The following is a 52,659-nucleotide window of genomic DNA, read 5'->3' on the forward strand; positions in this document are numbered from 1 at the left end:
TCAAGAACCTGCTCCATTGACAGAAGCATGGAAAAAGTGGAAAAAATATGAGTAGCTCAATGCAAGCAGGATAATGAAATAATGTTCTATTGAACGAAACGAAAGTTTTGTTTTTATCAAAAGAAAAGGAGCATATCACATGCACTTTGATATATATAAAGGGCACAAAACAAGACAACTATATTAGTTGCATGTTGCTTATACATAACTTGAATAAGAATTACACCTCCATTGTTCCCTAACAATCCAATAGCCTGATATATTTATCATATAAATTCTTTTTTTCCTCCCTTACTCTATCATTTCCTATTTGTATATTTATTATAAACTACTCAGTTATTTGTTAATTTGCAGTTATAAATGCAATATTATCAGTGTCAGCATGAATAATGTAAGAATATCTGAATAATCTTTAATAGTATGAATATCTATTCTTGAATCAATTATTGAATCAGTTAAAAAGTGTTTTAAAACTCCTCATCTGAGACACAATAACTCGTACATGTTACCTTGAATGCATGAATAAGAACTCCTTGTATTATCAATTTGATGATCTCCCAAAAAAATCAGAACAATCACATACTATTTACATTATTAAAAGTATAATGATAGTTTCTATTTACATTTCCTCATCAACTTTGTTCCTGAATGCTACAACTAGTTTACCTGTGTTTGAAAAATTAGAATGCCACTTTACTTCCTCGTGTTTCTGGTTACAATTCAAATACGAGAGAGATTCAATCGGAGCAAATCCGTGGTGGTGATGAAGGAGTGGCAGAAAGCTTCAAGATTTTGGAACAAAGGGTTTTGGAGAGAGAGAGAATCAGTGTTTTAGAGAGAGATGAGAGGAAGAAGAGGGAGAATCAGATTTTGAAACACGATTTCCTTCCTTTTTCTTTTTTTATTTTTTTTATTTTTTTAAATTATTTGTTGTTTTTTTCATTTATTTAATTCTTTAATTTATATATGCTTTATTTATTTATTTTTAATTAAAACAATGCACACATGACGGCTTTAAAGTGCCACGTCAACGTTGACCGAGTCAAAATTGGTCTAAGGTGTCAAAACTGCTAAAGATACAATACATAGGGGGCTGTTTTGTATTTTAATTAGTTAGGGAGCCAAAACTGCCAAAGATCCAATACATAGTGGACTGTTTTGTATTTTAATTAATTAGGGGGCCAAAATCGCAACTTCTTAAAACATAGAAGGTCAAAAGTGCAATTAAGTCTTTTATTAACTATAGATAGATATTGGTACGAAAGTACCCCATCTTTGTTGATGATTAATACTTCATTCGTTTTAAAATATTTATATGCATATCAAAAATTGTAAAAATGTTGTCAAAAGACATAACATTTTTATAAAAATAGCTTGTTTTTTCTTTTGAAAGATACCAAAATACCAAAAAATGTTAACTACTTTTAATTTCTTGTCGAATGTAGGATATGATGATTTGAAAGTAATGTTCATAGTAATAATTAAGGATGCTATTGAAAAAAGACAATTAATTACACGTTAAAAAGTAAGAACGACATTTATTTTAAAATATTTTTTTCTCTAAAGTGGTACTCGTTTTTAAAGTGATGAAGAATTTTATCAGAACTATTTTTATGAATCTCTTCTTCCAGTTATGTTTTTTCGCTAGGTACCGCAATCGTAATTTAAAACATCATCGGTGACAAAGTCATTCGTAAATCACATTCAGTATCAATAACCCAAAACGACAAAGATGTAAAAAAGAAAATGACTTTAAACTTCTATGTCCTTGTGGATTTCATTAATATTGATGGTGATTCATGGATGACAAGTCATCAACAACAAATAAAAGTTTAAAGGATAAGATAAAAGGACCTACTAGTATTAAGCAATACTTTTGTTATAATATTTTTAAAGTTTTAAAGGAGAAATTGGTTTAAATAAATTCTAAAAAAAAAAAGGCTTAATTGCACTTTTCCCCCCTATCTTTTGCCAATTGTGCGATTTTGCACCTCCTCTTTTTTTTTGAGCGATTTTGCACCCCATCTTTTTGCCCCCTTTCAGATTTTGCACCCCATCTTTGTGTTCAATTGCACTTTTGCCCCTTATCTTTTTGCTAACTGTGCGATTTTGCACCCTCACTTATATTTTTTGAGCGATTTTGCACCCTATCTTTTGCCCATTTTCCCCTCTTTTAATGATGATTTTGAACAAAACACAGTTGACAAAAGATAGGGTGGAAAATCGCTCAAAAAAAAAGAGGGGGTGCAAAATCGCACAATTAACAAAAGATAAGGGGGAAAAGTGCAATTAAGCCAAAAAAAAAATATAACCCATTAGGGTTGTTCTTGTGGTATTGGCTTGGGACCTGAGAGTGTGCCCCTCCTCGAGGTCTCAGATTCGATTTTCTCCGATGTCAATTTAAGCTGACTAATTTAGCTTCTTCAAAAAAAAAAATTAACATTTAGTTATGTCTTTTTTAAATAATAAAATCATAATACCCCCAAAAAATTGTAAAAATGCTTAAAATAATAAGCAATTTGGATCTACAATAATAAGGTATATGGTGGACCACCTTGAATCATGGTCCACATTAGATATTTGATGTTAAAAACTAACGGAGAGGATCAAAACGGTAAACGTAGAAAATTTACGAGACAAAATTGAGACAATTTATAGTTACGGGACCAAAGTGAAAATCAAAAATAAATTAAGGGATCAAAAGAAGAGATATTAATTTTAGTAGATATGCTATTTTTATTATGCCAAAATTTCTTACAATAAATATCAAGTCAAAATTTCTGACAATAAATATCAAGTTTACTAAATTCAACATTATCGATTACTCGTCTATAACATAAGTTCAAAATAATTTCTTTACTAAGTTCTAAAAAAATATCATTTTCAATATATAAAATAATTTTCTTTTAATATATAAAAAACTACTCTTTCTTGAACAATTCAAATCAAAATAGTCAATATATATTATTATTTACTATTGATATCAGTTAATTTTCTGGTTACCTACAATGTTTTATCAACATAATATTAAAATTGCGTCAAAAAAATACATAATATTAAAACTTTCTTTTCAATTTTATTCTCAAATAATCCTTCAAAAAAAAATTATTCTCAAATAAATTTTGCCACCCAGGTATTCTCCACGTAAAAAATAACATAAACGGTGGTCGGTCCATTATAAACAGCTCATGCATGCATGCCAACCGCGGAATTTGTCTGCAACTAATACAAAGTCAAAGTCTTCAACGAAAACGTATATTTTGCTTTTTCAAACCAAATTTCAATTACATTGAAACCACAAACCAATTACACTCGTATTTCTCTCCCTCTTTCTCATCACTTTCCATATCAAAATCCCAAACCTTAACCTTATTATATATTCACACAACTTATAACATAACACCTCAATTCACTCACAATAAACTTGAAGGACATAACAATATCCATTCATTCTTACACCAGCTAACAGGAAGTTTTATTCACAACTAACATTAAATTCTCTACTATGGGTGTAGCCTCACGCACATTAGAAATCACGGTTATATCCGGCGAAAATATTCATGTAACCGAAGATGCATACGTTGTCGTTCGAGGTGAGTCTCTTAATTGTTACACAACGAAGACGCTGAAAGATAACAACGATAATTGTGGAAAAAATTCGAGTTTCCTTTCATGGAATGAAAAGTTTTTGTTGAACATGCCATTGCATGCAAGGTCAATTACGTTTGAGGTGCAATGCAAGAAGTTTAAAAGTGTTCGTCCTATTGGGGTAGCAAGAATTGGCGTTTCGGATTTTCTCAATGGCGCCGTGCCGGAAAATTGTTCGCAAATTTTGAGTTATAAATTGAGGGATTGGGAAGGGAGGCAAAATGGAGTTATTCATTTCAGTGTGAGGGTGGTTGTGCCGGAGGAAAGATCAGTTACCGTGGCGGAGAAGCAAACGGTGATGCATGGAAAGAATTGTGGTGGCCGGTTAACTGGAATGGATGTTGGTGTCAAGAACTGTAATGGTGTTGCTATTGGTTTTCCCTTTTGGTGGAATTACCCTAACATTATTTAAGATTTGTATTTTTTACATTATTTAATTTTTTTGCATGCTTGTCAAAGATTGATAAAGTCAATTTTTGAATGGGGGCATACAATACTATTGTACTATTTCATTTCTCAAGTTTTAATTTCTTGAAAATACCAACATTATTAACATAGAGTTACTTATTTGTTTTCTTTGTAAGTTCCTGTTTATTTTCTAATTGAATTTAACATCTCGGAAAGAAAAATTAACAGCTAATAAGAAGTAGACTAAAATGCAATTTTCCTCAAGCTCTTCAAGCCACCCTTAGAATATCTCCTATTTGAACCACCAATTTCCAAACATTGACCGGAATTATCATGAATGGGAGGAAGAAAATGGGTACACTACCGAGAACTAAATTCATGAGCACAATTCTTTCACCAAGACTAACATACATGTTATGTCAAGAAAGAACTACGTCTACTCTATAGTAGATGAGGAGAAATACTTACTTGGTCACAAGACCAAATGTATAGAATTTAGGCGCACATACAATGATGCACTTGTCTCTAAAATGTCTCTTTGTATGTGTGCCTAAACACTATACATTATATCTTGTGAATAAAACACTATATATTTGTCTCTTCTAACTAAACGACTCCTTCATACAGTTGTGTGCAAGTGTAAGTTATATGTCCCACGTCAGATAAAAAAGTAAATGTTGAATATCTTAAAAGTAAAATGACACATAAACTCAAGTCTTAAGGTTTTGGATAAGAGTGTAGTGTCTCTCTCACTTGTGTGGTTGTTCTAGCCTCTATGTGGGTGGTTCCCATAACTCCTCTCAATAACCCAACAATACATACTAATTAATCTCTCCGGTAAACACTCCCTTCTCTTTTCCACTTTTTGCATTCTAGTTCTAGGATATAGTTCTCTTCTCAATCACCAAAATATAAAGAGGAGTGTTATTTGAACAACCATTTTTGTTGACAACTTGTGGGACAGCTTAAATATACAAAGAAATATGAGTATTGTCACAAAAACCAAAACAATAAAGAGAGAAAGTAAAAACAAAATATGAGTATGAGAGAGAAAGTTGTCACAAACGTTGTCCAAAAATGGTTGTTCAAATATCATTTCTCAAACATAAAACACCTGAAGGCATATATTGATGGTGTATATATTTTTTTGACAAATTAAAAACAACAAAATATATTTAATCTTATATTGGTATATATATACAAGGGAAAACCTTCTTTTTTATTGTCACACCAAACTAAAATAATTAAAACAAAATATCTATATACCTTCTTGTATATAAGAATAAAATACAAATATCAATCTTTTGCAGCAGTTTTGTTTTTACAACACATTACTTTCGACGGACAAAAGAGAAAAGAGAATAACCTAAGAGAAACAAAAAACCCAAAACTGGAATCCCAATGACAACATGATTTGAATTCTTCTCATCCTTCAACCCCACATCCTCGATACCTTGTTCTTTTTCTACACACAAATTACCTTCTTGTGTCACCCTTCTCACACTAAAATTAATAACACCATTTTTCCTACCATCCCAATCCCTCAACCCATAATTCAAAGTTTGAACACCACTTTGCAACGACGAATCGTCACCAAGAAAATCCGAAAGAGCTATCCTAGCCACTCCAATTGGATGAGCTCCTTTATACTTCTTGCATTGTACCTCAAACGTCACTGATTTTGCATGTGATGGAATATCTAATAAGAATTTTTCGTTCCATGAAAGTAAACCCTCATTTTCCTTCACCATTTTTGTCGTGCAAGAGTTGAGAGATTCGGCACGAACAACAACATAGATATCATCTCCCTTTGAATTTCGATCAACGCTTATGTTTTGTCCGGAAATAATGGTGATTTCTAATGTGTGTGCTGGTTGTTTTCCTTCCATTTCTATGAGATTTTTTGTGTACAATAGGTAACAAATTGTTATTATAAGAAATATAAAGAGATAGAGAGTATGGTTTAGGAATGATTATTTGAGATGAAAATGTTGGAAGAGGGTATAAGTAATGGGATTTGATGAGAAAATATGAGGAAAAGAAGGAAGAAATAACTAAATTATTTGTTTTTTTTTAATGGAATTTTTTTTTGAATTGAACTAAATTAATTGTTTAATTAATATTTATAAATGATGCATTTATTTTTTGTAAGAAAAAAAAAATATTGTTGTCATGAAATTGCAAGGTAAATTTACGTGACTAATTTGTAAAAAAAAAAAGTAGGTATTGTGTTGACCCTGACCTTGATTTTTAGTATTAAATTTACGTGACTAATTTGGAAATATCTTAGAAATTAAACTTTCGTGTGGCATTAGAAGCACGTAACAATGTTAACAATTAACATTACAATTTAACGAAGTGTTTCTCTTTACGTGTGTTTTGGATGTGGACTCATTCAAGAGTCTTCTCATTTTTGCATGTGTAACTACTTTTGGATGAAATTTCTTTGGGCTCACGTAACCGTTGTACTTTGATTTTTTGGATTTTTCAAATGATTTTACAAGTTAGGTACAAGACAATTTCCAGACACAACACAGCTTGAATGAAAATCCATATGTTACGCTCCGAAGATTGTTGAGTTGTTGCCATATGCCAAACATTATGCGATCTAAGGTTGTGTCTAGTGGACGGTTGTATTGGTCAATTAGGTTAGTTGATCTTTAAACCGAATATAGAGTTTTAAAAATAAAGGTCGCATGTGTGAGAATGATACATTAAACCATAGAGATAGAGAGTGGGTTTATCTTTCTTTCTTTTTTGCACGTAATGGGTAGCCTCTGCACGCAACTGCAAAGACTAATATCTCGAGTCGGGTAAAATTACAGCAGATAAAAAAAAAATTCTCTTAAGAGATTAAACATTGTTGCATTCTTAGAGTTGGATTTGAACTCAGGAACTTTGGTTAAACTGAAAGAGACCATTACTATCTCATCCAAATGTATCATCTTCATTCTTATCGTACTTAAATGGGTCGCAAGTATAGACATCACTCATTTATGATTGATCGGGAAACAAGAAAAATTTGGTCAAAAATATTTTCCGCCTAAAATTGAAATCAAGTTATCACAAACATTCCATTCTAGGGTGAACTCATCAACCACTTAGTTTGTAGCACAGTTCATGTTAAAGACAATGTTTCTGTTCAAATGATATAAGTTTTCCTTTTCAAAAAAACTTAATACTATTCTATTATTCATATACTAATAATTGGTATATTTTAATTTGAATAAAACAGTAATACATTATTCAGTAATTATTTTCATTAGTCCAAACACTTTTAACTCATTATATATAAAAATATTAAAAAAAGGCATTTAATATAACACTATTTTCAGTTCTCATATTCAATTGTCTGTTATTATTTTGCAAAAAAAAAATAAAATTGATTAAATGAAATAATTTTTTTATCATTATTATTTTGCAAAAAAATACTAAAGTTAATGGAATGGTATTTTATAAATGATATCTTTAGGTGAAATTAATTAATATTTACTTATATTATAAAATACCATTCCATTAACTTTAGTATTTTTTTTGCAAAATAATAATAATAAAAAAAATTAGTTTATTTAATAAAAAAATCTATATGTGGTTTTATTTTCTTAAGAATCATTCATTTTATTCTCAGGAAATAAGTTTGATAATTTGAAAAGTATAATTGATGTTTTAATTACATTAAAAGATTAAATGACACAATATTATCTAATCTTTTGATTACAAAGTCTACTATTTTTACTTATATATATAGCAGACTAGCAAATCCAAATCCAAATCCAGGAGACCAGAGAAGTAATAGTTTGTTATACGTGCTCTATTATTTTAAATATATTAGGTGTGGAAAAATTCATACCAGTTATTTTTTATTAACATTTGGTTTACAAATTTAGTCTCAGATAAATAATTCACCTCATATCACAAGCAATTTCACACGAAAAAAACAACATAAATGGTCGGTATTTCATCTCAAAAATATCAACCAAACAGCGTATTAGCGGATATATCCAAGGAATTGTTTTGTGCTGCAAGTTATACAAAGTCAAAGTCATCAACGAAAACGTATATTTGCTTTTTCAAACCAAATTTCAAATACACTGAAACTACACACCAATTACACTCTCTTTCTTTCCCTCTTTCTCGTCACTTTCCAAATCAAAATCTCTAAACTTAAGCTTATTATATATTCACACAACTTATTACATAACACCTCAATTCCATCAAAACAAGATTGAAGAACATAGCAATATACAATCATTCTTAAAGTACTAACACACATTTGTGCACAACACTATTAAATTCTATACGATGGGTGTAGCCTCACATACATTAGAAATAACGGTTATATCCGGGGAAAATATTCATGTAATTGAGGATGCATATGTTGTTGTTCGAGGTGAGTCTCTTAATTGTTACACGACGAAGACAGTGAAAGATAACGATGATTGTAGGAAAAACTCGAGTTTTCTTTCATGGAATGAGAAGTTTTTATTAAACATGCCATTGCATGCAAGGTCAATCACGTTTGAGGTGCAATGCAAGAAGTTTAAAAGTGTTCGTCCTATTGGGGTGGCAAGAATCGCCGTTTCGGATATTCTAAACGGGGCTGAATCGGAAAATTGTTCACGAATTTTGAGTTATAAATTGAGAGATTGGGAAGGGAGGCAAAATGGAGTTATTCATTTTGGTGTGAAGGTGGTTGCGCCAGAGGAAAGATCGGTTACGGTGGCGGAAAAGGAAACACTGGCGGATGGGAAGAGTTATGGTGATCGGTTAACTGGAATTGATGTTGGTACCAAGAACTCTAATGGAGGTGTTATTGGTATTCCTTTTAGGTGGAATTACCCCGGCATTGTTTAAAGATTTGTATTTTTAACATTATATCATTTTTTTATGTATGTTTGTCAAAGATTTATGAAGTCGATTTTAATGTATAAGTATACTATTAAAAGAAGATTTATAAGAAGTAAAACGTCCTTATCCACAACAAAGAGAGAAAAATGAAAATAAAAATAAAGAGTGAAGACTGATGAAGGATTTTCAACAAGAGGCGGAAAAACTATGGCTTTGGAATTGTCACGGTTGGCAACAGAATTGGGAGTGTAATGTGAGGTATCAAACTATACAGGGCATCAATGGGAGGATCTATGTATGAAATAGTGCAAATTATAGTCAAGAAACCCGATTTTTTTTTTTTGTATTAGTATGGTTCAAATTATTATATAATTAAGATTGGGTTGTTCAAATGTTCAGATTTCAAATGAGGAAGATTTCATAGACACGTTACTTTTGCATTCAGACAAAAGAATAATGTGTATCATTGACGCTTAGATTGTGCTTCCAAATCACAATTTCTCCCAAAATATGGTGTTTTGGAGGTGAATGTGATAGAGATGGTGAGTTTTGGGAAGCATACACACACAAGAATGGATCAAATATACGGATGTGGGAAAACATGCTCCAGATTATATAATACGAATTGGGATTTTTTCAAGAAAAGGGTTAGCATGCCATGGAGAGGTCGAAAAGAAGAACTAACCATTTGGGATTTCATAATTCGAATACGCCTCATATTATAAAATTTGAACGGGGTAAGTTAGGCAAAATAAAAGGCGCGCGAGAAGCTACGATGGTGTGAAAAGAAATTCTCTAAGATGTGTGCAGATGTACATTGTCCTCCTAATTTTCGAAGAAAAAAAGATTGAAACTTGAAAATGTCTATGATGGAAATTAAGGAGTTCTAATTCCATTTATTTAGAGTATCATCCATTTAGTCCATTTTTATGGTCATGGATGCAAGACACGTGGCCAAGTAACTTCTAAGGGATGTGATTTAAAATTAAGAAATAAATAATTATTTAATAAATTAAATAACTAGTTCACATTTCTCTATTCTCTTCACTCACGATTGTAACCATTCCCTCTTCATGTGTCTTGGTAACTGTGGTTCAGACTAACACAACCCCAAAAAAATGAGTTTGTGAGGTGATGATTACCTCCACTTATAAACACATGTTCATATCATCTTTTGTTTGATGTGGAACTTTAACATGATGCACACTGCCAAATTCACACCTCTTATCTCTTTCTCTCATCGGCAACGATAAGAATAATATATGATGATGATACATATAGTATATTCTCAGAATTGACCAACAAGAGCACCAGTGGTCTAGTGGTAGAATAGTACCCTGCCACGGTACAGACCCGGGTTCGATTCCCGGCTGGTGCAATTCGTGAAGGAGCAATGATGATAATGTTTGTGGTGTTGGGTAACATCACCTATCCTCAAATAATGGATGACATATACACCCCTGAGCTCCTTCTTTGTTTTTTTTTATTTTTTTTTTATTTTGACAAATAGAAGCCATATTTTTCTGGTATAGAAGGCATATTAAGAGTAACAACAAAACTAATGGATTTTCACTGATTAATCCCTACATTTGTCCTTAATATTCATTCTTTTATTAATCCTTTTTTGTGGTAGCGTGTACATTGATATTTGAAAACCATATACAATAAAAGAGGTACAACAGATCTTACAAAGCATTGTCTACACTAGATTACACTCTGTCACTATTTTTCTTCCATTGTCTTTCTCCTTCGTTTTTCCACTATCAGAGTCCTACCCTTCCCATCTATTTGAAAAGGTGGAAGGACCGAGCCCCGACAAGGTGAGGTAAACAGCTGAATCACATTGTGTCGATCTCCACTCAGTGGAATGGACGTCACATTCTGACACTCGGTTTTATCTCAAGAACCATGGAAACAACAATGATGGGAAAAGACAGAATCAATTGGAATTGAGGTTGATTAAGAGATCACTATCAAGAAGAATCATTAGCCTCCTTTTAGGCCGCACCGCCCCATGACTGCTGCGAAGACATTTTATTAGAGTAACATAACAAGAAAACAAGTTGCACATAAAAATCACCTATGCACGTTGCATCATAAATATCACTGTTTTTCAAACATAGTCTTTCACATAACTTTCAGAGTTTTATACACAATCGATGATTGTACGCCAATCCACAAGTTAAATCCATTACAACCAAACATCAGAGGCAAATATAAAGAATATATTATCGTTGTTTTTGGTAAATATAAATGAATAAAGGATTCGTAGAAAAGTGGTGCCAACTAAATTGAAAATCAATCTAGGTTTCATTTTAAGGAATAAACGAACTTGAACTATATAGAAACATAATTACATAATTGTTAGAAGTCGCTATCTTTCAGAACCTAAACATAAATAATCATAAACTACTACTACAAAGGGGTTTACAATCCAAACACTTACAACAACAGGTAAAGTGTCACTTTATCCATGCTATTGTCACCTACATGTCTTCATTGTCTTGATTTTGATTGTCTTCACTTTATGAGTTATATAGTCACAATGGTGAAGGCTGGACAAAAGACTTTGACGGGCAGGAAGCATTGAAGGCGTCTGAGGGTATTCAAGTCATTTAAAACCAATTTACAATACCCTTATAGATATTACAGTGACTGAATTCATCAATTTAACTCCTTGCATGTTCGGGAATGAGACGTTGACGCAAATCTTCAGGTGCATTTACGAGTTCTGCATTATTTTATTTTTATATAAGCAACATGTAATAACATATAACTAAAAATGGAAACTTCACCGCCACTACCATCTTACCTTGCGGTGTGAAGTTGAACAAAGGAGGTAGTGGTTGTCCATTTGGCAAGCTTGCATTTGGGTCTCGCAGATCGTTGAAAAACGGATGTGCACATGCAGCTAACTGTAAACAGACACGATTAGGACAATAAACCAGATTTATATTTAGAGACAGGTAGCATTTCTATATCAAATAAACTTACAGCAGTGCAACGTAGATGTGGTGAATACTGAAGCAACCTTGAAACTAAATCCACTGCTTCAGATGGCATTCTCTTGTGAAAAAGCTGGAAACCACTAGTTTAGTCAGATGTGAACATAAGAATATATGATTTATGGATTACATGCAAACTTAGGGGGAAAGAACTGCTAACCTTGTGCCACGGGTGCGCTTTAATCTGAGGGAACTTAAATTCATTGTAGTTTGGATTCATGCACCTTATTTCTTCTCTTGTTGGCGTTCCCAATACCTAAAGTACATAATAAAAGCTCAGATTCAAGGAAAAAGCGGAGACAGAATGCAACTTTAAGAAAAAAAGCTCAAAAAGCAAAGGGAAGCAGAAAATGAAAGAACACAAAAAAATTACCTTGATAATCTCCACTAGCTGATCAACCCCACTCTCTCCAGGAAACATTGCCTGCAAATAATAAACAATAGATCAGTATCAATCTAAAAGTATGCCTTTTATTCTCATAGACCTAGTGTCTGTTAAGATTGATTTATTTGAGATTATCTACTAATATACGAACTTGTGGACACTGTTTGGCAGAGCTTACGGTCCACGATAACTTATGAAAAAAGCTTGTAGCCAATATAAAACAGTTTGACTTTATGTTATCTTTTGTTATAGAAAAACATATGCACAAGCACTTATATGTCTTATATGATAAGTGTTTATGCCAAAAGTGCTTAATTAAGTTGTTTATCCAAACAAAACCTTAGTAAGGAATAGTCTCATTTGTAGCAAAATGCTTAAATGGATATTTAAAACAACCACCAAGTTACAAATATAAAACAATGTCATTGTACTCTGTCATGAACCAAATCCTCAAAAGGTCGACCTTAGAGAGAGATGGAGAGATGAATAAGAAACAAAAAACAAAAAAAAAAAAAAAAAAAAAAAAAACTTGCATATACTGACCTGTCCTAGAAGGAGCTCAGCCAAAACACAACCGACAGACCACATATCAATAGCAGTCGTGTATTCAGTTGCTCCAAATATTAGTTCGGGAGCTCTATAATATCTAGAACAAATGTATGATATGTTGGGTTCACCAGGCACCTTAAATGAAATAATGATATCATAAAGTCAGTATACATTATTTTATTATATGCAACAATAATATAAAATCTTCATTCAGAGAGTGAAGAAACTTACCAACATCTTTGCACTCCCGAAATCACATATCTTTAACTGATGTGTCTGTGCATTGACCTATCATTTACATCACATGTCAGTTCGAATTTCAAAATGCTTTCATAGTACAAAGTTCTAAGCAGTTGGAATATGTATGTGTGGAAATGAAACTTAAAAAGGCGAGAGAAAAAAAGGAAAATAAAAGCTATGATCAGGATGAACTACTGAAAATAACGCAAACAAAACTTACCAATAGGTTCTGAGGTTTGATGTCTCGATGACAGACGCCGATCACTTCATGTAAATAATTTAATCCACGTAAAATCTACAAGATATTTATGTCATGACATATATTAATACAAACACAAAAATAATACTTAGTCATAAGTAATTTTCTCGAAAAAAATCCAACAAAGAATTCAAAACAAAATAAAACTATAGTCTATATCATTTCATCACATTTTATAGACTTACCTGGTATGTATACAGTTGCACGTGAATGATAGGCATATGTTGGTGCATCCGAATATAGTTCTTTGAAACTTTGTAAACAGTTTCAGGTACATATTCCAAAACAAGGTTAAGGTACAATTCATCTTTCTCAGTTGTTGAATAGAAACAGTGCTTCAACTTAACAATGTTCGGATGGTCAACCATGCGCATAACCTGGAGTTCCCTATTCTTATATCTCTTGTCTTGCAGCACCTTTTTTATCGCAACTGCTTCATTGGTTTCAAGGCACTTGGCCTACAGAAAATAAAGAACATCATAGATAAGTTCATGTGCGTTAGGAGCAGAAAAGAAAAAGACAACTACATGAACGAAAATACAGCAAAAAGAATATAAACAAATACCTGAAAAACAACGCCAAAAGAGCCGGTCCCAACTACGCGTTCGGCCATGTATGAGATTGTCTGAGTAAGACACAATGTTAGTCAATAACAGCTCTATATTACATAGCGAATCATTAATAAGGTTTAAAAGTTAAGATTCTGTTTAGTGTGCAAACAAGGCAAGCAAAATGTTTGAATTAAAAGATGGAGCTGCAACGATAATGATGTAATAACCTGTTTCGGTTGTCCATCTCGACCAGCAATAGTGGTTGTAATAATTTGACCTGTTTCTGTTCCATTGCCACTCACTGTAGTTGCTTCTATATCCTGTATGCAACAAAAAAAATCAATATCCTCTGATAATCGATGCATTTAAGGATTAAGAAACAATGAATGACATGAAATACCTTTTCATTGTTGTTTTTGCTTTTCTCATCTCTAATTTTCATTTCATGTAACTCTTTTGGAAGTTCATCAAAACCCGACTTCTTCTCAGTTTTAGTTATTGCAGATACTTCATTGGATGTACCAACTGTTGCTTCATTTGACGAATCCACACGCTGCTCCCGATCATTTCTGTCTAATGTATTTGTCCCTTCATAAGCCTTTTCAGTTTCTTGATCAAGCTTAACTCTTTTCGAATTAGAATCCCCTCCCTGAAAAAGAAAAAAAAAAAATCTCAACTATGGTAAATAAACATTCAAGACATGCATAGTCCTGTGAGTTTTCAAAATCAAATTGCACTGTCAAAACGATATAATAAAGTCTACTAACATAAGACTTAGTTACATTCATCGATTATCGTTGTTTAATCGCATCATAATGAAATTAAGTGAACAATAATAATTATACTAATAATAATAATATCCTAAAACAAACAACTAAAATACAATCCAATTCACTAATTTTCTTTTGGTAAATTAACACATAATCAATGCAAGCAAGATTTAAGTTAACATATTAATTAATTAATACAAAATTTAGAACTAAAAGACCTAATACAATGAATGAATAACCAAACAAAAAAAACTTCCAGAAATGAAAAAATTAAAAAAAGAAAGAAAAAATAAACTTCAGCTAGACAAATCTGAGATACTTCAAACAGTGAACTTGATCATTTCTTCAACTCCTTGATTTCACCATTTTTTCAGCAACCAAAAAGCACAATTTTAAACCAAATTAATAACTAAAAAATAAACTTATTCAGCAAAAAAAAAACTTACAGGATCTGAAGAAATAGAAGTTCTTCCAGAAGCAATGCTCTTGAGTCTTCTCATCATATTCATGGTTACTAAATTCACTCACAACCCAAAAACCTAAACCCTAATATCCTCAATTCCCACCCAAAAAAAATCAAATAAATTATCACAGTTCAAAAAGAGAGAAACCCAATTTTCCCTCTCCTCACAAAGAAGAAACCAAAAAACAAAAAAACAGAAATCAATTTGAAAAAAAAAAAAAAAAAGCTGAAGACAATGCAACGAAAGATACGAGGTTGTTCTTTTTTTCTCTCTCTTATTGCTTTGTTCTCTCGCAGGTGGTCTTTTTTTCTTTGTTTTTGTTATTTAATTAAATGGAAAAATAAATGTCTGAGTTTTTATTTTTCTACGGTCAAACACAATGATTCTAAGTTTCAAATATTTTGTACGTTAGTCAAACGCGTAATCTTGACCGTTGGTGGGTCCCGTTTGGACAGTCAAGATGTTTTGGATTCGCGGTTGGGTTTGGTACGTAGTTGTCGTGGAAATGGTCTTTGGTTTTGTGTTTAATTACGGTAGAGGGATTCTTGGACATAGATTCGGTGATTAAATGGAATATCCAATAGTGGTTTAGCATTACAAATCTAATTTGAATTTTATATATATATATATATATATATATAATTCAAATTTGCGGTTAACAATTTTTGCGATAATTTTCTCTTTCATATTCACATCATGTTTTTACATTCTTTCTCTTTTGTTTTGATTTCACTGCCAATACATACTTTTCTTTGTAAATTTATGGTTGTTTAAAAAATTGTCACATAAATAGTTGTTACACACACACATATATATAAGGGTTATGCTAGAAGTCACCCATGAAGGTGTCTTTTAGCAACCCACACCCCACACCTCAAGGTGTGATTTCCACTTTTTAGTTATAACTTTGCTAAAAGACACCTTCATAAAATTTAATTGGTATCTTTTAACAAATGCTAATAGAATAACTTGCTAAAAGACACATTCATAAAAGGTGTCTTATAGCAAAATCCTATATATATATATATGACATATCTAGTGAGAATGCATTTTTTTATGTGAGAATGGTTTAAATGAATCTCAGTCATCAAGATCAAAATAAATGGTCTAGATTAAAAAACTTATTTTAGATAACACATATTCCTTTCCACATGTTATCCTCAACCCTTCAACTTCTCATCTTCTTCAACCTTCAGATCTCTATCTCTCACGTCTCCCAAATCATTACCCTCATTGTTTCCGGCATCATCCGTCGTATATTGTCTGACCGGTGCTTCAGCATAAAATTGAGGCAAAACCTAATCTACAATTGAATCCAATTTTTTTAGTTTTGTGAAGTACACATCAATTTTTTTTGTTTGAGATAGAATTGATTTTCAAAAGCTCATTCCTTTCTTAATGTTTTGCTGATTTTTCAAAGCTTCATTTTATTCCTCAAATTTAAATTAGGGAGAAAATTTTGTGCACTAATTTGAGAGAAGCCGATAGGGAGAAAATTTGGTGATAGTTGAAATGTCAACAAAAAATGAATTGGATATTACTGGATATAGATGCTTGTTAAACAAATTATTTATATACGAAATGAGATTCATAGGTTCCACTTTTCAGAGGCAAGTTAATTGCTGGAGATGTCGTGAGTTGACGAAGATGAAGCCGCAAGGAAGAACTAACTAGGTTTAAAAGATATGATAGTATACAGAGAGACATATGTGTTGTTAAAAGGAGGCTTTTAATCTCAGCCAATCAAGGTTAATCTAAGGGTTGTTATTCATTCTCACAATTCTCACATAAAAAATGCATTCTCACTAGATATGTCATATATATATATGGGGGCATATCACATGAGAATGGCTAACTTATGTGAGAATGGTGAGAATAAATTGCAGCCATCGGATTAAAAGCAATGAATGAGATTAAAACACCACTTAAGTGACTCATGTGCCAAGCATGTGACCATTCTCTCTCTCTTTTCCATCATTCAAGCGTGCGCTTCTTCATTCATGTTTGTCACTGATTTTTCTTCTCCCTCTTTTTTGAATTTGCGGTTCCACTTCACTAATTCTTGTATATTCGAATATCGTATTTCATCCCCTTATGTCAAATTCCATCTAATTTCTTCTAATTACTTAACTTCTTTTTAGGATTTAGGGATTGGATTATTTCAATTTTTTCTTCCCAATTTCAATTTTGATTTTGAGGGTTCTTTCCTGCGTTGCGTTTTCTAAGTGTTGCTGGTTTGGTATTTGTGCAATCAAACTTCCAAAATATCACAAAGGTGTAAATTCATAATTCAGTTCTTAATGGCACATGTATATAACACAACTGTCTTGTCTGTGAATTGGACTTTTAATTTTTTTGTAACCTAAGTCTGTTTTTGTCTGTGTTGATTTTGGTGTGTAGCTATTTTGGTTTTGATGTTTTGTGCCCTTGCCTAGTCTCTCTGTTATATTTTCTTAAGAGTTCCTTTGCGTTAGTTTTCATGGTTTGGTTTTGATGTTTTATACAATTAAGGAGCAAATTCTGTGACTGCATTGCTTACTTCCTGTTATGCCAGTTTTGGGTTCAAGCCTTATTTCTCAATTATGAATTTGTGTAGAATCAAGCAATAGCTAAAATTGTGCAATTATTTTATAAACCAAACCAAATACTATTAATGATGCACTTCAAGTGCTAAGCAACCATGCCAAGGCCAAAACAAAACATTAAAGTAAATTACATGATCCGTTCATACTCTCAAAGTTAGAATACAGAACTACAATCCAAAATTGAAAATAGTCTAAAAGAAAATTGAACTTCATCTTATCCACTGCACCATAAAAACTCCAACTCATCCTTGATAGCAAAGAAGTATCTTCATATGTGACAACAAGTATCTTCATATCCTTGATAGCAAATCCTGAGCAAAAGTAAAATGTAAAGTTAAGAATCTTATCATGATAAAATAAATACCCAAAAGTACATACAAAATATTAAAGTTTCTTACCAAAAGCTATGAAGAGGATTTTGTGGGACAATTGCGACTATCGTGGGATGCGAATCGCTTACAAGTTTTACAAAGCCTTGTTCTCTTTTGTTGTTGCTCTATTGCCTTCTCTTTTCCCCCTTTAATCCGTTTTCCACAACCTTTGGTATTTGACGGTTCAGGTGGAAGAACATGAATTTTTTTAGGTACATTGGATCCAATAAAAGCCTCCACATCATCGGAGGGTGTTGATTCAACATCGCTCCTCATATTAGACAATTTCGATTCAATACTACAACCTTCTTTGTAAACAAGGAGCAATTTCTCTTTATTTGTACCAGCCATATGCATGCATTTAAACATCTGTGCCCATGCTTTTGAAATTAATATCTTCTCACTTTCAGCTTTAGAACATGCCTCCAATACATTTCCATCACAATCAAATACCGGTCTACTTGTTGCCAATTTAGTCCATCTATTGACAATGTAATGACTTGGAATTTTACTAAAACCTTTCCCCATTAATACAGAAAGAATATGTCGGCATGGAATACCTTCAGAGTCAAACATTTTGCATGAACAATGTGCAATGTTATTAGAAAGACTCAAAGCAACCTCTCTATGTTTGGTCACCTTTGTTTTATTGACCACAACATTATCAAGTATATAAAAAATTAAATTATCACCTTCTTGTTTTGTTCCTTCAATGCCGCAATTTACACATGAATTCCATAACTCACTCTGAAATATGTAAAAAATTTCATGAGTATAAATCTCTCTACCATGCTTCTCTAAATCCACGTGCATCTTCAATGCTGGAATAGAATGAAGTGTAGCATTATCTGCCAGAAGTTCTTTGTGCCTCTGTGCTTCTAAAGCAGAATCAAAGCGCATCCAAAATTCAACCAAATTAAGCTTGTTATTCAAAAAGTGTCCAAAGAATGAATTTTCACTCTCTGATCTTGAGGTTGTTCTCAAAATTCCAGCCATAAATATATCTTTAAAATAAGCTGGTATCCACATGCGTCTAAGTTCATACATTGTAGAAAGCCAACCATTTTCTTCCAACCCAAAATCATTAATAATATCATTCCATTCAAATTCAAATTCTTCAGAGGACTCTAAGTTCCAAACACATGAATTGAAACGATTATTGAAATCATTATTATCATTCAAGGTGCCACCCACCTTTTCTGAAAGTTTTTTGAGAATATGCCACATGCAAAATCTATGAGAAGACCCCTTAAAAATGCTTTCAATTGCATTTGTCATAGCCTGGTCTTGATCTGTTATTATCATAACAGGTTTATTCCCACCCATTGCCTTCAAAAAAGTCTCAAACAACCACACAAATGACTCTTCTTTTTCATCATTTAAAAATGCAGCACCAAAAGTTATGCTTTGACGATGATGATTCACACCGGTGAATGATACAAAAATCTGATGATATTTATTTGTACTATATGTAGTGTCAAATGAAACTACATCTCCAAATAAAGAATAATTTTTTCGACTAATGCCATCAGCCCAAAACACATATTTTAACTTCCCTACATTATCAGTCACATACTCATAGAAGAATGAATTATTCATTTCATGCTTTCTTTTAAAATTTTCAATGAACATATTTGCATTTGAATCTTTGATCAATTCTTTCATATTCCTTGAAAATTTTTGTAAATCTCTTTGTGTGCATCCTATATTTTCATAACTCCCAACTTACTCCTTCAATATTTGATAGCCTTTCGAAGTGCCCATATTAGCTCTATTGCAAGCAAACAATAAATTTTTATGAACATTGTTGACACTCCTTACCGACCTTAATAACTGTTTCTTTCTAGGTGAGACAAGTGTGTGTGAATGACCATCATAAAATTTGGAGATTTCAAATTTACCCTCATCAGTTCTCTTGAACACAATCCTTGCTTTACATCCCTCTCGTGTCAAATTTCTTTTTCTTCCTTTAGGCAAATAATCATCACTAATAAGCAATTCAGGCTCATCTACCTTTTTTTCCACTTTAAATCCCTCCTTTGAGCAAAGAAAATATTTCCATCTGACACCAATTTTATCTTTTGTTTCAGTTGAATTACGCACACTAAAACCAGCAACATAAGCATAATTTTTATAGAAATCATCCCCTTCTTTTAAAGTATCAAATACCTTACCAATCACAGGTTTTAGCTCTGCATCACAGTTTGGAATCCATTCCTCCGACTTGTTTGCTAACTCATCAAATTCTTCTTCTATAGGTGAATCACAGTCAACTTCATTATCATCCATCTCCATACTAATATTCCTATAAATAAACACAACATTATCAATAAAAGTAAAAATAAAGAAAGAAGGAAAAGAAAAGAAAGAAACGTAAGATATAAACTTCCATAAAAATAAAAATTACATGTGAGCTTTACGATATGAAAAAGAATATAAGTAAACAATAACTCTATCACCATTTTCTTTAAGAAATAATAATAATAACCCTAACACCATTTGAAGGAAGAAAGAAAAAAAATTAATCGATTGACAAATTATAAAGTATCAAAAACAAATAAACTGTTACATGTTATCAATGTTTGAGGGAAGGAAGAACAAACATTTGAAGGGTGACAGCGACTATGAAAACGGCGACGACCGCAAAACAACGACGATGAAAACGGCAACAAATGCGACGATGATGGTAAGAAAAACTAATGTTGAAGCAGTAGTGTTGAAACAAAAAACGATTGAAGCAAAAATGTTGGGACGAAAAAATGAGATTGAAATGTGATGAAATAAGAAACGTTTGTAGCAGTACTGAGTAAGAGAAGAAAAAAAGCGTCCAAGCAATGTGAGGAAGAAGCGCGCGCGTGAATGATGGAAAAGAGGGAGAGAATGGTCACATGCCTGGCACATGAGTCACTTAAGTGGTGTTTTAATCTCATTCATTGCTTTTAATCCGATGGCTGCAATTTATTCTCACCATTCTCACATAAGTTAGCCATTCTCATGTGATATGCCCCCTATATATATATATATATATATATATATATATATATATATATATATATATATATATATATATATCATTTATTCACCATTACTCTCTAGTTTTATTTTTAAGAAACATTTATTTCAACAAAATGTGATGTATCTGATTAAGAATTTGAACCAAATAGATCAACTTTTGTTGAAGTAAATGTCATAATTAGGATTGGAGTGAGTATAAACAAAAAGTAATGATATAGATTATGTTAACAAGTGTCTTAAGCTCATTGTTTAAAGAATTAATTACAAGAAATTTTATCTTGAAAGCATAAGTCAAACACATGTTTTTATACAAAAGTTACTATTTTTAATTGCTTAAACAATTCATGAAGCGCACTTGTTAGCATTTCCCTCAAGTATGAGATTGCATATGGATCAGCGACTTGATGCTCATGACACTCAATTTAGGGAGATGAGGGAATCGATTCAAAGGTGGAAAAACTCCGCAACCTTTAACATGTCCCCTTCACGGTACTTCTTTTCCCTTAACCATGCTAAATAATGTTTTATTTTCATGTAACTTTATTTGAATTTTATAATGTTGTTTGAATTATGACTGGTTTTCTCGGGTAACCTCCCTTTTGAAGTTGTCAAATGGGGAGAATTATCTCTCTATGATGTTGTGTTATGTTGTTGTTATTGCTTTGCAATTATTATTGTCAAGTATGTTATGTTTGTTTTCTTCGATTTTTATGCTTGTATACTATATTTGTATATACTATTTTCTGGTTTCCTGTATGCTAAGTTTAAGGAGAAGCAAATTTCACATCATCAACACTCGGTTGACTTCATCAAAAAGGGGGAGAATATAGTTTCTCCTTCAATATAACTTAGGTTTTGTTGATATCTATAATTAGAATTAGATTTATATTTATATTTTTCTTTGCATTTGTTAAATAGCTTAATTGTTAAAGCACCCTTTGTCAATCTACTATCTCATGTCCTCTACAATAGTGTCATATGTTAAGAAGTGTTAGTATTGTGTTTAGGAGTTTCTTGGAAGTTAAGTTTTTCTATAAGTTACGTTTTTTTAGGTCTTTGACTCGATTCATGTAATTTTGAATCCTATGATTCTTCGTCTTTGGTTGTTTATGTTATTTTAACAATATGATATTCATTGAATATTTTGAATCGTATCATTTAACCTTTCGGGCATGTGTCCATTGCTCTTTGAATCGTATCATTGTTCTTTGAATTGTATCAATCTTCATCTAAACTTCATGATCTGATTCAATCTCTTGCATGTAGAGATTTGAATCGTATCAATATTCATTTGGAAAGGTCTTGAATCGATTCAAAGTTCTTCTGAATTGTGTCAAACTTCATAGTTTCATAACACCTCCTTTTAAATTATTTGAATCGACTCAAGCATATTATGATTCAAGTTCGTTATATTGTGTCAAAATTAACCCTTTTCACTCACACACACACACACACACACACACACACACACACACACACATATATATATATATATATATATATAACACCCTCTTACACTCTTAGTTCAGCTCATTGAAACAATTTGCAAATAGGCTATAATCTTCAAGCTCTCTCTCTCTCTCTCTCTCTCTCTCTCTCTCTCTCTCTCTCTCTCTCTCTCTCTCTCTCTCTCTCTCTCTCTCTCTCTCTCTCTCTCTCTCTCTCTCTCTCTCTCTCTCTCTCTCTCTCTCTCTCTCTCTCTCTCTCTCTCTCTCTCTCTCTCTCTCTCTCTCTCTCTCTCTCTCTCTCTCTCTCTCTCTCTCTCTCTCTCTCTCTCTCTCTCTCTCTCTCTCTCTCTCTCTCTCTCTCTCTCTCTCTCTCTCTCTCTCTCTCTCTCTCTCTCTCTCTCTCAGTATAAACACCTTTTCTAAGATCTTGGTAGAGTATAAGGTTGAGATTGTTAGGGTGTTATAGGACTGGTAAGATTTGTTTCTCTCAAGGGTATTGCCAGTGGATCAAGGAACTAAAGAAAATAAGGCACTTTTCACCTCCAAAGGATTTTGGGGGTTGTTTCTTAACTACTAACGGCTCAAGGAAATTAAAGCTTCAGACATAGCAAATACGAATTCTCTGAGTAGAAGTTCAAAGGATTGCTTGGAAGCTTGAGATTCGAAGACCTTGTGGTTGTCCAATTTCAAGAGGTCTTGAAGATTAGATATTGTGTGATTGCTTAACATAGAAGTTTAGGAAATCGAAGGAATCTTTGTAGTTATACACTTGTAAACATTTTCATAATAGTGGAAGACCGTAATAGATGTGTTTTCTGTAACACCCCGTTACCCAAAAACAATTAAATAACAATTATTAATCAGAGTTAAGCACCAAACGGATATGCCACATTGCAAATTCAAAATTTCTTAAATAGAAAATAAAACTAGTTAATTCAACATGTTTAATAACTTCAAAATCATGCAGCGGAAAGTTTGCATTTCAATAACAACAACTACGGTTAAATTCCCCAACAACATCTTGGCATTAAGCCTAATCAACAATAAGTCAACCAACAAAGGGCCACATCAACAAGTTCCAAAAATTGATACATAGGAAGGAAAACAACAATAATATAATAATTCTCATCCCACGTATTAGAGCCCTAGACACGACTCTTGAGCCACCACCAACTACTCAGGATCACCTGTAAGTTACCCATAGGAAGGGCAACATTTTCAAGCAGAAGGGGTGAGATTCACAACAATAAATATAGATATTAGAAATCTTCAATTGAATCTAACACCCTATAACATCAAATACATCATCTTGTATATATAATTAATTAATTCATGAGCAACAACAACATCATCGGAATCCACTCATCAAGTATGTATATAAATGTACATATTCATCAACAACATCATCATCATCAAAGCAACAACTAAGACTCATGCAAATGACATGACAACACTGCTAAGGCAACACCTTAGACTCCTCAATAGATGCAATTATGCATGTGGTACCCAAGAGGACCGAAGCCCTCACCGCTTTTGAATGGTTAAAGCATTCATCAGGACCGAAACCCTCACCGCTGTTGAGCAACTAGTGCTCCAGGACATGAGTCCTCTCCGCTGTTTATGCATATGCAATGGACCTACTTGTGTATATCTACATACAACCGACCGTGCATACAAACTCCATATGACTCCACTTAAACAACATGTATGGTTAATAAACAAAGCATACATCTCAGTCATCAGCAACAACATCAATTAAAGATCCAATCAATCCAGAAATATGCACAATTAAATATAACTATGCTTAAACAACAATATTCCATCACAACCAATCATGCAAGCAAAACAGCACTCAAAACTGCACAGCTCGCCTCGCGAGCACATCTGCTCGCTATGGCGAGTTCACAAAACCACTTGCTCGCCATGGCGAACTCGAGGCGAGTGAAAAATAGGTGCTCTCGGGAAAAAAGACATTTTCTCACTCAAACCCCGATACCAAGCTCCCTATTCATCTTTTTAACCTAAAACTTGTTCCAGTCATCATTAAAATCATCTAGGTACCTTAAACCATCCCCAAAACACCTTATAACAACATTTCAAAAATCAAGTTTTGATCTGGCTTGCTCGCCACGGCGAGTTGGTCTGCTCGCGAGGCGAGCTATGAAGTTGCTCACTCGCCATGGCGAGCACAGCTACTCGCGAGGCGAGCGATGAACTTCTGTACGGGCAGAAAACAGGTTTTTCCCCAAAATCCCATTTTTCTTCAATTCACTCCCCAAATTAGTTTACAGATACATAATTAAGTGTTTTATGCAACCAGAACCTAATTCTAACATCAAATTCATCATTACAACTCCAAAATCAACATTTTATCATAAAATCCCAAAATCTCAATTCTCACTAAAACTCTGTTAAGTTCAAATTCAGAAATTAATAACTACACTATTGAAGTAAACCTCACCCTTACCTTAGAAATTGCAGAAGAAATGCACAGCAATAAAGATTCTTGGCTCTAACTTGCTCTTCTCTCCCTCTTCTCCCAAAAGTTGATTTCACGTAAAAACTGCTTCTGACATCTATTTTCCTAACTTCCCTCTTACTTAACTCCCTATTATTTCCATTAGCTCCCCATTAATTTAATAAATATTAAATAACTCCCCAAACTCCAAAATAATTATTATTTCTCACTTATTCTAATTATTATTAAAATAACCATATAATAAAATAACACACCACATAAATCACCAAAAAATCATATATATCTATATAGACTCCACATAAATTAAATAATTAAATAAATCGACTAGGGCGTTACAACTCTCTCCAAATTACAGAATTTCGTCCTCGAAATCTTACCTCAAGTAAACAACTCCGGATACGACTCCCGCATCTTACTCTCCAGCTCCCAAGTCAAACTTTCACCAGCCGCTCCACCTCAAACGACTCTCACAAGAGGTATCTCCTTACCTCTCAAAGACTTCACCTTTCTATCATCAATCCTTAACGGCATAGTCTCAACTGTCAGGTTGTCTCTAAACTGTACATCATCCCTTGGAATCACATGCGAAGGATCCGCTACATACTTCCGAAGCTGAGAAACATGAAACACATCGTGCAAGTTCGAAAGATGTGGTGGCAAACCAACTCTATATGCCACTGTTTCAACCCTCTCTGAAATCTGATACGGACCGATGAACTTAGGAGTCAACTTTCTCGACTTCAAGGCACGTCCAACACCCGTCAAAGGAGTGACCCTCAGAAAAACATGTTCACCCTCCTGAAACTCAAGAGCCTTTCTTCGCTTGTCATGGTAACTCTTCTGTCGACTCTGCGAAGCTTTCATCTTTTCCCTTATCAACCTGACTTTCTCAGTAGTCTCATGAACCAAGTCCGGTCCCAACACAGCACTCTCACCCGACTCAAACCAGCATAAAGGGGTCCTACACCTCCGACCATACAAGGCTTCGAACGGTGCCATACCAATGCTCGAGTGATAGCTGTTGTTATAAGTGAACTCAATCAATGGCATGTGACTATCCCAAGCTCCACCTTGCTCAAGCACACACACCCTCAACAAATCTTCCAATGATTGAATTGTCCTCTCCGACTGACCATCTGTTTGAGGATGATAAGCCGAACTCAATCTCAACTTCGAACCCAATGTGTCCTGTAAACTCTTCCAGAACATAGAAGTGAACCTCGGATCCCTATCTGACACAATGCTCGACGGAACACCATGAAGCTTCACCACACTGTGAATGTAAATCTCTGCCAACTGTGCTACCGGATAACTGATATTAATAGGAATGAAATGTGCCGACTTCGTCAACCGGTCGACAACAACTCAAATAGTGTCATACCCTCTCGGAGTGTTCGGTAAGGTCGTCACGAAATCCATAGAGATACTGTCCCACTTCCACTCCGGTACATCCAACGGTGTCAACAACCCTGCAGGCTTCTGATGCTCAACCTTGGACTTCTGACAAATTAAGCAAGCATAAACAAACTGAGCAACATCTCTTTTCAAACCGGACCACCAAAACAGTTTCTTCAAATCATGGTACATTTTAGTAGCCCCCGGGTGAATACTCAACCTACTCTTATGACTCTCTTCAAGAATTAACTTCTTCAACTCATCATTGTCAGGAATGCATACTCTTCATCTGAACCTCAAAACACCCTGATCATCAACCTTAAAATCACTGTCCTCAGTGTCACTACCAGTAGTCATCAAATCAACCAATTTCAAATCTGCTTTCTGAGCTTCTCGGATACTGTTCAAGAAATTACTATCAATCTTCAACATCCCCAACTGTATACTCTGAGGTGACAATTCACAGACTAGACTCAAGTCTCTAAACTGTTCTAACAACTCGAATTCTTTTACCATTAAAGCAGACATATGCAATGTTTTCCTGCTCAATGCATCAGCAACCACATTGGCCTTACCAGGATGGTAATTCAAGCCAAAATCATAATCCTTTAGTAACTATAACCATCTCCTCTGCCTCATGTTCAATTCCTTCTGATCAAACAGATATTTCAAACTTTTGTGATCACTGAACACCTCAAATCTAGAACCGTACAAATAGTGTCTCCAAATTTTCAAAACAAAAACCACTACAGCTAACTCCAGGTCATGTGTAGGATAATTCTTCTCATGAACACGCAATTGCCTAGAAGCATATGCTACCACCTTACCATCTTGCATTAGAACACCACCTAAGCCTAGCTTAGATGCATCACAGTACACAACAAACGGTTTTTCTGGTTTAGGCAAAATCAAAACAGGAGCAGTTGTCAATCTTCGCTTCAACTCATTGAAACTACTCTCACACTGAGTATCCCACACAAAAGACTTACCCTTACAGGTCAATTGAGTCAATGGAAGAGCCAATTTTGAAAACCCTTCTATGAACCTGCGGTAATAACCAGCCAAACCCAGAAAACTTCTGATCTCAGTTACGAACTTCGGAGTCTCCCATTGTGATACTACATCAACCTTCGAAGGATCCACTGCAATACCACTACCCGAAATAATGTGACCCAGAAAGCTCACTTCGCTTAACCAGAATTCACATTTTGACAACTTTGCATACAACCTCTTTTCTTTCAAAACTTGCAATACAATACTCAGATGCTCTGCATGCTCCTCTTCGTTCTTAGAATAAATTAAGATATCATCAATAAACACCACAACAAACTTATCCAGAAAAGCATGGAAAATTCGGTTCATGTACTCCATAAACACACCAGGCGCGTTAGTAACACCGAAAGGCATCACTTTGTACTCGTAATGACCATATCGTGTCCTAAAGGCCGTCTTCTGCATATCCTCATCCTTCACCTTTATCTGATGATAACCAGACCTCAAGTTAATCTTACTGAAAATCTTAGCACCAACCAACTGATCCATCAAGTCGTCAATTCTAGGAAGCGAATACCTGTTCTTTATCGTAACCTTGTTCAACTGACGGTAATCAATGCACAGTCTCATACTACCATCCTTCTTCTTAACCAACAACACCGGTGCTCCCCAAGGTGAAACACTAGGTCTTACAAATTTCTTATCTAACAGATCCTCCAACTGTTTCTTCAATTCAGCTAACTCAGAAGCTGACATACGGTATGGTGCCATCGACACCGGCTTCGTTCCTGGAACAAGGTCAATTGAAAATTCAACCTCTCTCTCTGGTGGCACATCAGGAATCTCATCAGGAAATACTTCTGGGAACTCATTCACTACAGGTAACCTGTCAATCACAGCTTGATTTTCTAACGACAATTGTGTCATTAGAGAATACATCAGAATTCCATCACGTTCAAATTGTTTCATCTGTTTTGTAGACAGAAGCTCAACCTCACCTTCTTCTTCAGCAGAAGAAAAATGCACCGTCTTACTATAGCAGTTGATATGAACTCGGTTATATTCTAACCAATTCATTCCAAAAATCACATCCATACCCGTCAACGGTAAACAAACTAAATCCACCACAAAATCTCTACCAAACATAGATATAGGACACCCCAGACAAACAAGAGAAGTAGTTACTAAACCCTTAGCTGGAGTTTCAACAACCATTTCCCCTTTCATATCAGATACATCCAAACCCAACTTATAAGCACATTCAATAGCAATAAAACAATGAGTAGCACCAGTATCAATAATAGCAATTAAAGGAGTACTATTAAAGAAACAAGTACCTCTCATAAGTCGGTCCTCATCGGTAGTCTGCGTACCAGTCCATGCAAACACCTTGCCCCCAGTTCTAACCTTCTCCGGTTCAGGACACTGTGAACTGATATGACCTTCTCCATTGCAGTTGTAGCAGACAATGTTCCCACGCTTACATTCAGCTAAGCTATGTCCCTTCTGACCACATCTGAAGCACTTCCTCTCATCCTTACCACAAACATTGCTCTTGTGGCCTTTCTCACCACACTTGTAACAAACAATCTCAGAAGGAGCATCTCTCCTCTTAGGCCTCCTGTCATCACTCATCTTCTGCTTTCCTTTGTCAGCAGGAGCACTGTAAGGCTTAGGACGATTCTGCTGTCCCTTACCCCTCCTCTCACTCATTATCTTGTAATGAGCTTTGGTGTCTTCTTCATAAATTCTACACCTGTTAACCAACTCAGAGAAAACTCTGATCTGCTGATATCCAATAGCTCTTTTGATGTCAGCCCTCAACCCATTCTCAAATTTGATGCACCTGGAGAACTCAGCTGTCTCCACACTGTAATGAGGGTAGAACTTAGCAAGCTCCACAAACCTAGCAGCATACTCCGTGACGAACATGTCACCCTGTTTCAACTCTAGAAACTCAATCTCTTTCTTACCTCTGACATCCTCTGGAAAATACCTGTCCAGAAACTCCTTCCTGAACACAGTACAGGTTACCACAGCATCATCCTGTTCCAACACAGGCAACAAACTCACCCACCAGTCGTCAGCCTCTTCCGCTAACATGTGCGTACCAAACCGCACCTTCTGTGTTTCAGAACACTGCATGACCCTGAAAATTCTTTCAATCTCCTTCAGCCATTTCTGAGCTCCGTCAGGATCATATCTACCCTTGAACGTTGGTGGATGATTCCTCAAGAAGGTCTCCAACATTCTGGTTCCATCACTACCAGTCTCAGTCTTAGGTTGCTATTGGACAGCTTGAGCTACAGCCTCAAGCGCAGCAACAAGAGCAGCGTCACTACTTCCAGTCATCTCGAAGTTCTACATGAGAAACAACAACTCAGAACAACAACAAAAAGCAACATTAAAGTTGACACTCTATCCTAGGTGGCTCAACACAACTCTACTAATTGGCCGGACAGACCAACCTGCTCTGATATCAAATTGTAACACCCCGTTACCCAAAAACAATTAAATAACAATTATTAATCAAAGTTAAGCACCAAACGGGCATGCCACATTGCAAATTCAAAATTTCTTAAATAGAAAATAAAACTAGTTAATTCAACATGTTTAATAACTTCAAAATCATGCAGCGGAAAGTTTGCATTTCAATAACAACAACTACGGTTAAATTCCCCAACAACATCTTGGCATTAAGCCACATCAACAATAAGTCAACCAACAAAGGGCCACATCAACAAGTTCCAAAAATTGATACATAGGAAGGAAAACAACAATAATATAATAATTCCCATCCCACGTATCAGAGCCCTAGACTCGACTCTTGAGCCACCACCAACTACTCAGGATCACCTGCAAGTTACCCATAGGAAGGGCAACATTTTCAAGTAGAAGGGGTGAGATTCACAACAATAAATATAGATATTAGAAATCTTCAATTGAATCTAACACCCTATAACATCAAATACATCATCTTGTAGATATAATTAATTAATTCACAAGCAACAACAACATCATCGGAATCCACTCATCAAGTATGTATATAAATGTACATATTCATCAACAACATCATCATCATCAAAGCGACAACTAAGATTCATGCAAATGACATGACAACACTGTTAAGACAACACCTTAGACTCCTCAATAGATGCAATTATGCATGTGGTACCCAACAAGACCGAAGCCCTCACCGCTTTTGAATGGTTAAAGCATTCATCAGGACCGAAGCCCTCACCGCTGTTGAGCAACTAGTGCTCCAGGACATGAGTCATCTCCGCTGTTTATGCATATGCAATGGACCTACTTGTGTATATCTACATACAACCGACCATGCATACAAACTCCATATGACTCCACTTAAACAACATGTATGGTTAATAAACAAAGCATACATCTCAGTCATCAGCAACAACATCAATTAGAGATTCAATCAATCCAGAAATATGCACAATTAAATATAACTATGCTTAAACAACAATATTCCATCACAACCAATCATGCAAGCAAAACAGCACTCAAAACTGCACAGCTCGCCTCGCGAGCACATCTGCTCGCTATGGCGAGTTCACGAAACCACTTGCTCGCCATGGCGAGCTCAAGGCGAACTCGAGGCGAGTGAAAAATAGGTGGTCTCGGGAAAAAAGACATTTTCTCACTCAAACCTCGATATCAAGCTCCCTATTCATCTTTTTAACCTAAAACTTGTTCCAGTCATCATTAAAATCATCTAGGTACCTTAAACCATCCCCAAAACACCTTATAACAACATTTCAAAAATCAAGTTTTGATCTGGCTTGCTCGCCACGGCGAGTTGGTCTGCTCGTGAGGCGAGCTATGAAGTTGCTCACTCGCCATGGCGAGCACAGCTACTCGCGAGGCGAGCGATGAACTTCTGTACGGGCAGAAAACAGGTTTTTCCCCAAAATCCAATTTTTCTTCAATTCACTACCCAAATTAGTTTACAGATACATAATTAAGTGTTTTATGCAACCAGAACCTAATTCTAACATCAAATTCATCATTACAACTCCAAAATCAACATTTTATCATAAAATCCCAAAATCTCAATTCTCACTAAAACTCTATTAAGTTCAAATTCAGAAATTAATAACTACACTATTGAAGTAAACCTCACCCTTACCTTAGAAATTGCAGAAGAAATGCACAGCAATAAAGATTCTTGGCTCTAACTTGCTTTTCTCTCCCTCTTCTCCCAAAAGTTGGTTTCACGTAAAAACTGCTTCTGACATCTATTTTCCTAACTTCCCTCTTACTTAACTCCCTATTATTTCCATTAGCTCCCCATTAATTTTAATAAATATTAAATAACTCCCCAAACTCCAAAATAATTATTATTTCTCACTTATTCTAATTATTATTAAAATAACCATATAATAAAATAACACACCACATAAATCACCAAAAAATCATATATATATATATATATATATATATATATATATATATACTCCACATAAATCAAATAATTAAATAAATCGACTAGGGCGTTACATTTTCCCTATCATGAAGAGATGATGTACCCTTAATGAGGACGAAAAGGGGGAGCCACTATACATTTTGGTGTTCTTCTCTCCCTTATCTTTTTAATTCTAGCATTATATTTTTATATATATGAATTCGTTGTGTAAAGTGATTATTAATTGATTGAGTTTACTTTTTACCAAAAACTTAATCTCAATTTCCTTAACTGAGATTTTACAGATTCAATTTTCTCACAATCAAAGTTGATAGCTTCAAACAATTACTTCATATACCTCGTGTTCATTTGTAGTTAATGTGATTCATTGTTAATATGTTTAGTTTGAGATAGTTTAGTTTTGTGATTTGAATTTGTGTATTGATTGTTGTATTCTCAAATAAGATTCAATAGTGAACTTCTCATTCATATTTGAATCTTTATTTCTTTACATTGCTTTATTCATATCATCATATTCAAGCATAATCCAGTAGACATCATCGTATTCTAACTCACTCTTTCGCAAATTCTTTCAAAACTGAAAAACATAAATCCCTTTAGAAAAAATGTTTATTTTTTGGGGCCTGTCGCGTCATTTTTCGGAGATCAAGGCTATTTGATTAGCTTTTGACTCACTAATTATTTCACGACTGAACATTTAATTTTTATTAAGAAAAGGGGAAAAAAAGTTCAAACTACCCCTATTTGAAAAGATTTAGGGTTCGGGGTTAGTTACATAAAGGGAAGGTGTTAGCACCCTTTATGTCCGCAGTACTCTACGGGAACCTCTTGGTTTTATTTAATTCAATGTGCTATAACTTGCTTGCTTTTGAAAAGAAGGAATTAGTGTGATGAAAAAGAAAATAAAGTGAGGCCTAATTTATCTACATTTTTTATTGTTTGGAAGGACATGGTCCTCTGCCTACGTACCCGTGAGGGATCAAAACCTCGTAGTTCGGGGTAGAAAACGACGTTTGATTGGTTTTGTGTTTTTTATTAGTTTTTAAAAAAGGTTTTAAAATGAAAAGCCAAGGGGCAAAAATAGGAATGGGTTTGTGTTTTTTATTAAAAGAAAAAAAAAATGACTCAAAGTATAATTAAATTGATTGATATTTGATTAAGAAAATAAAATGAAAAGAACGGTCACTTGATTTGGATCAAGGTTTATTATAAAAATGTTTTTTTGTGATTTTTGGTTATTTGCATGTTTTTGTGATTTTTTTTGAATAAATATATAAACTAACGGAGCATAAAGAATAAAAGCGCGTCTACCCTAAGTTAGAAATATAAAATCTATGACTATTACATAAAAACCTATTTACATTCTAAGGTCTGCAATAAAAATTAAAATGCTAAAAATAAATAAACAAATATGAAAAGGAATAAGGAAAAATAAAAAAAATGGTCCAAACACAAGGTGGGGTGCAGTAGTAAACAGGGGTGTGCAGAAAGTAAAAAAAAAATTGGGCTTTAAGTAAACGAACCAGGTCGCGGGTCATGGGTTGACCCGGTTTGGGGATATATAAGGGTTGTAGGGTTTTTTTTCTTTCATTTTCATTTTTCTTTCTCTCTCTTATCCCTCAAATCCTCTCTTCTCTCTCTACTTCTTTCTTCTTCTCCGGTTGGAGATGGGGCGGCCGGGAGAAGTCCGGCGCGGTGGCCGGCGAGCCATTGCGGCTGCGCCGCCGCGCCGGAGCTAGAAAGCTCCTCTTTTTTTGATTTTTTTTCGCTCTTTCTCTTCTACTTCCCTCCCTCTGTTCACTTCTAGCCTTCAAGTTCCCAAAACCTTTACCCAAACGCCTAGATCTAAAAAAAAGAAAGAAATTTATACCTTTTGTTTAAGAAATGGATTCGGCTTTCTTGTGGCCGGTTCTGTGATGTTGTGCGTGTGTGTCGTTGTGCGATGCAGTGTTGTTGGTGTTGCGGTTCTGTGCGTGTGTGTTTGTTGTGTTGCCGTGTTGTTGGTGTTGCGGTTCCGTTGTGCGATTTTGCTTTTTATGCGCGTCTCTCTGGCTTCTGTTGTGTGTTGTGTTGCGATGCCGTCCTCTGTTTTTTCGTGTTTTTCTTTGTTGTGCAGGTCTCTATTTATAGAGTGAGTTTGAGGCTAGGGTTTGTTACTGATGAGCAAAAAAACAGTGGCTTGTGGAGGAGAAAAAGGGAAACGCGTCTGTTTTTACTGGATTTGTTTCAGATGAGGCGTGAATCTGGATTTGGATTAGAACAGCATATGCGTGATGCTGTTATCTTGAACCTGGACACTTTTGGATTTTTTGGACTTTTTGGGACTTAAAGAAAAAAGAAAAATTAATAATAAAAGGATAATGTCTACATTTTTGGTTTTAAATAAAAATAAAAGAAATTTAATCTAATTTTGGACTAAAATTAAAATTTAGAATTCTAAACTAAAAATTTAAAAGATGGAAATAAATAATTAAAGACTGAGAGAAGAGGGCCCGATTCGGAACTTTATGAGGTATTTTAAAATACCTCCCTGCCGAATTTTTCACTGAAATGTTTAAGTCCGATCAGGGTCAAGTGACACGTGTCAGTGGGATCTTGGGTCAAAATTTGGGGTATGACAGATGCCCCTATTTAAGTTTCTTCGCTCGGAGATTCGAAGGTAAAATCTTTGACTCGACGAGCCGAAGAGACTTAAATACAAAAGTGCACCAATTTTGACCTAAGATGCTTATGAATGCTCATGATTTAATTATGAATGCATGATGACAATAACGGCTCGACTGGAATGAAAAGACACTGGGGTACCCAAATTCTTCGAAGAAAGGGATCCAGCTTTACTGGGGAATCTGGTTTCACTGGGGAAAATGGTTGTTCCTCATTGTCTCGATATCTCGACACAAAGTGCAATGGTTCAGACTCCAATGTCCATTTGTGGACTTGGTTTTGAAAATGAAATAATAGAAGGATACAAGCTATTTGTTGGTTGAAATTGGCCACTTGTTACAGGCTGTTCGTTGGTTGGAACTGGTCGCTGGGCATAAAGATAAAAGATTGACATGAGTTGTTCGTTGGTTAGAACTGGTTACTCGAAAGAAAGTAGACATAAGCTAATCGTTTGTTGGAATCGGTCGCTTGAAACATAAGTTGTTCGTTGGTTGGAACTGGTTACTCGTTATAAGGTAAAGAGATAGATACAAGCTGTTCGTTGGTTGGACTTGGTCGCTTGAAACATAAGTTGTTCGTTGGTTGGAACTGGTCACTTAAAATAAAGACACAAGCTGTTCGTTGGTTGGAACTTGGTCGCTTGAAATGTTTGATTGGTGACATCTCTGGAACAGCTACGCTGGGGATGACGTTTCGGAAATTGACATTGATTAGTGGCATAACTAGCACGGCTATTTCCGGGTATGACATTTTGAAATTGAAATTGAAATAGACATTGATTAGTGACATAACTAGCACGACTTTTTCGCCGGGGATGACACTTTTGAATTTGAAATTGAAGTTGACATTGATTAGTGACATAACTAGCACGACTTTTCCGCCGGGGATGGCACTTTTGAATTTGAAATTGAAATTGACATTGATTAGTGACATAACTAGCACGGCTTTTTCGCCGGGGATGACACTTTTGAAATTGGAGTTGGAATGGAAGACGCTCATTTGTAGAAACTTGCGGCTTGACACAATGGTAAGCTTTGACTGATGCAATTATGTGTGAATTGATGTTATGCATATGTCGTGTACGCATAAACGTATGATTATGTGAAAATATTGGTGAATGCATGATTGTATGAATGTATGGATATATGAATGTACATGACACGTGAATCGATGAACCGAGACAAGACAGGTAAGATGGGAGTCGGACCAACATTGCTTTACAAACACTCGGCAATCTTCCTTGGAGATGACATTATTGCGAGCAAATCGAGCCGTTGATGGTGTAAGAACCTGGCACTAGGTAGCCACCAATGCCTCCTGGGGGGTGAGCCCATTGTTGATGAAAGAAGTCTGGAAGAAGTCGCCATTTGTAAACCGGCACAGAGTGTCCTTCCATTGGTATGCTTCAGCAGTCATGCCTTTTGTTTTATTGAAAAATCCCTAAATTTTGCCTGGACCGCCCTTTCGGGTTTTCAGTCCACCGGGAATATTTTTTGTTTTGCCCCTAATTTTTGCCTGGACCGCCCTTTCGGGTTTTCAGTCCACCGGGACGCTCTCTGTTGCCTAAGTCGCCTTTTCAGGTTTTCAACTTAGCGAGCTTCTTTGTATTATTTTTTTTGTATTTTTTGACTGTGACAGCATTTTGTTCAAAGTATAGGACCTCTCCATAGTACTTAGTCATGTTTCTTTTCCGGAGTGTAACCGTCATCGAGGCGGATGCTGATGTATACTTCACCTACTCACGAGTTCAAAGAGAATGTGTTTGTTGTTCACACTTTTCAAGAGATGTAAAAAAAAGTTTTGTATTTTGAAATTTTTTGCTTTAAGAAGAAATTATGCAAATAGAATAAATGAGAGTTCCAAATAAATGGACACAGGCTCAAGTTTGATGAATTGAGTGGTGACCTGCCAAGGGCAAGGCTCCGCGGATTTTTTTGAAAATTTTGGAAAAATGGTAAATGTAATGGGAATGGTACATTGAACACAGTAACCATTATTCTCCCTAACAACTTTGAATGCCCCTGTTCCGAGTCTTTGATCTGCAGATGCTTCGAGTCGGAGGTCTTTTGATAGCTGGATGCCCCAAGTGGATTGTGCTTGACCGGATGCAGTTACTTTGTCTTTTGATCCTTAACTTTTGCATAGATCGCCCTTTGGGGTTTTCAATCTATCAGGATAACCATTTTTGTTCATGTCTCTAACTTTTGCCTGGACCGCCCTTTTGGGTTTTCAGTCCACCGAGACGCTCATTTTTGCCTAAGCCGTACTTTAAGGTTTGTGACTTATCGAGCTTTTATTTTTGACAGAGTATTTCTTGACTGCACCGGCATTCATAGGAAGTGCGAGTTTGTCATCCATGGTTGGAGAAGTTATTGCACGCGATCCTTCATAATTAGGCGTCCACTTGTCCCTAGAATGATAGTACCTTTTTGTCACAAAGTCTCTTTCTTGAATTTCATAGGGACGAACCTTATTGTTGGAAGTTTGTTTCAACCTCTTTTGACATGGTTGTACAAGGTCGTCATGCATTTTAAGTTCAATCAAGCTTGGACTTCGGCAGAACTCCTATTGTCGGGACTTCGACCTCTACAGGAAGCATGACCTTCATGTTGCATACTTGAGGGAAGGAGGGGGATTGCCCCTGTTGAAAAGCATGAGATTCGAGCAAAGAGAATGGTAGCACCTCGAGCCAGTCTTTGTAAGCGATTGCCATCTTCTGGACTATCTTCATGATTTTTGTTTGTAGCTTTGACGGCTATGATGCCCCAGCATGTGAGAGATCTCATCGGGAGCCTCTTCACTTTCCTCTTCTTTAGCTTCGGATACAAGGAACTCAAAGTTGGTAGAGAGTACATGGTTGTTGTGTTCAACGGGTTTATTAATGCATGATTTATTGTTGATTTTGACAAGTAAGTATAAGTTATGATTATGCAGATATTTGAGAATGATTAAAGAAAGATTTTTTTGGTTTTTTGTATTACCATTTTCCAAGAAAAAGCACAAAATAAAAGCAAAGTCGGGATCAAAAACGACCTTTTTATTAATGATGACAATTTCTTAAAGTAAAAAGCCCTACACCAGTTCACTTTCATCTCGGGCGGGACGAAAGGATGTTTTTTTTGAAAAGATAATAAACGAACAAACACATCACTGGAAACAAATTGAATAGCAGAAGACAAAACGTCGACCCAATTGCAGCTACACACTCGGATTCAATTTCTCGAAATGCAACACATTGTCGTCGATCAGCTTCTGGACTTCAATTTCCTAGGAGAAACAGTGCTCAACGTCATGACCTTGTGCCCCTTGATGGAAGGTGCAAGAGAGATCCTGTCTCCACCTAGTCGGCAATTTCTTGGGTATTGTTGACCAATCGTCCTTCTCGGACTCCTTCTTCCAATTGTACACCCATACCAACCATCTCAGCAAAGTTCTTGGGCGTGCTTCCGACCATCTTCTTGTAGTAGAACTGATTGAGAGTTTTTAAGAAGAGCTTGGTCATTTCTTTCTCTTCTACATGCGGGCTGACTTGGGCAGCGGTATCCCTTCATCGCTGGGCATACTCCTTGAACGTTTCCTTGCTCTCTTGAGTCATAGCCTGAAGATCACTTCGGTCCGGCGCCATATCCATGTTATAACTGTATTGCTCCACAAAAGCTTCACATAGATCACGAAAAGTTTGGATTCTCGTTTTCTCTAAATTCGTGTACCATTTTGAGGCGGGACCAGCCAGACTTTCTTGAAAGTAGCAAATGAGGACCTGATCGTCTCGAGCATATGCATACATCCTTCTTACATACATTTTCAAATGTTCCTCGGGGCAGGAGTTCCCTTTATACTTCTCGAAATCGGGGATCTTGAACTTGTGAGGTATCTGGATATTCGGCACCAAACAGAGATCGTAAGCGGTCTTTCCAAATTTTCCTCTCTCGCGGAGAGCCCTCACTTCTCGATGCATTTCGTCATATTTTTCCCGCAAGTCATTCATTCTATCATCAGGCTCCATGTTCCCTGAATGGAAGATGGGTTCTTCATTTTGTGGAATGGTATGCATCATAGGTGTTGAATAAGTCATGACAACTGGAGGAGCTCTTACAGGAAGCGGAGGAACATGAGTTGCATATTGATGAGTAGGCATCTGAGTTTCAGAAGCAATAGGGCGGAATACTTCACTGAGACAAATAGGGACACTCCAAGGACGATCTTTTGGCCTAGAATTTGGGGAAGTACTGACAGGTATCACCCATTCAGGAAAAATAGAGACAGTTGCTTCGGCTTGAGTGCTGATAGAGGGAAGAGGAGGTGGTGGTTGATTATGTGCAGCCGTCAATGCTTTCATCAATTCAGTCATTTCATCCATCTTAGTTCGCATGACTGCCACCTCCTCATGGAGCAATTGATTTTCTTGTTTGAGAAACTCCATCTTTTCCTCATGATTGTTCGAGTGTTGTAAATGCGAGTGAGTTTCAGACGAGGATGCCATGACTCTTTGAGATGGACTGACCTTTAGTAGAAAAGACACAGTGTAAGACTCTGACTTGAAACTATGAATGCGAATGATGCATGCTTATGCAAAAACAGACACGTTTCTTTTTTTTGAAGGACTTGTCAAAGTAATTGTAAACTTGATAAGGAACATTGTTTTATTTAAAAATTGTAAAGACGTTGCAATTGGTTCCCTTTCAAAAGTAAGAACGAAACCAAGGAAAAAGTTCTTAACAAAAGCTAAAGCTTTTTTGAAGTTTTGGGTTTCCTGGTATTCCTTCTTACAAGGACCATATCTTTGATGTTTACGAAAACTTATCTAAGTCCTTCGATATTTTGATGAGAAAAAAAAGTTTTTTTTATGGATGAATGCATGTATGCATGATTATGCATAGGTTAAGCTCATCATGTTGGAGTTTAAAGGTAATAACCCCCATTTGGTAAGGACTATGGTTTTATTTGTACCTGTATCACGGGTTCTATCCAGTTCCCAAAGTCATCAACTACCTCCGAATGTTATCAGGTTACAAGACTACTCTTGATCCAATAATATCCGTAGGAAAGTTTCATTTGAGTGTAGTATCGCGTATCAGCTAATTCAAGACTACTCTTGGTTAGCCACCGCACTACGTCCTAAAAGGCTAAGATGGGTTAAGGGTAACTAAAGGTCCTCAACTTCGACGGTCACTTGAAAATATAACGCCAACACGACTATTCATGCCAACATAAATTACCTTCAAGATCCCTCCATTGAGTGGGGTTATACCACATGAACCTAAACACGAGACTTGACTCTCGGAAAGGCACTTTGGTTATACCACCGTCCTATCTTATGTTTCTCTCAAACCCGGGTGTAGGGCTTTGTCTCACCACTCATATTTAAAAAGAAATGAAGAAATAGAGAAGATAAAAAAAATATACAATTATTTCCATCTTTATTTTTTGTTTTTGTTTTAAGCAAGTTATAGCACGAAAAATTAAATAAAGCCAAGTTAGGCTCAACCCTCTTAGGGGGGTCCCCAGTGAAGTCGCCATTTCTGTCGCGTCATTTTTCGGAGATCAAGGCTATTTGATTAGCTTTTGACTCACTAATTATTTCACGACTGAACATTTAATTTTTATTAAGAAAAGGGGAAAAAAAGTTCAAACTACCCCTATTTGAAAAGATTTAGGGTTCGGGGGTTAGTTACATAAAGGGAAGGTGTTAGCACCCTTTATGTCCGCAGTACTCTACGGGAACCTCTTGGTTTTATTTAATTCAATGTGCTATAACTTGCTTGCTTTTGAAAAGAAGGAATTAGTGTGATGAAAAAGAAAATAAAGTGAGACCTAATTTATCTACATTTTTTATTGTTTGGAAGGACATGGTCCTCTGCCTACGTACCCGTGAGGGATCAAAACCTCGTAGTTCGGGGTAGAAAACGACGTTTGATTGGTTTTGTGTTTTTTATTAGTTTTTAAAAAAGGTTTTAAAATGAAAAGCCAAGGGGCAAAAATAGGAATGGGTTTGTGTTTTTTATTAAAAGAAAAAAAAAATGACTCAAAGTATAATTAAATTGATTGATATTTGATTAAGAAAATAAAATGAAAAGAACGGTCACTTGATTTGGATCAAGGTTTATTATAAAAATGTTTTTTTGTGATTTTTGGTTATTTGCATGTTTTTGTGATTTTTTTTGAATAAATATATAAACTAACGGAGCATAAAGAATAAAAGCGCGTCTACCCTAAGTTAGAAATATAAAATCTATGACTATTACATAAAAACCTATTTACATTCTAAGGTCTGCAATAAAAATTAAAATGCTAAAAATAAATAAACAAATATGAAAAGGAATAAGGAAAAATAAAAAAAATGGTCCAAACACAAGGTGGGGTGCAGTAGTAAACAGGGGTGTGCAGAAAGTAAAAAAAAAAATTGGGCTTTAAGTAAACGAACCAGGTCGCGGGTCATGGGTTGACCCGGTTTGGGGATATATAAGGGTTGTAGGGTTTTTTTTTCTTTCATTTTCATTTTTCTTTCTCTCTCTTATCCCTCAAATCCTCTCTTCTCTCTCTACTTCTTTCTTCTTCTCCGGTTGGAGATGGGGCGGCCGGGAGAAGTCCGGCGCGGTGGCCGGCGAGCCATTGCGGCTGCGCCGCCGCGCCGGAGCTAGAAAGCTCCTCTTTTTTTGATTTTTTTTCGCTCTTTCTCTTCTACTTCCCTCCCTCTGTTCACTTCTAGCCTTCAAGTTCCCAAAACCTTTACCCAAACGCCTAGATCTAAAAAAAAGAAAGAAATTTATACCTTTTGTTTAAGAAATGGATTCGGCTTTCTTGTGGCCGGTTCTGTGATGTTGTGCGTGTGTGTCGTTGTGCGATGCAGTGTTGTTGGTGTTGCGGTTCTGTGCGTGTGTGTTTGTTGTGTTGCCGTGTTGTTGGTGTTGCGGTTCCGTTGTGCGATTTTGCTTTTTATGCGCGTCTCTCTGGCTTCTGTTGTGTGTTGTGTTGCGATGCCGTCCTCTGTTTTTTCGTGTTTTTCTTTGTTGTGCAGGTCTCTATTTATAGAGTGAGTTTGAGGCTAGGGTTTGTTACTGATGAGCAAAAAAACAGTGGCTTGTGGAGGAGAAAAAGGGAAACGCGTCTGTTTTTACTGGATTTGTTTCAGATGAGGCGTGAATCTGAATTTGGATTAGAACAGCATATGCGTGATGCTGTTATCTTGAACCTGGACACTTTTGGATTTTTTGGACTTTTTGGGACTTAAAGAAAAAAGAAAAATTAATAATAAAAGGATAATGTCTACATTTTTGGTTTTAAATAAAAATAAAAGAAATTTAATCTAATTTTGGACTAAAATTAAAATTTAGAATTCTAAACTAAAAATTTAAAAGATGGAAATAAATAATTAAAGACTGAGAGAAGAGGGCCCGATTCGGAACTTTATGAGGTATTTTAAAATACCTCCCTGCCGAATTTTTCACTGAAATGTTTAAGTCCGATCAGGGTCAAGTGACACGTGTCAGTGGGATCTTGGGTCAAAATTTGGGGTATGACAGGGCCTAAAGCAAGGGCTTGGGTTGGCCTTGCATTTACATACCTCTCGAAAGAATACATGTGTTAGAGTAATAGGACAATCAAAGAATAAATGTTTAGATGTTTCATTCAAATTATTTGTGGAAGACTTGTTTGTCAATCAAATGTTTCTTTGCATTTGGGGAGAAAATTTTCCTGAGATCGGACAATCAAAAAATAAATGTTTAGATGTTTCATTCAAATTACATAGTCATCACATGAAAGTGTTGCTAAACTTTTCATTCCTCGTCACATTAATTATCTTTAGTAGGAAGACTCTTATGCAACAATCTCTGAACAAACAATGATATCTTCAATGGAAGCAAATTATTCCAAGTGACTTTATACAAAGGAGAATAAACAACTTCTTCAAAATTAAAAATCAAGTTATAATCTTCTTTAGCCAAAAACAAAGTGTCATGATTAATATCCCATATCAAATTGTCTTCATACTATCATGCAAAGAAATGTTAGTTAATAAGACATTATAGGAGGCCACCAACCTTTCCGCCCACACAAACAAATTTATTCTTCAACTCCAATCAACTCTCTTAACACGACTTCCTAACACCATATCCTTCAGAGTCACATTTTTCTCCAACGCTAAATTAAATAACCTTACTGAAGCGCTCCATCAAATAACATAGTTCTTAATGGGACATTTTTCTGAAGAAAGAAACCATTTTACATCTTTTAGTTGTTTACTTTTGTAATTGTCACAGTTTGGTTCCTTTTAGAAGCCTATTGTGTAATTTGAGCACATAAGTTAGTTTTAGTAATCTAGGATGTGTGTTTAGAATTTAACTTGCATGCCTATTAATATAACTATAAATAGAAGTTCAAACACTTTTGTAAACTAGTTTGATGTTAATATAATTTGATGACAAGTTTTCACACTTGTGTTACGTAGAAAATTCCCTCAAAAGGTTCTTGGTTGAACCAATTGTGATTTTCATAATCTTTTATAATTTGCTGTTTAAAAAAAAAATGTGACTCTTATCAAGAGGCTTTTGAAATCTCTTGTGGTGATCAATTTTTCGATTCCTTCGTGGAAATGGCGATCATTCATCTCCATGTTTATCGTCTACTCTATTCCACTTTGGAAGTTTTCAATTTCTTTCTTGGTTCTTGATTTGTGTTTGTAGGCTTTTTTTTGTGTAAAAATTGCTTGAAAAGTTGAACTCAATCATGAAAGGATGCTTTCATCTAATTGAACCTGTTCATATTATCTTAGGTTCATGACACTTCTACGCTATTTTCTTAACAAAAGCCTACACCAGTAGCTTTCATAAATAGTCTAACATGTTAATAATCAATTTCAAATCTAACACAACCGTTTTGAGAATATGACATTATATGACACTCTATCTAAATAATATTTCATAATAATAATTTATTTAAATATGTCTTCCTTAAAAAAAATTATTTAAATATGTCAAAAATTGATGTAGGTTAGTGTATTTAACTAAAGAAAAATTTATTATTAAAAAAAAAAAAACTAAAGAAAAATTTAACAAATTTATTATTTAACACATTACAAAATTTAATATGATAAGAATAGTAAAAAAAAAAAGCTATATGTTTACTTTTTTTTTTTTTAGGGAAGCTATATGTTTACTTAAGTAGGTTGATTTTGTAGTCCTAAAATATTTTTCTATGACATGTAGTTTGACAATTTCACCTAAATATCCTTTAAAAAATTATTGACTTTGTTTATTTATTTTTTGGTGGTGAGAACTTGTATATTTTTTAAAAATTGACCTAGCTTCAACATGGCATAGACTAGGCCATAAATGGATCAAGATCCTCTCCATTTCTTACGCTTTCTATTTTTTTCATTACCAAAGTTTAGAAATAAAAATATAATAATGTAACATTTAGTGTGTCTAATTATTTTCTATACACTTTAAAACTTTTTAAAGCCATTGTAATGAAAAGGAAAAATGAAGAGAATCCTAACACGCTATAAATTCATGTCAGACGACCTAACATACTTACTTTCCTAGTGTAAATCATCCACAGAAGAGTTGTAGAGAGGGGAAAGGGGTGTTTACAAAGATAGGAAAAACAGGGGTGCATGTAGTAAATACTAGCCTTTTAAAATTTGCAGCCAATTTTTGTGATCCAATACTGTTGCTGTTATACTAAGCCTTCATCTTAAGAAAATTGCTCTTTAGGCTTTCGTTTTTTCTCTCAGCCACCCCGAAAAGAGCAAAATACACCTGGTGGAAGCTAACTACCGTCTAGAGAGACTGTTTAAATCGATTATACCGATTTAGAAAATGATTGAACCGTTCATAAAAATGTCAAACTACACTTAACTACCGTTGGAGAGCAAACAATACTTAAGTGCCGTTCGGGAAAGCTTTTGAAAAATTGAAGAAGCCTAAAGAGAAATTTCGTCATCTTAAACATCCCCAATAAATCCCTTCATCTTAGTCCAAAAACAAGAAGAAGAAAAAAAACTGTGCTTGTTACAATGATAATTATTTTTCTTTTAGTTCTTTAACAATTTTTTTTTTCATATATATTATGTTTTCGGAACCTACACAAAGTAGCTTTTCATTAAAATGATATATCATTTTTTTCTTTCTAGATTATAACTGTTTCTTATTAGCTAAAAAAGGGATTATGATTGTTTCTAAAAGGTTAATCAACCAAAGTTATGTAGACAAACTGACTATACATATCGAAGATAAAGTGGCGCACAAGAAAGCTAAACGACCCCTAAAAAAAAAAAAAAAGGCTAAACGAGAATAGTGCAGATTTGGCATCCGATGTCGGATTGACTCAAATTATACTTTTTTGGAAACGGAATTTGATCACGAGCATAACCCATGGCTTTGCCATGATATAGAGTTGAATTTAGCCATTTGAAGTAATCTGAAGGCTCAAAACCGCCATTTTATTATTTCAGCAACTATTATTTTTCTGTTTAGTTTTAGTTTGTTATTTTCGGCCCATTGGGGTTTGTTATATCTCTCGTATTTAAACTAAACTTTCGTAGCCTAAGAGGCAACTTTTCATTCAATAAAAATATCGATAACTTTTCTTAAATTTGGTGGACTCCGAAAACCCTTTTTTTATAGGTTTGTCGCTCACAACTTGTCTGTTTATCTTTTAGGTTTAGCGCTTGCTAACCCTTGATTCGATTCTGCATCACAAAGAGGGAACCCTAAAAAGTTATTTTTAAATGATATATTTGTTAATTATGAAGTAAAAAACTGGACTCTTATTTTTTGGATGCTTCAACAGTTGTGTGTCTTTTAGGTGTAGCGCTTGCTAACCCTTGATTCGATTCTGCATCATAAAGAGGGAACCCTAAAACGTTATTTTTAAATGATATATTTATTAATTATGAAGTAAAAAACTGGACTCTTATTTTTTGGATACTTCAACAGTTGTGTTTCGTAATCGTAGCATATATTTGAAGTAGAACATTCAACAATGTTTCATTGCGAAAAATGAAGTAGAAAATTGATTATTCTAAAGCATAATTTCTAAGCAATTGAAAGTTAGTTAGGATACATTTTTCGTAAATACTTAGGATGTATTAAACTTTAATAATAGAGTTCTCTAATCACTATAACTTATTGTAAAAGTTTGTTGGGCAAAAATAAGTCATTGTATAATCTGATCATTTTTGAAATTTTATTAGGTCTAATTCTCTTAGAAATTATATCGTGTTTAAAATTGAATTTTCATAAGATTTTGTAGGTTGGTGTTAATGATGACGCAGAGTCTTGTTTGGTTGAGGTTGATGTGGTGTTTAATTACAAAATTGATAAGATCTCATTTGTTTATCTGTGTCTTCCAATTGGTGGTAATCTACACCGTTTATTATTTTGGTATCTTTTGATTGATAGCATCAGAAAAAGATTATTTAATTAGAAGAGTAAAACAAATGTCAATTTTAAATTCGGTATAGTGGTGAAGGTATTTCCTTCTAGAAAGATCCTTGGATAAAAGAGGGTCTTTTTGTGCTCTAAATTTAGTTGTCTTTTTTATCTTCATGTTGATAGTAATATCTCGGTAGTGGAGATGCAAAGGATAGGATGGGGTTGAGGACCAGGGGTGGAGGTGGATGAGGAGAAGATTTTTGGGTTGTTCTTTTTTGTATAATATTTTTTTGCAAGATAATATAACTGATAAATTGATTTGCACTTGTACTTGATTAAAGAAGTGTATCATATTTTGACTCAAGAAGAACATCATGTGTGTACTTCTTTTTTGAAGCTTATTTGGAATAAAGCAATGCCTCTTAAAGTTTTTCTTTTTGCTTGGAGAATTATGAACTAGAGGATTTCAACCAAAAATAATTTGGTTCGTCGCAAAGTATTTTGTTATGATTCATTAGTGTGTCCAAGTGGTTGCGGCAAGGAGAAAACTATTAATCATCTATTTTTTAATGTGATTTCTTCGAAAGTATTTGAACTTCGATGTTGCAGTGGCTTGAATTTTTGTGTGTCCTCTCAATTATTGTTTGCATGCATGTTATGCAGTTTGGTGGACCTCATATGTCTAGGAGGGATATTTGTCATTTTTTTCCAAATGATCTGATTGACTTTCATCTGGATCATTTGTAAGGATTGAAATTCGTGAATTTCTTGATAGGATTAAGATTCATTCGTGATGGTGCTTGAAAGCTTAGAGACCAACTTATTCTTTTTTATTTCAATTTTTGACGGTCTAACCCATCCGTTTGTATCACCTTTTACACCCCTTGACGTTGTTTTATGTGGTTTTTTTGTCTTTGTTTCTTTGTTTGTGAACCTCTTGACTTTGTTGATTCCATTCTAGGCACACTTTGTGCTTGAATGATTTTCATCTTTTTATTATTATAATATAATTTATTTAGCTTCTTAAAAAAATTACTAAAAATGATAAATTTACTTTTAGACTCATTTTTAGAGGTCTATATTAGATAGATCCATCAATGATAAAATTAAGAATTGTATTTAAGTTAAATTAAGAATCATATATATATTTAAGCTATGAATGTAAATGAGTTGATGCAAGTTAAAGCTTAAAACTTGCGTTTGTAAAATTTAAAAATTAGTGATTTTGCCTTAATTCATTTATTCTAACGAACAGAACTAAGAATTAGTAGTTGATTTGGGATCTTGGAGTTTGCTCTTCTCAAAATCTCAAGTTCGATTTCCTCTGGTGCCAATTTTGATGGGCAAGGCCACACAAAGCTTTGATTTGGCTTTAAATGGGCCCCCACAAGTGGGCGGTGGGATTGATCCCCTCGAATTAGTCGGTTCTTAGAGCGGAAACCGAGTTTTTAAAAAAATAATAAATTGAACTTCTGGTTTTTGAAATAACTAAAAATTTGAATTTGACTTGTTGAAAGATAGTAAAGGTTGAGCTTGTCTTTGTTTTGCTCTCCTATAACTTCAAATTTTGATGCATTTTTGCATTTTTTTTTCTTCTTCTTTTTAATTTCCTAAGTTTATGTGCTTCACATGCTTTTGTCAACAAAAAAATGTACTTCATGTTGGGTCTTCATTTAGTTTTTTCTTCCCGCCAATATATTATGCAACTAAGTAACTTCTCCAAGGAATTACTAAAGGAAATTACTAATTGTAACTATTCACCCTTTTTTTTTCTTGACATAATTCTTTCTCTACTGCTTTTATTCTTAGTTAGAACTTCGGTTGCTATATACTGTTTAGTTTATTGTTTATTCAAATTAAGGATATATATATATATAATAATAATAATAATAATAATAATAATAATAATAATAATAATAATAATAATAATAATAAAATAGATGGCCAAGAAAGTACGTAAGCAAACACCTAAGTCACATGATTTTGTAGTATATAGTCCCATTTTGTATTCCTAAATAAACACAATCATATAGCCAACTTCGTAAAAATCAATTTAGGCTATAATTGGCAAAGTGATAAGCAAGATATTTTTTTCTGTTTGGATATTAACATAGAATAAATAATTGATGGACCACCTAAAAAGCCATCACAATTAATAGCTAAAGCCATAAAATTGTATTTCTGGACAACAAAAGCTTAAAATTTGAAATAGATGAAATAACCGTAGAGTTTAATTTACACATATTGTTGATGTAAAACATGTTATATTATCAACACATTTTTTTCCTTTATCTTTATTTTCGGAATTATATTGGTCCCTTGTTTAAAGAAAGGTGCAAATTGATCCTTTAATTTGTTTAATTGGTATTATATTAGTCATTTTCATCCATCAAAGGCTAAGAACGTTAACTGCAGTATACATGGCATGTAGGTAAGTATCATCTTCTTCCACTTTATCAGTTCCTCTATAAATCAAAATTAGGGTTCATTGAAACCCATTTTTCTCAAATTCTGCACCCCAAATTAAATATTGCAACCAATCTTCTTTTCGATTGAACTAACATGTCAAACTCAAGGGGTTTCTCATCAGCCTCCTTTCTGAAATCGTTGAACAATGGTGCAAAGGATGGATCTAACACAAATTCGCATGGATCTCATACATAAGAACCACGAAGTTGCATGAAAAGGATTAATGTGGTACCAATTAAACAAATTAAAGGACTTGTCTACATCATTTTTTTTAATAAGGGACCAATATGAGACCAAAAATGTATTTAAGCCTATGAATAAATTACAATCAATCAAATGAATGATTTTAAATTCACTTATAAATTAAGTCAAACTTTTTTAATTATTTGATAGTTATAATTGATTGATAATGTAAGATACCTTTACATTGACAATGTGTACAAATTAAATCCATAATAATAAAATAAGGTACATTAGATGAAGTTTTCTAATCCAAACAAATCAATATAATACATCCAAATGTTTTTTTAGAAGATTAATACATCCAAATGTTGACATCATTGTCTAGTATAATGTTTCAAGGATGTGGGGACGTAGTGGAACCTACTAGCATGTGTGAGAAATAAAATGAGTTTTGGATTGCATAAGAATTGACAAGGAAAGTGTGAGAGAGGGTACATAGGTGATTTCAATATAGAAATAACAAAGAGAACCCATAATATAATGTCCTCGAGCTAACAAAACTAAAAAGGCCAACTGCCATTCCCTCTTTCTGATACCATTTCGTTTTCTTGACTTTATTATAATCGTCCACACCTACAAGTATTGGGATTTGAGAGATATTACACCCTCACGTGTATATTTTATCCTTATTGTTCATATATATGCATCTATATGTGCATGCATGTAGCTTAAAAAGGAAAATATACGATTCATGCAGAAATTTTGTCATGTATGTGGATACATATATATGACCTCGTTTCAAATTTGTCAAATAAACTTGAGTTTCAAATTAAACTCAAATGATTAATGAAGTTTAGTTAAGATGAATTGTTTAGTGAATGCTAATTTAATTCGGGCTTAAAAAAATATTAATTATATTTTACTTATCTTTTTGTCTAACTCTAAATGTGTACAGCTGCCCTCTTCATATGAGAATATGAGAGGTTTGATACAAAAAAAAAAAATGTGTTGCAAAAGTGGGAGGGGAACTAGGGTTGGAATAGGTCAGATAGACCGACTAAGATCAAAGTTATGCATCAGGCTTATTTTAGACCCTATTCTTCATTGAAGAAGATTGAAGAAGAAGATCGAAGATAACCTGGTTGCAAATTGTGTTGTCGAATAAACTGGGTTACAATTAAACTCAAATGATTAATGAATTTTAGTTAAGATGAATGGTTCACGGGATTCTAATTTGATTATGTAATTTTAAATAACTTTTACTTATGTTCTTGTTTAACTCTAAATTTATACGGCCCTCTTCCCATGAAAATATGAGAGGGTTGAGACAAAAAAGATTGTGTTGTAAAAGTGGGAGGGTGGAACTAGGGTTGGAATAGGTCAGACAGATTGATTAAGATATGAGTTAGAATACATCATACTTATTCTAGACACAACTTTTTTTAGAGAAGGGAAATCGACTTTTAGAAGTTCATTTACCTAAAAATATATAGTCATGTGTCTTAAATAAAACCCTTCATATATATTAAATTGGTCTAATTAAGTAGATATTAATAATATTTTTATTACTATTATATTTTGGACAATTCTTTTTAAGAAACCAAACTAACCCATTGTAATTGATCGTTAGTGGAGAGAATCGAACCCGAATCCTTGAAATGAGCACATTCTAAGATTCTAAGGCAACACCATCAAATTAACCCAAATGGGTTATTAAAAGTGGGAGGATGAAACTTGATGTTTGAATATATGTCATACCGGTCGAGTGGGATGTACACGTTAGAGTACATCAAGCTCATCTAAGACGTTTTATTAGAGAAGGCTAACGGCTATTTAGAAGCACATTTAGCTAAATATATACGGCCACCGGTAAGAAAAACAAGTTTATTTACCTGATCTACTTAAATAAATATGAATAATATTTTTATTGCTATTATTTTTTATGATGATTTTTTTTATTATATTAGATTTTGTACTTGTATTAATTTATACAAATTTTCTATCTTTGAAGGTGAAAAAAAAAGCAAAAAGTGCACTTGAATTGTGTTATGTAAAACTCATTTTACGATTCATTTCAATACCTTTCAATTTTATTTGAGAAATATCTTTAAACAACGAATTAAAACAAATTTAAAAAAGAACAATATAGATAAAAACAAACGATTATTTTATACTAGTTCACAACTTAATCGGTTTGCTACCTTCGGTCCCTCCCTCATGCATGGGAAATTTCACATTTACTCCCAAATAATTTAATCCACTATAATGAAACTAGATTACGAGTATTTTATATGCATCTTCAAGCTTTATGTATCTTTCCCAAGCTCTAGAGGATCAATGCATTCTTTCTAGAGCCTCATTAGACTCCATGTATTATCAATTCTCTACAAGCTTTGTGTATTCTTTATGCAAGCTTCATCAAGCATCATGTGTTGAGGCAAAATACAAAATAATATTGTAAAGATAAGAAACTTTATTTATTAAGTGATTAAAGGATTTGATCCATACTGTTCATGCAACAACTGACATAGCCCTAAAACAAGACATATGATATCTTTAAGGAACCATCTTCCACTATATCTTCTTCCAAAATCAATCTCTTCTTCCATCCCAAAGTATAGTGATGTTGTTTGGGAAGAGAATAAATATGACTACACCTCTTCTACTCACTTTGTCTACTATGATAATGATACTAAGCTTATCTCTTGGAAATCATCCAAGCAAAGAGAAGTAGCAAAATCATCAAATGAAGCTGAGTATTGTTAAGAGTCCCACATCGGACAGGACATGGTCTGACAATGTGTTTATAAGTGGGGGCAATCCTCACCTCATAAGCTGATTTTGTGGGATTGTGTTAGGCCCAACCACGATTTCTAAGATGGTATCAGAGTCTCTTCACGATTCTTTGGGCCACCTGTTATCAGGTTTCCGTTATCGGACCACCCATCATTTATGTTCACGCTTCAGATGTGTAATCCTGAGCGTGAGGGGGTGTGTTAAGAGTCAGAGTCTCACATCGGTTAAGAGTTGGCCTAACAATTTGTTTATAAATATGGGCAATCCTCACCTCATAAATTGGTTTTGTAGGGTTATGTTAGGCTCAACCTTTTAGCCTTGAGCTATCATGGATCAATTATCTTCTTGCCGAATTAGGTGTATCTTTTTGGACCTTCTTGTGACAATCTGAATGCTGCATATCTTAAATAAAAACATCATTAGCGATTATTAATAATTCAATAATATTTAAGTATAAAAATTAATTATTCAATTAATATATAGGGTTAATAGTGTTTTTCACCCCTGTAATATAGGTTATTTTCGGTTTTCGCCCCTGTAAAATTTTCGGTTTGATTTCCATCCTTGTAAAACTTTTTTTTTCCAGAAAACACCCCTCCCCCATCCAACTCAGCAAATTCGCTTACGTGTCGCTGATTTGGCATTTTTTATTATTTTTAATTGGCCACATGTAAAAAAAAAATCCACATCAGATTTTACTTTAAAAATATTTGAAAATAAATTTTAAAAAATAAAAAAAATCATAAAAATATTCAATTTTTTTTCCAAAAATTTAATAAATCGAAAAATAATTTTTAAACAATTCAGAAAAAATATTAAGATATTTTCCGAAATATAAAAAAACAGAAAAATAGTCATATTTTTTGGAAAAATCGAAAAAAAGCTCAGATTTTTTTCAAAAATTTTAAAAATTAGAAAAAAAAAACTATTAATATTTTTTTCGATTAAAAAGATTTTAAAAAATTCTGGAATTTAATTTTAAAAATAAAAAAAAGGTCAAATTTTTTTAAAAAAAAATTAATTTTTAAAAATCTGGATACAAATTTAGAGGGTTTTAAAAAAGTCGTGGAAATTTCATTTTTCCTAGAATTAAGCTTTTCCTTAGAGGAGGTAGTAATCATAACTGTTATATTTGTTGAATGAAATGATTTTTTTCCCAATATTTTATTAAAATTGTGAAATAAAATTTTCGACTAAAAAATCTGAATTTTTTCTATATTTATATACAGATTTTTAAAAAAAATTCATATTTTTTTTTAAAAAAATCTGACCTCTTTTGTAATTTTGAAAATTAAATTCCAGAATTTTTTAA

At 34.2% G+C, this 52,659-nt stretch overlaps 5 protein-coding genes and 1 non-coding gene across 6 annotated transcripts; 3 read left to right on the top strand and 3 right to left on the bottom strand.

The window, feature by feature from the left end:
* Positions 1–3,341: 3,341 nt before the first annotated feature.
* LOC25502310 (BON1-associated protein 2) lies at positions 3,342–4,215 on the top strand. Its single transcript, XM_013589464.3, has one exon. It carries the CDS (start codon positions 3,506–3,508, stop codon positions 4,058–4,060), a length of 555 nt encoding a protein of 184 aa, XP_013444918.1. The 5' UTR covers positions 3,342–3,505; the 3' UTR covers positions 4,061–4,215.
* A 1,047-nt stretch (positions 4,216–5,262) lies between these two features.
* LOC25502311 (uncharacterized) lies at positions 5,263–6,138 on the bottom strand. Its single transcript, XM_013589465.3, has one exon. The coding sequence runs from the start codon at positions 5,943–5,945 to the stop codon at positions 5,388–5,390; it is 558 nt and encodes a 185-aa protein (XP_013444919.1). The 5' UTR covers positions 5,946–6,138; the 3' UTR covers positions 5,263–5,387.
* A 1,971-nt stretch (positions 6,139–8,109) lies between these two features.
* On the top strand, positions 8,110–9,807 carry LOC25502312 (uncharacterized). The gene has a single exon (XM_013589466.3). It carries the CDS (start codon positions 8,359–8,361, stop codon positions 8,908–8,910), a length of 552 nt encoding a protein of 183 aa, XP_013444920.1. The 5' UTR covers positions 8,110–8,358; the 3' UTR covers positions 8,911–9,807.
* Positions 9,808–10,211: 404 nt separating this feature from the next.
* TRNAG-GCC (transfer RNA glycine (anticodon GCC)) lies at positions 10,212–10,282 on the top strand. Its single transcript has one exon. It is a non-coding gene; the product is annotated as a tRNA-Gly (tRNA).
* A 788-nt stretch (positions 10,283–11,070) lies between these two features.
* Positions 11,071–15,428, bottom strand: LOC25502314 (shaggy-related protein kinase theta). The gene is made up of 13 exons (XM_013589467.3): positions 15,110–15,428; positions 14,294–14,542; positions 14,121–14,213; positions 13,908–13,967; positions 13,528–13,800; positions 13,304–13,378; positions 13,075–13,131; positions 12,838–12,978; positions 12,283–12,333; positions 12,070–12,165; positions 11,899–11,982; positions 11,717–11,819; positions 11,071–11,635 (listed from the first exon to the last, which is right to left on the bottom strand). Exons 1-13 carry the CDS (start codon positions 15,170–15,172, stop codon positions 11,574–11,576), a joined length of 1,407 nt encoding a protein of 468 aa, XP_013444921.1. The 5' UTR covers positions 15,173–15,428; the 3' UTR covers positions 11,071–11,573.
* Positions 15,429–18,116: 2,688 nt separating this feature from the next.
* LOC120577464 (protein FAR1-RELATED SEQUENCE 5-like) lies at positions 18,117–29,516 on the bottom strand. Its single transcript, XM_039829003.1, has 4 exons — positions 29,410–29,516; positions 26,716–26,820; positions 19,985–20,388; positions 18,117–19,639 (listed from the first exon to the last, which is right to left on the bottom strand). The coding sequence occupies exons 1-4, from the start codon at positions 29,514–29,516 to the stop codon at positions 18,117–18,119; spliced, it is 2,139 nt and encodes a 712-aa protein (XP_039684937.1).
* Between the last annotated feature and the right edge of the window lie 23,143 nt (positions 29,517–52,659).

Source organism: Medicago truncatula, chromosome 8 (genome assembly GCF_003473485.1).
Source record: "Medicago truncatula cultivar Jemalong A17 chromosome 8, MtrunA17r5.0-ANR, whole genome shotgun sequence".
Lineage (NCBI taxonomy): Eukaryota > Viridiplantae > Streptophyta > Magnoliopsida > Fabales > Fabaceae > Medicago > Medicago truncatula.

Bases quoted from the DNA above. Each gene is read 5' to 3' on its own strand.
- LOC25502311 (XM_013589465.3), bottom strand. From the start codon at position 5,945: ATGGAAGGAAAACAACCAGCACACACATTAGAAATCACCATTATTTCC.
- LOC25502310 (XM_013589464.3), top strand. From the start codon at position 3,506: ATGGGTGTAGCCTCACGCACATTAGAAATCACGGTTATATCCGGCGAA.
- LOC25502314 (XM_013589467.3), bottom strand. From the start codon at position 15,172: ATGAATATGATGAGAAGACTCAAGAGCATTGCTTCTGGAAGAACTTCT. The intron at 14,543-15,109 runs GTAAGTTTTTTT...TTTCTTTTTCAG, and splicing joins CTTCTATTTCTTCAGATCCT to GGAGGGGATTCTAATTCGAA. The intron at 13,968-14,120 runs GTTATTACATCA...TGTCTTACTCAG, and splicing joins GAGATGGACAACCGAAACAG to ACAATCTCATACATGGCCGA.
- LOC25502312 (XM_013589466.3), top strand. From the start codon at position 8,359: ATGGGTGTAGCCTCACATACATTAGAAATAACGGTTATATCCGGGGAA.
- LOC120577464 (XM_039829003.1), bottom strand. From the start codon at position 29,516: ATGTTAGCGGAAGAGGCTGACGACTGGTGGGTGAGTTTGTTGCCTGTG. The intron at 20,389-26,715 runs GTTCAGATGAAG...GTTTATTTATAG, and splicing joins GATGATCAGGGTGTTTTGAG to GAATATTAGTATGGAGATGG. The intron at 19,640-19,984 runs GTAAATTTGAAA...CTGATAATGTAG, and splicing joins GTTCAAGAGAACTGATGAGG to GGAAGTTAAAATATGTGTTT.